Here is a 72,089-nt window from a genome sequence, read left to right as displayed (position 1 = left end):
GGATAATTCATCTTTTGCTCTGTTTTTGACCACAGATGTAAAGGGAGCAAGTCTGATATCTTTGGACATATCGTAAAGTGCAGCTACTTCTGATTATTGTACATGTATTGCTCTAAGGCATGGATACTCAAAGAGTGGCCAGGGGGCCACATGCGGCCCCATGTGGCCCCAAGACCTTTACATGAGGCCCCCTGATCAACAGGAGCACTGGTCTCCTGTTTATTCCACTGAGCACTAACAATAAAAAATACATTAAATTTACAGGAAATTATTTATTTCAAGGTTAGTTGGTGTTCAAGAAACAAAATAACTTGGGAGTCCTATGCTTAACTTTAGAAACACATTCACTTTTAAGGACATCTTGCAGAAAAAGTGTAAAATTATGAGTCTCAAATTCAAAAAGCGTATTTAATTAACATGCAGAACCTTTTCACCTTAGTATAATTAATTATAACAGTGGATTGAGCAGTATTAATTTAAAAGTGATAGTTTTCAGACATGAATTTAGAAACAGTACTTCTTCCCCTTACTCTGATAACAACGCTAATAGTGAACTAAAGAGGCAAGTTATGTGCACTTTTTGGTTGGGCTGGGTTCCTATTATACAGGAACATTACAGTTTATTATATCAAACACAGGTGCAGATTTTATACAGCGCACACCCTGAAATAATGTATTTCGAGATCCTCTTATATGTGATAATGAAGAAAAAGGAGAGAATGTGAAATTAAACCATTGCCTAGGATCACACAATTTGAAAAAGTGGGGAAGCCGGGATTAATCCCAGGTTTTCTGGTTTTACGTTGTTCAATCCAGCCACTACATGTATATCCTTCTCTTCGCCTACACCTACCTTACCGCCAATCTCCCCCAACCCATGTTGCCTGACCGCCACCCAGATGGCATCAATGAGGTCCTCAAGCACATCACAGACCACGCTTTTTAGCCGCTGGAAAAATGTTTGCGAGAACCTATGCCAGCGGCCTGGCAAGCCTTCCTTGGCGGCCCGCGGACCTTACAGACATCTTACGTGTTTAAAAAAAAAATTGTGTTAGCAAACACTGCCGGGTGCAGCAGCCCGGACTCTGAGACTCTGCTCTGTGGAGGCCGGGGGGATTCCAGTGATTGTCAAAGTGGAGATGCAGGGGCCTAAGAGGTGAAATGCAACAAAGCTTATTAGCATGTAAATGGTCTTTTAAAGACCTGTGAAGTACCGGGGTGCGGCTGTGTGTGCGCTCTGGGAAGCTGACTCAGCCGGGGCTGAAGACTGACACACACACTGACACACACACGGGGTGAGATGACAGAGGGTGACGGAGGGAGGGAGAGGGAGACAGAGGGAGAGGGAGGGAAACAGAGGTTGACAGAGGGTGACAGGGAGAGGGAGACAGAGAGGCGCAGTCTGGGGAAGACAGAGGGAGGGAGACAGTGGGAGAGGGAGGGAGGCAGAAGGAGGGAGAGGAAAGGAGACAGCGAGAGGGAGGCAGAGAGGGAGATGGAGGGTGACAGAGGGAGAGAGACAGAAGGAGAGAGAGGGAGAGAGACAGAGGGAGGGAGAGATAGAGGGAGGGAGACAGAGAGAGAGACTGAGGGAGGGAGGGAGACGGAGGGAGGCAGAGGGAGGGAGATGGAAGGAGGCAGAGGGAGGAAGACGGAGGGAGGGAGAGAGACGGAGAGAGACAGAGACGGAGAGAGATGGCGGGAGATGGAGGGAGACAGAGGGAGAGGAGGGAGACGGAGGAAGGCAGAGGGAGAGAGACAGAGGGAGGAGGAAGGAGACAGAGGGAGGGAGAGAGACAGGGAGAGATAGAGGGAAGGAGACGGAGGGAGGGAGACAGAGGGAGGGAGGGAGACGGAGGGAGGGAGGGAGACGGGGGAGGGAGGGAGACGGAGGGAGGGAGGGAGACTGAGGGAGGGAGACTGAGGGAGGGAGGGAGAGGGAGGGAGACAGAGGGAAAGGGAGGGAGGGAGACAGAGGAAGAGGGAGGGAGACGGAGGGGGAGAGACAGAGGGAGAGGGAGGGAGACAGGGAGGGAAACGGAGGGTGACAGAGGGAGGGAGACGGAGGGAGGGAGGCGGAGGGAGAGGGATGGAGACGGAGGGAGAGGGAGGGAGACAGAGGGAGCGGGAGGGAGACAGAGGGAGAGGGAGGGAGACAGAGGGAGGGAGATGGAGGGAGACAGAGGGAGGGAGGGAGATGATGGAGACGGAAGGAGGGAGAGGGAGGAAGGGAGGTCTGATGGAGGAAGAGGGAGGGAGATGGAGGGAGTGAGACAGAGGGAGGGAGACAGAAGGAGGGAGACAGAGGGGAAGACAGAGGGGGAGACAGAGGGGGAGACATAGGGAGGGCGACAGAGGGAGAGACAGAGGGAGGAGGGAGACAGAGGGAGGAGGGAGACGGAGGGAGGGAGACAGGGAGGGAGACAGGGAGAGAGACAGGGGAAGAGAGGGAGAGAGAGACAGGGGGAGAGAGACACGGGGGAGGGAGGGAGGGGGAGAGATGGAGAGGGAGGGAGGGGGAGGGAGAGGGGGAGTGAGGGGGAGGGAGAGGGAGGGGAGGGAGGGCGGAGAGGGAAGGGAGGGGGAGATGGAGAGAGAGAGATGTGTGTATGCCGGGTCTGGTGGCTCAGTGGACGAAGGCGTCTGCTGCAGGGACCTGTGTTCAACCTCATGGTCACAATTTTTTTTTGCTTTAGCCCCGCCCCTCCCCCTCTGACCCCGCCCCCACCGATGCGGCCCTCGGCCACAAACCACACTGTAAACTTGGCCCCCGAGAGAAAGTATGTGAGTACCCATGCTCTAAGGTCTCTCTTTCTAGTTTACCATAAGGCAGCCAAAATTCTGAATTACGTTAATCTTTTCTTAGCGTTGTAAATATTATGCACCTATTGTAAACCATTTATCAATGCATGTTATTGTATTTAGATTGCTACCATTGTGTGTCTAAAGCCCAGTGCCTTATTTGTAAAATAATACGTGGCGGTGCCCTAAGCGCTGCTCAGACAGCCATCAGTGCGCCAAATACCAAGTGTACCTAATCCTGACTCCACCTCATCTCTTTTTAATCCACTGCTAGACAATGCCTGTCCAGTTATCTCACTCTTTCAGCTTTCTGCTTTCTCCGTTGAAGGATTGTGTGTCTTTCTCTTTCTTTCCTGTTTGTGTGTTTTTTCTTCCCTTACTCATGGAAATGTCTGATGAGGCAAAATAAGTGGTGGTCCCCGAAAATAAGTGTTGTTGCACCACCCACCGGCAATCACCGGCTCAAATTAAGTACTGCTAATGCCCACTGTGGCCGTATCATGATTGGGCCCTTGTTGGCGCAGCACAGAGCCGAGTGTCTGTTATGTGCGTAAAGTCATTTCTGTTAGACCAATATTTCTTCAAGTTAGGGGTCGATTTGTATACAGTCCAGTCCGACTCGGAAACAGTGAACAATGCTTGTCTCTTCCCGTTTCTGAGCAGTGTTGCCTAAAATAAGGCTATATCTCAGAGGAAAATCGCGTGAAATGTATTTACTTTACACACTGAAATGAAACGCATCAGTTCACACACTGGACCATAACACCGGCGTAACCCCGGCATGACACACCCCCTGGCATACAGCCATGGCATGGTTCATGCTAGAGCAAAAAAAACAAGCATTGGCATAGCCAATAGGTCTCGCCTTTGGGACCTTATAAGTGTTTAGCCATGCAACAGTTGCATAACTAAACACTTATAAGGTCCCAAAAGCGAGACCTATTGGCTATGTCAAGCGGCCGTGTGGCCGTGAAAGTGAAAGTGATCGCAATCGCGATCAAACATCAAAGCGGCAATGCGGCCGCGAAAGTGAAAGTAATTGCGGTAAAAGCGCGCGCGCCCGCGCACATGCACTGTAGCTCTAGGCTGGCCTGGTAGCATTTTTTGGAGCCCTCTCAATAAGTCTCGCCAGACCAGCGCATGCGCTGGGTCAGGCGAGACCTAAAAAATGCCATAACGTTTGCTACCAAATACCGATTAAAGGGTGTGCTTCTCTTTGTTGTAAAGTATCTGGTGGTCTTTAAAGTAATCAATAGCCCCTTGCTGGGCAGAGTAAAGAGATTTTGACACCAATAAAAAGTTCAGACTCTTGTATTCTTAGAGCATGCTTGCTGCACGCCCAGCCTCGATAGGACCACACACCGAAGCCGTGAAACTCGCCACTTAAGGGCAAAGAACAAAAAAAAAAGCCTGGCGTAAGGTGTGCCTGTCTCTTTAAGGAGCCCCCCAAGCGGCGAGCGGCAGGGGTTTGTCAATGAGATCAGAGAACCTCAGAAAATGAGGAGACGTGGGGAAGTCCTGCTCTTCCCTCCTATCAGATACATTTGCTGGACTGCATAATTGAAGTGTTAAGCCACACTCACACCTCCACGCCCGCCAACCCCATCTCCACGCACTCCGTGGCCACCCCGTCTCACACACTTGCGCCAAATTTTGGCGCCAATAGAGTTACCTCAAGGTAAATATTATCGGTACCACCCCATGTCAAGAAAACAACCGTGTGCGAACAGCAGAGACAATCAAAGGAACGAAGAGGACTGGTTTAATGGCATTTTTTTGTTAAAAACGTCTACTGTGTCTGGAATGCAGACGTCAGAGCTGTTTGAGTGACGTGGGCTGACCTTTCTCGAGGGGGAGCGAAGAAACAAAATGATTGACGTGCAACATAAATCCCACACTGGTTTTCTCTTGCTTTCTCTCTGCACCAAAACCGGCTTCCGACTGGTATTATTAGCTACAGCTCTCACCTCATCCAGTTAACTACCTGCAAAATGTTCTACAAAACGGGAAATGAAACTTGTTTTCTCTGTCATGCAACACAATTCAGCCTCTGCCTTTGAAATGCCCTCTACGTTTACTCGCTTTGTGCCATTCTAAATGTGTAAATGTAGTAAGTAGTATATTTACAAACAGCAAACTGATGGAAGGAATGCGTGAAAGATCTCAACCACTGGTAACTGTTCGCGGCCATGTTCCAGACGATTATTTCTCCCAGTATACCACCACAAGCAGATCAGTCATATGCAAATCAGCCTTAGACCTGCTCCAATCAGAACAGAGTATCCCAAATTGCCAAGTCAAGTCCACTCCAGAAAGGACCACAATAAACCCAGACTGGCTTCGGCCTACATAGACCTTGTCAGTGAGGTATGGCTTGATTTCTGTGGCACAGTGAACAGGGGATACTCTACAACACACCACAAAGTGATGGATAGAATACCTTAACTAATCACAGCCACTGGCGTTCGCTCTCGTCTGTATCCCAGGCGTCTTTTTCACCCTCTATGCTACCCTAGACAGAGACCTGCTATATGCTAATCAGTCTTGGTCCTGCTCCAGCTCCAACTCCAGTAGGAACAGTCCTACCCACACCATCATGACTGGTCTTTTCCAGGCCTAAGTGAGCAAGTCCAGAATGGTTTCAGCCAGAAGTGCAAATAGAACCAAATTTCGGGGGTGGGGGGGATTGGCTCAGAGAAAATGTTGGGGGGGGGGCTAATTCTTCCGTGAAAGTACAACATGCCTCATTAACAAGCTAATGGTCTTTTAAAGACCTGTGAAGTACTCGGGTGCGGCTGTGTGTGTGCACGGGAAGCTGTCTCAGCCCGGGCTGCCACACATGACGGGGGAGTGGCTGAAGCCATTTGAGCCCAATGGGCGTTGCGCGCCTGGCTTCAGCCTACTTTGGCTTTGTCATTGAGGTATAGAGCACAGTGAGCACAGGATCATTCTCTGGTCATACCCATCACACTTAGGGCATCTGCTGAAACAAACAATAAAGTTATGTAAGGAACGCTTGAATTAATCTCAGCAACTGGCAATTGCCTGGGTGGCATCCCAGACCGTTGTTTTTTGCCCAATATGCAGCAATTCCACCGTAAACAGACACTAAGGGCCTGTTTGAGTTTGGAGGCCCACAGACCACCAGATTCACTGTGGCATGGTGGTGGCGGTCAGGCCACGGCCGCACCGGCGGTCGGACCGCCCCATTACAACTAGGGTGGTCGGACTGCAAATGTACTGCTGCAACCTCCAGGGATCAGAGATCCCTGGCAGTGGCGTGCCGGTCCTGAGGCCACAATATGCTTGGCGGGACTGCAGCAGTCTTACTCTCTGCCACAGTTTTCATGGCGGTTCCTCCTCCATGAAAACCGTGGCGGAGAAGAAACAAAGGGGGCCCTACAGGGTCCCCCGTCGCCTCAGGGCCATTGGGTGCATGCAAGAAAGGCACATACTGTGCCCCACTGTGTGAATGCACCCCCAGTAACTGCACGGCATGGACTGCACCAGCCCATGCCGTGCAGGGAGTGCCTTTGACGTTCTCATTGCGGTCCCTATTTCATAGGCACCTCCACGGGACCGCCAAAGAACCGTCCACCGGTGACAAAAAAAGTCATAATCTGCCAGACTGTGCGCTCACAGGTTTGGCAGTGCAGGAGCATGGCGGCGGCCTGGTGGTCCTGCTCCTGCACCGCATAACTCATAATCAGGCCTTTAGTATCTCAAACTCGTGTGGGGTTGCTTGTGTACCTATCTGGAGGAGATCTGGTCCTGCACTCTGGACTGGACTTCTTCTATTGAAGCAGCACCAGACTGATTCGCTTACGTCTGCTCTCTGTCTAGCGAGGCCTAGTGGCCACAGAAACAAAGGACTAGAATGCAGCCCCATGTAGTTACCTTTGGCTGACATTAATTCACATCTTACACACATCACCTTTTTTTTAAAAACTCAAGTAGTCTGTATAAAGCACTCTAATGCCCTCTCATGTGTACCCTATACAAGTAGTCAGATAAATAAAAATAATTAAATAACTAATTGGAGGAAGTGAGGTCTAGCGGTTAAGGTGCAACTTTCATAACAAAGAGAAATGGGCCTCAAATTCTGCTTCCACACTTGACCACAGTGTGTGATCTTCAGCAAATCAAAAATATGTGTTCTTGCGCAGCGCCTTTACTCACCAAAATTTGGGAACGTCTACATTCAATTTTGTATCTGCTTTCTATAGAAGAAACCCCCTCTCAATTATCTACAATGTAGAAGAGTACATCTGTTGAGGGGTTATCAGAGACAAAGTGAGGGACTATTGTTTAATGAGACAACAGACATTTGAATTAAAATGTCTTTCTGTACGTTTACCTTTTGACATTCTTGGGCGAGATGTTTTTGTGTCATTTTTTTCAGATCCCTCCAACAGACTTTTTTTTTTACCCTAGGAAAAGTGATGCGAAGTCCCACAATGCACTGTGCCTCAGTCACACATCTCCCATTCGTAATACACAGCGCCTTCCTGGTTGGACTGCTCTCTCTTCAGAGCGCACGTGGGAACTGGGGCATGCTTTGCACATGTTGCAAGATTGTCTGCTCAGCTAATCCTTGGACCACAGGTGTTCACATTCAGAATTTGTTAGTGTCTCGCGTTCATTCACCTATTTTCCTTGTCGTGGGCACTTCTGGGTACACAGAGCTTAGTGTCAGAAATAAATTGAGATAAAGGTTTGAGGAAATCGGCTGGAATAGCCCTCCTCGAAGAACACTTGGGAGCAGATTTACAAGCCCCTTGCAACACTTTTGCCCTGCCGTTGCATCACTTTTGTGATGCAGAGGCAGCATAAACAATGCGCCATATTGCGACACATTTACAACATGACGCATCTAGGGAGAGGCATCACGTTGTAAAGCCCTGGGCCACATTACACCTGCGTCAGGTATTATGTATGCAGGGTGGGCGTTCTGATGTAGGAAAGTCTTGTAAAAGTGACGCAGTTAAATCTACAAGATTTCACGGTGCCACTTCTTCGACGCCACTGCCACCTTACACCTGCTTGAAACAGGCGTAAGGAGTGACGCAGACCAATAGGTATAGGCCATCCTGAGCATTGCAGGAGTTGCATAGTGCTTGTGACACAACTCAGGCAAAGCGTGACCTTTGCGCCAACAGATGCAGGACGCATCTGTCAAACTTCGTGCCATGGTGCGCGTCATTATAAATGTGACGCATCCATGGTGGCGCAAGTGTTTTTTTGCATGGCGCAAGGAAACTGAAGCATCTCTGCTATAACGCAGAGATGCGTCCGTTTCTTGTAAATCTGCCCCTTGATTCTTTTCAAAAGACTATGGAGCTATATTTTACTCTCTGTTCAAAGAATGGCCAGACTTGTTTATGCCGATGATTGACAGGCTAGAAGGGAAAAAAGAGAAGTACAAAACTCTTTTTGTGACATAGTTTCTGTCTTATAGAGTGAACTGTCACTCCACTGGAAGAGCCCCAGTTAAAACTACAGTTAAGATTGACTGGAACATATTACAATTAGACTGGGACAGAGACTCAAACACCAATACTGGGTCTTTGAAGCACGAATACTGAGAACAGAGACGTAAATAATTCCACACTGGACCAGAGACCTATAGTAACAGTGGGCCATGGAGACACCCTCCACAAGGGAGTTCTTACCAATGGGACAGGATGGCACAGACGCCGAGACACAATATGGCTATCTCAGTGGCGTTAAAATAGCCCCCGCACCCCCAGCGGTGAAGTGGGGCTGGGCTCCCGAGGCACGCTCCGGCACTGTGCACAGGTAGCAGGCCCCTGTTCTGAGGGCTCCTGAATGGGTCCAGAGTGTGGGGGGGAGGGAGGCCGGAATCCATGTACTTTGCAAGGGGGTTACCTCAATTTACATTACCCCACTGGGCCATCTCAGGATAGTTTGGCACTTTCGGTGAAAATGTTGCCCTCTTCTTTCTTTATCTGGAACCTATGTGGCTGTAGCCTTGCTCAGTTGATAGATGAGTGATAGCCCCGCGGTACTCCCCAGAAGTGGCACCATAAGGAACATGCCTGTGTTGCCTGTGAACAGAAGTGCCCCGAAACACAAGGAACTGACAATTAGTGCTATAGCAAAAGCGCCACATGCTGAAATGCAAGCAAATAAGATGTATTGATTGCCATCTTTAAAAATGGTAAGATCATGATTCAGTCTACAGATGATAATTTTAAACTCTTTGATCTCTTTTGCTTTCTATGCACTCTTCTACTCCCAACTCCTCTTTCTCTCTCAGCAATACTCCACATTTCTCTTCCACTTCTCTTATGCAAGATTTCTCTCATTTGTCTCTCCTTTTCCATGTCAACCACCCATCTCTCTCCACAATTGTCTATCAACAATTCTGCTCAAATGTTCAGCCCAGAACTTTCGCTTCCATGTTTTTCTCAAACATCATTCCCAATATCCATAACCACCTTCTCCGACAACCCCACTCTACTGTTGATGCCCCTTTTCTAACTTCTTTTCCTTCTCTCATTAAACTTCTTGCTACTTGTGTTTCAACTATATCCTCCTCATCTAGATTTTAATCCTCTCTAGGGATTCTTATGACTCATCTACTTGGTTACTCAGAACGTTTATGTGAATCAGATTCAAGCAATGCAAGACAGCTGCACTTCCGCTTGCAGCTGTAGTTTCCTGCATAGCTTGGGTGACGCATTTCTCATTATCCCAAGAGTGATTTTTCTAACTGTTCTAGACCTCTGAAAATCACTTGGCATCTCCCTCAACTGTATTCCCTAGCCGAACACAGTAATATTGACTTACCATCCACTGAGTTCTGCATTGGACAAACACCTTCATGAGAATGCAAAAAGGTCTCACATTTCTATTTTTGCTCAGGAACCACCCACTTTGCTGCTCTGTCAAACAGGTACCATTCAAGTCCTTGCACAAGAAGCAGATCTTATTTCTCCAATTTCTAGTATAGATTCAGCGTTCCGTTTGAAGGCAACCAATCACCAGATTGAGTGATATGTGGAATGTTCATAGGAGTAACTTGGATCCTCACCCTCAGAGAATGAGTTCCATCCATGCTGATGAGGACAACTGAGACCTCATAGTTGACTAGATCTCTCAAAGCATACCCTTCAAAAGCTGGTAGTATCAGTTGCACTGCACGTATACCGTAAGTCTCTTGACACAGATCTTGGAATAAGGGATGCATTTCAAAGATAGATGATGACAAAATTCTTAGCAAGATTTCTTATCTAAGGAAAAATACAACAGTGGCTATCAGAAATTTGTGAAAAGTTGAAGGTGGGGATGAGTCAAGGGATGTCTTCTACAATACCTTTTAAAAGGATGCCATAAATTCATTCCAATCTGTAGAGCAGTTGATGTTTTGGCCCCTGTAGGTTCTGTTTTCAGGGGTCATCCTCAGAACTGTGTCAATGGCATAGAAAAATTTGCATCCCTCAAAGAAGTCGTTAGTTCCTCTGAGTGCCTTCTTCTTAGCCCCTATGAACTTAAAAAGTAAATTTGCATATAAATGTAATTTATTTGCTTTGATGTCTCTATGACATCACACCAACAGATTCCACTATGCTTAATGAATTCAACATGGACATGTATAATTCAATCCAATCTTATAGTTTTGGCAATTTTATGCAAGCTTTTTTTAAGAAGCTTAACCGTACCTATTCTTTTGGGGACATATGTGTATGCATTTAATTTAATTGTGGGTTTATATAGCGCTAGAATCGACTCCCGGAGGAGTATCTCCGCGCTTCGACCGCTGGGGAACCCGTCCTGGCTCACCCTGAGAGATGGTCCCTAATGGGTATCTCTAAGGTGCGACCAAGCATCCCCAGCGGTCTGGGGGGGGCCGTTGTGAAGATGAGGCAAGCTAATGCCCAGAGTTGCCCCTGACTGGAGTAGGCACCGAGGCGAGAATTATCGAGCTCGCTGACCCTGGTCCACGACCCTGCCGCGTCGGGAATCGAACCCTGGTCCCGGGCCGTCCTCTGCTTACGGGTCTGCCGCCTCTAACCAGTGAGCCACACCTCTCCACAAACATATATCTCTTTGTGGTACTTCTTCTTTTGTGTTGTTTTTATATTATAACTAAAAACAAATAATTGAAATAAAGTAGCTTGCAAATAACCACCGTTCTACTGTCTCTTGTGCTTTAATTTCTAATTTTATTTATGCACATCTAAGTTACCTTTCAGAGCTCTCTTAGACCCTCTGGTCCCAGCCTAAGCAGGGAGAAAAACTATTATTGGCAGTGGAAGAAGGAGGAGAACTCATCTAATTAGGAGAATGGTTTAGGGAGGCAGAAATCCTTCTGATGGAAGAAGCAGCGAGCCATATTGGATTTAGGACTTCTGAAAATATTTACAGTAAGGCAAGGAGGGAGTGCTTCAAAAGAAGGTGGCCCTGGAGTAACAAAGTAGCTGGTTTGGGCTGGAAAATTCACCATGCATTGGCTCGTGTAAAGGATAAGACTGGCTCCTCACTTCTATCGCCTCAGAAAATTCCTGGAATTGGAAAGACTACACCTAAAGAAAAAAAACAGTTTCAAGAAAGAAGTTTGAAGGACTGCTGCTGACATCAAGAGCGTGGAACTGCTCTTCAAGTGTCCAAGTGGCTGACCTCATGTTTACCTGTTCCATTTACATTACAAGGAGGTGAGCCCCTGACTCCAAAAGGGCTCAGCTAGCAACTAAGGGTAGGCTTTGCAGAGGCCACGTGCTGGAGAAAGAGATGGCGCTGAGAAGGCCGTGAGCTGCAGTAGAGATTAGGAAGAACTTTGCCAGCAGCTGGAGAACAGTGGGAACCAGACATTTGTTCCACCTCGAGTGCTGGGTTATGATGAAGAGGCTTGCCCAGGGAGGGCGCACCCATTTTGGGCAGGAATATCAGGAAAGTCAGGTTTGTTACACTGTGAGCCTTTTACCACTCTAAAACAGGTTCAGTGTGATCTCACAGAGAAGGTATATGGCCTGTTAGAGCCCAGCCTAGAACCAGCTTCCAGCCTTGCCCCAGCGGAGCATTTTGAGAACCAAAAAAGTCACTTAGTCTGACGTTAAATCGATGGACCAGTGCAAGGCAGCAAATCTGTGACAGTGCCTATGCGCCCTTGGTGGTTACAAGATCCAGCTTTATCCCACTCATAGCTTTTGGTGCCAAAAGGAACAGATTCAGCTCGAGCTAAAAGGCAACATATGTCACTTCAAGGCTTCAGGCTTCAGACTTGCCCCTTTGGAACACTGTGACCAGAAGAGAAAAGATTAAGGACCTGATTACGTGTTTGGCGGTCACACCATTGTACCGGTACCACAGTGGTCCCAAGAAGATTGCAGGCTTGGCGGTTTCCTGTCTGCCATATTACAATTTTCCCAATGGGCTGGCGGTCTCTTGGTGGAGGTGTCCAGACGAATTGACGTTTCTCTGCTAAAGAGATAGGTAATTACAACATCTGCATATATGAAACACATATATTTGTTGTTATGTATTGCAATGTATATGGAAGTCATAGGTACTGTATGTTGTGTTACATGTTAAATATAATGAACTGTTACAATGCACTAAATAGAAGAAGTGACAGTGAAGCCTAGCAGGGTTGCAGAGCATCGTGATCTGGTGGCAGCAACACAGGAGGAACTTGAACAATGGCGCCCGACACAGATTTCGGGGTGGGACCCTGAATAACGGTAAGTTTTCACCGCTTTTTTGTGCCTTTCTGCCGACTTGCGCATGGCGGTGTCCCCACCAGGAAAAGCTCCAAGGAAGGGCAGATCATAATTTAGACAGCGGGAACCCTGATGGGACTGCCTCCAAGCCCCGCATCTGGCTTTCCTGTGGTGACGCTGTAGCAGGAGTCTCGGCGGTAGTGGTGGTCTTGTAGCCGAGTTCCCACCAGGATCATAATCAGGCGGTGAGACTGCCAAGGCAGCGGGTTGGAAGACTGCTGAAAAAGCGACAAGGGAGCTTTTCTGCTAAACTTGTAATTAGGCCCTAAGTCAGTAGTAAAAAGTTTGACTAGGATGAACCACTTGATGTTTCCAACCTCCACTCCATTGTGGATGACCTGAAATAGAGCCTAGATCCCTGTCAACTTCAAACTATTTGATGGCGCTTTTATTTTTCTAGACAGTTTCACCATAAAACTTAAACAATTTGATTTTCTGGTTTTCGTTCCTAATTTTAATTGCTTTGGTGTGTTTTTGCATTTTATTTTTTCGTCTTGTTACTAAATTTGTTTGACAATTTTATGATATTGTTTCAAGACTTTAAAATTGCTAGATTTCTCTGGGGAGTGTCTACAGATTGTGCCATAGCTACTAGGGGTTAACGAGTTTCACTGAGATTTGTGTTGACACCTAACAATGGTGTGACTATTAAACTGGTAAGGTTTTCCCCTTACGAAACTAACAACTTTATTTCCCGCTGCAATGTACAAGAGTGAATTGGCATTGATGTCATTATCTGGATTTCTTCATATCATGCCAGTCAATTTTAGCAGATTAAAAGTGGTGACACTCTTTTTAGTTCTGTCCAGATTTCACTAGGAATAAAACAAGAGCCCATTTTCAACGCTTCTTCTCTTTAGCCTTTACCTAGAATCCATTGGCATTATTCTCAAGAAAACACAAGGAGATGATGGACGGAGTGCTGAAACGTTTCAAACACTCAGTCACAGATCTGGGTTGAATCCTTCATCATTCTTTAGCTCACTTTGCCACCCCAGTTCAGACACAGCTATATGCAAATCAGTCTTGACCCTGTGCCTCATGGGAACAGACCAGCCCGAACTGCCAAGCCATGTCTTCCCTGGACCGGAAACAAGCATCCTGGGACCGGTTTCGGGCTAACAGCCCTCTTCAGCCAGGCTAGCTTGAATCCAGTGGCAAAGTGAGCAAGGGACCCACGTCTGGGCATACACTGCCAACTTAGGGCGAACAAAGCAAACACAAGGAGATGATGGACGGAATGCTGAAACCTTTCAAACACTCACCCCCAGTCACAGATCTGGGTTGAATCCATCATCATTCTTTAGCTCACTTTGCCACCCCAGTTCAGACACAGCTATATGCAAATCAGTCTTGACCCTGTGCCCCATGGGAACAATCCAGCCTGAACTGCCAAGCCATGTCTTCCATGGACCGGAAACAAGCATCCTGGGACCGGTTTCGGGCTAACAGCCCTCTTCAGCCAGGCTAGCTTGAATCCAGTGGCAAAGTGAGCAAGGGACCCACGTCTGGGCAACTCAGGGATCTTCTACCATCAATACACTGTTGATATGGTGTTTGCACAAAATATCGATTTAAAAATATGGGGAAACAGAAATTTCAGACGTCACATATTTTTACACAAATATTGTGATGCACAAATATCATTGATAAGAATATTTCTTTTGAAGAAAATAATATCGTTGTAGATAATAGCGATGTTTTTAATAACGTTTGCACCAATATAGGGGTTACAAATATTAATTATTTTTTGTGTTTTAGCTGATATATATTTTTGTATGTGTTACTATTGTTTATATCGAAAAAAGTTATTAATTGTCTTTAAAATATAAATTGTAATTTTGAATGATTTAAAAATGTTCATTAATTTTTATAGTAGTTTATAGTATTGTAGCGGATTGCTGGTTGTGTAGGGAGATTGAGTGGGAGGTTAATCAGGTAATAATTAGTTAAGACTAATGTAATACATTTTATTTATTTAAATGTTTTATATTTATTATTATGTAATTTATGTAATACTGATTTATTTTCGTTATATGTTATTTGCAGGCTGCAAGGTTTGTAGGGGCCTAGGGTGGGAAGTAAATTAATGAATAATGAATTAACAATCAATTATTATTTGTTAATCAATTCTTTAATTTATTTTAAATATGTAAGTTATGGAATAATTATTTGTTTAGTCATATTTGAGGTGGAGGATGCTAGGTTTTTAGGGGTGCAGGGTAGGAAGTTATTTGATAATTGAAAGACAAAAATTTATTAATTGATAATTAATGTTTTATGGAATAATAATGATGCAAATTCATTAACTTGTCCTTTTTTCTACATATATATAAATATATATATATATATATATATATATTACCTACTGACGGTCGCCAGTAGGTAGTTATAGTTAGGACCTCGTTTCTATTCAAAAAGCATTTTTTGTTTTCGCAATAACTTTGGCGCCGGTTGATGACTCTTCACGGAAGTTTCAAAACTTATGGCCCGTTACGGTCAGCTCCTACTTTGAAAGTTTCGGGGTGATTTGCCAAGCGGGGGCCGAGAAAAAAGGGGGTCCCAAAACGCATTTTCTCCATGTTATTTCCCATAGGAAACTTTGGACACGCCTACAGCCCGAACTGCTGAACGGAATTACGCCAAATATTGCAAAAAAGGTAGCCCTTGGTTCAGAAAGAGACCTTTTTTTTAAAAATGGTGTAAATCCGTTCAGTAGTTCCTGAGAAATTCAAAAAATAGAGGTCAAAAAATCAATTTCCATAGGAAACTTTAGACACAGTTATAGCCAAAACTGCTGAACGGAATTACACCAAATTTGGCAGAAAGGTAGCCCTTGGTTAAGAAAGAGACCTTTTTTTTAAATTGTGTAAATCCGTTCATTAGTTGCTGAGAAAATCAAAAAATAAAAATTTCAATATCTATGGCCGTGGTGGATCCGCGCACCCTGTCGATCACAAGCTGTATTCTAATTGGCGGTCAACACTTCAAACCAGGAAGTGTTGGCAGCCATCTTGTGCCTCGGTAGAACCGAGGCACAAGAAAAGAGAAAAACAAAAAGGCGCAAAACAAGAAAAGGGGGCAGGGTAAAAACACCCTGACCTCCTAGGCCTGCTCAGGGGGTCCCACAGGGACCCCCAGGGCCCAAAAAAGCATTACATTTTTTTTTTTTAAATCGGCCAAATTTGCGCTGGGTGCACGAATCCAGCCGCGAAAATAAAAAAACGAAGCGCAGGCTCCCGCGCTTCGTTAGTATTTAGTCCCCGGATGGGCCAAGTCCTGGGGGCAATGTTTATATTGTAATGGGGGCCCAAAGGGGCCCCGGGGACCGCCACCCCTGGGCTTTCTTTACATATTTGCGGGGGGCCCATGGCCCCCCCGCAGCCCCAGGGACCGCCACACCCCGGGGCTTTAAAAAAAAAAAACTACCTGGGTGGGTGAACTCGAGCCCCCCACACGCCCCTGAGACCACCACCTCCCCGGGGTTTTGCTAATGTAGGGAGGGGGGCCACGCGGCCCCCCTCCAGGAGCCAGTGATGGCCCTGGGGACCACCACCCCCCAGGGCCGGCTCCTGCAGTGTCCTGGAGTGCCCACCCCGGGAAACTGCTGTCTGCAATGACAGGGTGGGAGCCTCGCGGCTCCCTCCCTGTCATTGCAAACTCTGTTTTGGGTTTTGAAAGCGAGAGCAGGAAACCTGCTCTCGCTTTCAAAATCCAAACCATATTGCTTTTCCACACGGGGAGCTGCATCTTAGCAGCTCCCCGTGTGTAAAAGCAATGCCGGCTCCCGCTGGAGACGGGGAGCCGGCGGGACTGTGGAGGAATTGGGGACCCCCCCACGGTCCCCAACGAGAGGCCAGGCTCCGGGGGAGGGGGTCCCCTGGGCCATAAGTGGCCCGGGAGGGGGGCCACACGGCCCCCCTCCCCCATTATAAAAAGAAATTGTAAAAAAGAAAACACAGAAAGGCCGGCCCGGGGGATGGGGTCCCTGGGGCCATAAATGGCCCTCCAATAATTTAATTAACAAAAAAAACCTGGCCTTGCCCCGGGGGATGGGGTTCCCGGGGCAGAATATGGCCTCGGGAGGGGGGCCATGCGGCCCCCTTCCAATTTTTTTTAAATAAAAAAAAATAGGGGTCAGGCCCTGGGGGATGGGTTCAACAGGGACAATAAAATAGGAAAGGAAGGGGGGCCACACAGCCTCCCTTCTTAAAAAAATGAATTAGAATAAAAGACCGGCATTGCGCCGGAGGCCCCACCCCCTCCCTGCAGCACTCTGCAAACGCGCCCCCTGGCGCGTTGTAAGATGGGGTAGTAATTCCCCTTGAATACTGGGGGTCCCTGGGGGCCAAATAGCCCACCAGGAACCTCCAGTATGCGCCAGGGAACTGTGTTGCAGGGAGGTGTTCAGAGGCCACGCCCCTTTTTACACCTCTCTGCAACGCAGCTCTGTGGCGCTTACTGGAGGTACCTGGTGGGCTAGTTGGACCCCAGGGACCCTCAGGATTCAAGGGGACTTAATCCCCCAACTTAAAATGCGCCACAGGGAGCGTTTGCACAGTGGTGAAGGGAGGGGGCGGGGCCTGAGGTGACATGTGTGCAAACACGCCGTGTGGCATGTTTTAAGTTGGGGAATTAATTCCTCTTCAATCCTGAGGGTCCCTGGGGTCCAACTAGCCCACCACGTACCTCCAGTAAGCGCCAAAGAGCTGCGTTACAGAGTGGTGTAAAAAGGGGTGTTGTCTGGGCCACCTCTCTGCAACACAGCACAGTGGCACTTACTTGAGGTACCTGGTGGGCTAGTTGGCCCCAGGGACCCTCAGGATTGAAGAGAAATTAATTCCCCAACTTAAAACGTGCCACAGGGTGTGTTTGCACACATGTCACCTCAGGCCCCGCCCCCTCCCTTCCCCACTGTGCAAACGCGCCCCCTGGTGTGGAGGTCATGCTAATCACAGGGGTACACCAATGCATAGTGCTCCCTAGTGTATGCAGGTGTTTTACTGTATTCTAAGTGTCTTTTAGCATAGCACTGGCTCTCGGCCTGGTTAGTCAGAGTCAGTTACTACCAGAACCCGTCTGAAAAAGTTGTGGGCACTGGATGATTTTGGAACAAGGCCTCTTTCTGCTCCTCTGTTGGTTCTTTCTGAACATGTCTTGCTTCTTCCTGCACTTTTCTTCGTCTTTGGGGACTTCTGTTGCTTCTTTCTGCATTTCTTTTGCTTCTTTCTGTGCGTTTTTTCTTCTTTCTTCACACGTCCTACCTCTGTAGGCATAGTTAGAAACTAGCATTTGAAAAACCTTTGAAATTCACTGAAATGAACCATAGGTTTCAGGCACGTTATAGTTAAAGATTAGCATTTAAAAAATCTTTGAAATTCACTCAAAAAATCATAGGTTTCAGGCACGTTATAGTTAGAAATTAGCATTTAAAAAACCTTAGAAATTCACTGAAAAACCATAGGTTTTAGGGAAGGTTATAGTTAGTTGGACATTTCATTCCCCGTTATAGTTAGTTCAGCTAACTATAACTTGCACCTCGCAATGCACTGCTGATGACGTCACATATTACATGACTCATGACATGGTCAGTGACATCACTGATGACATCACTGATGACATCTCAAATAACATCACTGATGATATCACTGATGACATCATCCAGTGACTGTGTGTTTCTGTAAAGTTTAAATATGTTTAATATATATAGGGAAAGGCGTATTGAAGAATGAGTGGGTGTATAAGTGTCTGAATAGATGATTTAGTAGGTGCGTGACTGACTCTATATGGGTTAGTGACTAAACTGTGTGAATGTCTCGTGTCCGACTGTGTGTTGGTGTGTAAGCGACTGCATGGGTTTGTGAATAGCTACATGAGTGTCTAAATGGGTTATTGATTGTTTGAGTATCTGTATGGGTGCCTGAGTGTTTGTGTGGGTGGGGTGTGTGTGACTCATGTGCATAGATGTGCATAGATATGTCAGTGGGTGATTCATTGGGTACATGGTTTCAATAGTGCATCTGTGATGGACTGTATGGGTGCGTGAGTGTGTGTATGGGTGTTTTAGTGAGTGAATGTATATCTCAGTGGTACATGTGTGAGTAACTACATATGTGAAAAGCAGTATATATGTGTTTTGGAGTACATAGGTGGCTATAAGTGAGAGTGTGTGATTGTGAGTGGCTGTATGGATGAATGTGTGCTTGTATCATTGATTGTATAAGAACGTAAGAATGTGCTAGTATTTGTATGAGTAATTGAGCTGGTGTGTGTATAACTGTATAGGTGAGTAAATGGGAGTGTGATTAAATATTTACATGACTGACTAGGTGTGCGAGTACCTCTATGGATGAGTGGTGGTGTGTGAGTGTCTATATAGGTGTATGAGTGCATATGATAGTCCTGTACTGAGTGACCATAAGTATGAGTGGCTGTACGGGTGAGTGAGTGGATGTGTCTAGACCTAAGAATCAGTGAGTGGGTATGTAGTCATTGGTGTTGGAGTGTCTATGGTTTTGAGAATGGCAGTCTGTAATTTAGAGTGGGTGTATCTAAAGTTATATTAGGGTGTGAGAAGATGCATGAAATTATCACATGGATGATGTCAACAGTTATGTCATTTGAGATGTCATCAGTGATGTCATCAGTGATGTCACTGACCATGTCATGAGTGATGTAATATGTGGCGTCATCAGCAGTGCATTGCGGGGGCGCGAGTTATAGTTAGCTGAACTAACTATAACGGGTTTCGTATGAGTGAAATGTCCAACTAACTACAACTTTCCCTAAAACCTATGTTTTTTTCAGTGAAAATATATATTCACTGAAAAAACCAAAGGTTTTAGGGGAGTTATAGTTAGGAATTGGCATTTAAAAAACCTTAGAAATTCACTAAAAAAAACATAGGTTTCAGGGGCGTTATAGTTAGCTGGACATTTCCCTCGTACAAAACCCTAGAAATTCCCCTGTTATAGTTAGTTCAGGTAACTATAACTCGCGCCCCCGCAATGCACTGCTCATGACGTCACATATTACATCACTCATGACATGGTCAGTGACATCACTGATGACATCACTGATGACATAACTGATGACGTCATCCATGTGATAAATTAATGCATCTTCTCACACCCTAATATAACCTTTGATACACCGACTCAAAATTTCAGACGGCCATTTTGAAAACCATAGATACTCCAATACCAATAACTACATACCCACTCATTGACTCTTAGGTCTACATACACCTCCACTCACTCACCTGTACAGTCACTCATACTTACAGTCACTCCGTACAAGACTTTCATATGCATTTATACACCTATATAGACACTCAGACACCGCCAATCATCCATTGAGGTACTGACACACCTAGTCAGTTGTGCAAATAATTAAACACAGTCCAATTTACTCACCTATACAGTTAAACACACTCAAGTTCACTTACTCATAAAAATACTAACAAATTCTGACACTCTTATACAATTACTGATACAATCACACACTCATCTATACAGCCACTCCCGCAATCACACACTCTCACATATAGATAGTTATATACTCTTACACACATATACACTGCGTTTCACATATGTAGTTACTGACACATGTACAACTGAGATATACATTCAATCACTAACACACCCATATATACACTCACCCAACCATACAGTCCATCACAGTTGCACTGTTAAAACCATGCACCCATAGAATCACCCACTCACACATCTATGCAAAGAGTCACACACACCCTACCCACACAAACACTCAGGCACCCATACAGATACTCAGACAACCAATCAATAACCCATATAGACACTCATATAGCTATTCACAAAACCATGCAGCCACTTATACACCAACACACAGACACATACATACATTCACACAGTTTAGTCACTAGTCTGCAGTAGGATACATTTAATGACTCACTTATAGACTCAGTTACGCACCTAGAAAATCACCCATTCACACACTTATACACCCACTCATTCTTCCATAGGCCTTTCACTATAAATATATAAAACACATTTAAACTTTTCAGAAAAACACACATTCACAGGATGGCGTCATCAGTGATGTCATGAGTGATGTCATTTAAGATGTCATCAGTGACGTCATCAGCAGTGCATTGCGGGGGCGCTAGTTATAGTTAGCTGAACTAACTATAACAGGGGACTTTCTAGGGTTTTGTACGAGGGAAATGTCCAGCTAACTATAACGCCCCTGAAACTTTTGGTTTTTTCAGTGAATTTCAAAGGTTTTTTAAATGCCAATTCCTAACTATAACTTATCTCTACAGATATCATGTGTAATGATTTTGATTGAATTTCTATATTTTTCAAATTCAGTGTGTCAATTTCATTAATTATGTTTTTTTTTTAAATACTTTTTTATCACCATTTTTTAAACTTATTTTTTCAATTAATTCTTTAAAAATTAAAAAATATTATTTGAATTAAATGGGTTTTTCAAACATATTTATTATATTTTTCAAAATATTTTTTTAACTATATGTTCAAAACTTTATTTTATATATTTTTTTCCCATGTTTTTGGATGCGTGCACCCTATGCGCACCGTTCTCGATCCCGACGTGTTAGCATCGGCGCATGGTATGCGTTGGGTACGTGTTTAGTGCGCGATCGCAATGCGACCGGTACGCGACTCCCAGCCTATACGCGACACATTCGATGTACGTAACGCGACGTTTACGCGCTTCCGTGATGCGTCATCTGCGTCTATGACGCGGTAGGTGCGAGGATCCCGCGAAATATTTAACATTTAAAAAAACATATATATGTATTTCATGTGACTATTAATTGAAGATAAACTCTGAACTAGTCTTAAAAGTAATATGGGGCAGATTTATGAGGTTTTGCCGTAGGGAAGCGCAGCAGGCCTTCCTGCTGCGCTTCCCTACGGCAAAAGAAAAGGGTAGGGATGCGCCGTATCTATAAAATGCGGCGCATTCCTGTCCTTTTCCCCTGCGCCGGCGCACAATGGGCTGCCTGCGCCAACGCAGGCACCTCTGCACCATGGTGCAAGGGTGCCTGCGTTGCGGAGATGAATATTTTTGTACAGGAAGGGAAACCTTTCTGTACAAAAATAATCACAAGAGGTTTTTCCTCTTTGTATGGGTGCTGCAGAATGCAGCACACATAGAAAAAGGAAAAACGAGGAGGAATAAAGATATTTCTCCCCGTTGCGCCTCCCTTACGCCTCCCCTGGGGAGGCGGAAGCTTTTGGCGCTGCCTCAGATTTACGATTTCTCGAAAATCTGGGGCAGTGTCAAAAGGCCATGGATGTTGCTGGGAACGCCCCCAGCAACACCCATTGCATGCCCCTTTAACGCAGAACACTGCGTTAAAGAGACTGATATTTATGAGGCAGCATTAAGCCAAAAAAAGTGGCTCAGTGCTGCCTGATAAATATCACGCAGGCTTCTGCGCCACGGAACGTCACAAAAAGTGACGTTCCGATGGCGCAACGGGCCTCATAAATCTGCCCCTATATTTGTACATCTAATCCTATATTTCTTTTTAATTCAATTTCGCGGATGCGCGCTGTGTGCGTGCTGCGTATGCGCACGGTGCGCGGATCCCATGTGACCTTCAAAAAAAGAGATTTGATTGGTTCATTACACTTCCTGTTCTAACTATTGAAAGACCTCACCCAATTCAATCATTCTTCTTTGACCGTCTTTGGAGGAGCATCTCTTTGCAGAGAAGATTTTTTTAGACTAAGTTTACACTTAGCTCTAACTTTTTTCTACCAAAAATGGCTTCAGGGCAGCAGGCATCACCTGCATCTCCTCATACATCTGAGGATGAATTTTTGGAGGAGACACCACGCACACCACATTTTTCTTCAGTGGTGTGGAAATGTTTTACTTTTCCTGAGGGGCAAACAAAGACCAATGCCACCTTGGTCACGTGCAAGATTTGCAAAAGAGTGCTGTCGCGAGGGGATCCTAACAATAAATACTCGTGCGGCACGGCGAGTATGATGAAGCACCTAAGGACCCTTCATCCGAACAATCTTGCACGAGAAGAGTGCAAACGGATGAGAAACACTCCTGCTCCTGCGCCTTCCACCTCATCGCAGCCGAGCACTTCAAGAGTGCATCCATCAGCCAAAAACTTGGACATCCGTCCTCAATTTCAATATTTAAAAGTGCTCTGCACTAAGTGCAATGCGACTTTGTGTTACGGTGAGCAGTCGATCGATCTGATCTGCCGCCGGCAAGAAAGTCACATTTGTTATTTGTTTTTTTCTTCATTGTTCCCTGAAGTTCATTGTTTGGTTCCTCCTGTTTTGTTTTTTGTTTTGGTTTTTTGCAGAAAAACCTATTTTTTTTTTTCAAATTGTTCTGAAAACCCCCCCAAAAAATATAAAAGCAGAAAGAAGAAAAAAAAAAAGTTCTTGTAAGAACTAACTTTCCTGGTTTAAAAAAAGAGCTAAATTTCTTTGTTAGTGTGTGAAAGTTTAGATGAATGTATGTGTAGTACGTAATTGAGTGAATTAATGCATTAGTAGCGTATGGTGAATGTATAAGTGCAGAACTATGAGGAAGTGCTGCAGCATCACACAGTAACCTCTTTAACTACAGTGTGCTGTAGTACTTCCGAAGCACAGGAATGCAACATATGTACATAAATATGTTGCAAATCTATGCTTCTCTCTGCACGACTGCTTAAACAGCAGCCATGTGGTGACACGGGCACCCTTGCACCATAGTGCAAGGATATCTGTGTCATGAGCTGTTTGTTTTTGTGCAGGAAGACACACCTTCCTGCACAAAAACAATCAGTAAAGGCATTTTTCACCTTCAATGTATGCTGAGCATTGTAGATATAAAAATGTGGAGAAATGAAAACAATTCTCCTTGTTCTGCTTTCCTACAGCAATTTTAGAATGGTGCAGCATTCACACACATACTGAGATTTATGATTTATGACAAATCTAGACATGTGTCTTGTTCTATGAGTATTCAGTGCAATTATGCACAACAACACTTATAGAACACCCTTTCAACGCAAACTGGTGTGCATAATGAGGTTGTATTTACATGGAGTATAAAAAGTGCACAGAGTGCCTTTTCCACTCTTTGTAAATATGAAAGAGTGTCTTGCACAATAGCTATGTTACAAAAAGTGACATATTTCCAGTTTAAAAATTCCTTGCGAATGATAGAAGGTAAGCACAGAGTTTTGTCTGCAAAGATGTTCAAAGAAGAATGATTGAAATAATTGCGGTCCTTCAATAGCTACAATGGGAAATATTATGAACCCCTTAAATCTCTTTTTTTGCAGGTCACATGATATCTGATTATGGTCAGATTTCAAAACTACATAGGTATAAACAGAGTGTTTTTAGAAACGTGTTTAAACTTTGTAGCTACTTGCAGACCTCCTCATTCTGCATATTGAGACTTAGTTAAACTTACCTTCACAGTAATAGCAATAAAAAACTGGTATAAATTTTTTTCAGATTTTCATTGCAATCTAAATTCATATAAATTGCTTATTTTTAAATTTGGATCTGTGAAAGAAAGGGAAAAAAAATTATAACATGTAATATTACATTTTTTACAACACAGCATCATTTCCACAAAGTAATTTGTTTGCCTTTTTTGCTGTTCTCAGAATATATTGAATTTCACTAAAAATAGTGATTTCAATCATACTCATCACTTAACAGCAGGCAAAAAAAAAACAATCAAAAAGATTGTTAAAAAAAAAACAACATGCGATTCTCAGCAAAATACCACAAGATACAAATCACAGATATATAAAATGCTTACAGCTAACAACATTTTATAAGTTTAACTTACAAAAACTGTAAATGTTGTCGCTTTAAAATATTCACCGAATCTAAGGATACATTTTTGGAGGACGCACCACGCCCACAACGTTTTTCTTCAGTGGTGTGGAAATTTTTTACTTTTCCCGAGGGGCAAACAAAGATCAATGCCACCTTGGTCACGTGCAAGATTTGCAGAAGAGTTCTGTTGCAAGGGGATCCTAACAAGAAATACTCGTACGGCACGGCAAGTATGATGAAACACCGAAGGACCCTTCATCCAAACAATCTTGCACGAGAAGAGTGCAAATGGATGAGAAACACTCCTGTTCTGTATCTGTAATAAAGAATCACAAATAAATCGATATTAATAACTTTCAAATTTATACTATTCCATTACTGTACAAACACATTTTATATAAAAACTGACTAAGAAACTATAGCCCTGAACCACAAGTGTGACGATGGTTAAAACACTACATGCATAGTGCATACTACTTTGAAGCTGTTCATGCCCTAAAGCCTACCTCACTAAAAGACTACATGCTAACTGACTGAATGATTGCAGTACTATAAGGAGACACACTGGGTGAGAGACAGAATGTTTGCTAGAAGTGTATGAATACTGACTGGGGAATTGATGGTGTGAAAGACAACTGTGTAGGTGGTTAGAGGCCTGCATGCATAGTGAATAGGCATTTGAAGCAGTCTATGTGCTAAGGCCTGGCTCACTGCATGAGTACTTGGGAACTGACGGAATGATTAGAGTACAGCAAAGAGAGTGCCTGGGTGAATTTATAAGTGGTTGGCTTTTGACACAGTGAATGGATTAGTACTTGGTACTGAGTGGGTCACTAGAGGAGTGCAAAGGGAGTGACAGGATGTTTACTGGACTGTATGGATACTGACTAGGGAATTGAAAATGTGAAAGACAAGTGTATAGTATGTTAGAAGACTGCATGCATACTGCATAAACATTTGAAGCAGTCTATGTGGTAATGTATGGTTTGCAACATGAGTACTTGGAAACTGACTAAATCATCAGACTACTGCTAGGACAGTGCCTGGGTAAAACTTTTAAATTTTCAGTTCTGGCACAGTGAAGAGAATAGTACATGGTACTGCACTTTAGTGTCAAACCCTGACTCATTTTATCAATGCATAAGCAAAGAATAGCTTCTAAAGCTACTAAAACTTGACAACTTGATCGATTTTAAAACAGTTATCTGTCAGCAAATACACGATGTTACCAAATGCTTCTATCACAATCCTTACCCAAATGTACACAGACTCACAGTGTGATTTTAGACAAGCAACACTATCCTAGGAGTTTACCAAAACACATTCACTAGTCTAGAAGAGATGAGGGTACTGCACACAATCTACATATTTAAGTACAGCAGATTAGTGTCAAAGCATGACTCATTTTATTAATGCATAAGCAAAGACTGGCTTCTAAAGCTACTAAAACTTGACAACATGACCGGTTTTAAAACAGTTATCTGTCAGCAAATACACGATGTTACCAAATGCTTCTATCACAATCCTTACCCAAATGCACACAGACTCACAGCGTGATTTTAGAAAAGCAACAGTATCCTAGAAGTTTACCAAAACTCATTTACTAGTCTAGAAGAGGTAAGTGTACTGCACACAATCTACATATTTAAGTACAGCACATTAGTGTCAAAGCATGACTCATTTAATCAACGCATAAGCAAAGACTGGCTTCTGATGCTACTAAAACGTGACAACATGACAGGTTTTAAAAGAGTTATCTGCCAGAAAATACACGATGTTACCAAATGTTTCTCTCACAGTGGTTCCCAAATGCACACAGACTCACAGTGTGATTCTAGACAACAACCACTATACCTAGGAGTTTACCAAAAATCATTCACTACTGTGGAAGTGATAAGGGAACTGCACAGAATCTATATATTTCAGGACTGCACTTTTGTGTCAAAGCCTGACTCATTTAATCAAAGCATAAGCAAAAACTGGCTTCTAATGCTACTAAAACGTGACAACATGACAGGTTTTAAAACAATTATCTGTCAGCAAATACACAATGTTATCAAATGCTTCTCTCACAGTGGTTCCCAAATGCACACAGACTCACAGTGTGATTCTAGACAAGCAACACTATGCCTAGCACTATACCAAAACACATTTCTTCATCTAGAAGGAGTACTACATTTTAGTATAGAAACATAACTAATTTTACAAATTCATAAACAATGACTGGTTTCTAATTCTACCAAAATATAAAAACAGCACAGTTATCTGTCTGCAAACACATGAAAAACACAAATGCTTATCACAGAATGGTTTCTACATGCACACACACTGTCAATAAGATTGTAGAGAAAAAAAGTACTCCCTACACTTTAGCAGGAGAAATACTTTAGTCTGATTAAAATCAAAATAGTCTACATACATCCCCTCCCAATTAAATAACTCACCTTTCAAGTTGTTTTGTAGATTAAGAAGTATATCAGTCACACACCAGATTTTCTTTTACAGAATCTCTGCACTGTGCACCTCTCAGCAAAAACAATGAATGGAAAAGATTGCCTTTCATTTTCCACACATATACATGTAAACATCAAATCACAATCCTTCACACATAAATTCAAAAGCAAACACACATTTCTATTGGTTAAACATTTGAACCCTTTCCAAATGAAATACCTTTCAACCCTTCCCCCAATCTGCCTTCTGCCTGTTACCATAGAAACAGGTCATGGAACACTGCACTGAGCACACAGGTCACAAGTTCAGCACACAATGTTGCTAAACAAGACAGCAAGTGTGCTTGACTTTTCAACATATCAGCTTATCATATATAATGTTCCTTACAATCAGTTTTTGTTAACCAATAAGAATCATGCCTTTAAAAAACAGAAATATGCACCCTACCTTTCAGTGTAGAAAGTTGTCATACAACCAATGATTTCTTGTCTTTTTTCAATTTTTTTTTTCCTTGGATCCGCGCACCCAACGCGAGAGGATCCGTGCACCAAACGCGGTAGGATGCGCGCACCATGCGCGCATTTTGCCGTTTTTTTAAAAGGGTCCTTCTGGAGTCCTTCTGGGACCCCCTAAGCACCTCTACAGGGTCAGAGTATTTCCACTCTGCCCCCTTTACATGTTTTACACACTTATTCCCCTTGCTTCTTCAGACTCGCTTCTACCGAGGCAGAAAATGGCCGCCAACAGTTCCTGGTTTCGAATGTAGACAGACACTCGATAGCCAATTAGCATTCAGTGCGCGATCGGGAGGGTGCGCGCTCGGTTTGAGAAGGGTGCGCTTACAGTGCGGGTAGGGTGCACGGATCCTCCCCGGCCATAGATATATATGTACTTTTAACTCTAATTTTCTCAGGAACTACTGAACGGATTCACACCATTTATGCAAAAGGCACGAGTCTGAACTGAGGACTACCTCTTTGCCAAATTTGGTGTCATTCCGTTCAGCGGTTCGGGCTGTAGCTGCGACAACAGATCCTATGGGAAATTGCATGGGAAAAACATGTTTTGGGCCCCCCCATTTTTCTCGGCCCCCGCTTGACGAATTACCACGAAACTTTCAGGGTAGGACTGGAGCGGAGCTGGCCAAAAGTTTGGAAATTTTCGCGAGGATTCATCAACCGGCGCCAGACTTATTGGGAATAGAATGTTGCGGATTTCCTATGGAAAATAGGTCCTAACTATAACTATCTACTGGCGACCGCCAGTAGATAATATATATATATATATTCACTGAAAAAACCAAAGGTTTCAGGGGCGTTATAGTTAGGAATTGGTATTTAAAAAACCTTAGAAATTCACTGAAAAAACCATAGGTTTCAGGGGCGTTATAGTTAGCTGGACATTTCCCTCGTACAAAACCCTAGAAATTCCACTGTTATAGTTAGTTCAGCTAACTATAACTTGTGCCCCCGCAATGCACTGCTGATGACGTCACATATTACATCACTCATGACATGGTCAGTGACATCACTGATGACATCACTGATGACATCTCAAATGACATCACTGATGACATCACTGATGACGTCATCCAGTGACTGTGTGTTTCTGTAAAGTTTAAATATGTTTTATATATTTATAGTGAAAGGCCTGTGGAAGAATGAGTGGGTGTATAAGTGTGTGAATGGATGATTTTCTAGGTGCGTAACTGACTCTATAAGTGAGTCATTAAATGTATCTTACTGCAGACTAGTGACTAAACTGTGTGAATGTCTGTATGTGTCTGTGTGTTGGTGTATAAGTGGCTGCATGGTTTTGTGAATAGCAATATGAGTGTCTATATGGGTTATTGATTGGTTGTCTGAGTATCTGTATGGGTGCCTGAGTGTTTGTGTGGGTAGGGTATGTGTGACTCTGTGCATAGATGTGTGAGTGGGTGATGCTATGGGTGCATGGTTTTAAGAGTGCAACTGTGATGGACTGTATGGGTGGGTGACTGTATGTAAGGCTGTGTTAGTGATTGAATGTATATCTCAGTTGTACATGTGTCAGTAACTACATATGTGAAACGCTGTGTATATGTGTGTAAGAGTATATAACTATCTATATGTGAGAGTGTGTGATTGCGGGAGTGGCTGTATGGATGAGTGTGTGCTTGTATCAGTAATTGTATAAGAGCGTCAGAATTTGTTAGTATTTTTATGAGTAAGTGAACTTGAGTGTGTTTAACTGTATAGGTGAGTAAATTGGACTGTGATTATTTATTTGCATGACTGACTAGGTGTGTCAGTACCTCAATGGATGATTGGAGGTGTGTGAGTGTCTATATAGGTGTATAAATGCATATGATAGTCCTGTACGGAGTGACTGTAAGTATGAGTGACTGTACAGGTGAGTGAGTGGAGATGTATGTAGACCTAAGAGTCAATGAGTGGGTATGTAGTTATTGGTATTGGAGTATCTATGGTTTTCAAAATGGCGGTCTGAAATTTTGAGTCGGTGTATCAAAGGTTATATTAGGGTGTGAGAAGATGCTCTAATTTATCACATGGATGACGTCATCAGTGATGTCATTTGAGATGTCATCAGTGATGTCATCAGTGATTTCATCAGTGATGTCACTGACCATGTCATGAGTGATGTAATATGTGACGTCATCAGCAGTGCATTGCGGGGGCGCGAGTTATAGTTAGCTGAGCTAACTATAATGGGGGAATTTCTAGGGTTTTGTACGAGGGAAATGTCCAGCTAAGTATAACGCCCCTGAAACCTATGGTTTTTTTCAGTGAATTTCTAAGGTTTTTTAAATGCCAATTCCTAACTATAACGCCGCTGAAACCTTTGGTTTTTTCAGTGAATTTCAAATGTTTTTTAAATACCAATTCCTAACTATAACGTGCATGAAACCTATAGTTTTTTCAGTGAATTTCAAAGGTTTTTTAAATGCTAATTCCTATCTTTAACTTATCTCTGAAGATATCATGTTTAATGATTTTGATTGGATTTCTATATTTTTCAAATTCAGTGTGTCAATTTCATTATTTTTTTTAAAATACTTTTTATCACCATTTTTTAAACTTATTTTTTCAACTAATTCTTTTAAAAATTAAAAAATATTATTTGAATTTAATGGGTTTTTCAAACATATTTTTTAATTTTTTTAAAATATTTTTTTAACTATATGTTCAAAACTTTATTTAATATATTTTTTTCCATGTTTTTGGAACCGCGCACCCTAAGCGCACCGCTCCCGATCCGTACGCGATAGCATCCACGCATGGTATTCATCGGGTACGTATTTAGTGCGCGATTGCAATGCGACCGGTATGCGACTCCCAGCCTATACGCGACACGTTCGATGTATGTAACGCGACGTTTACGCGCTTCCGCGATGCGTCATCTGCGTCTATGACGCGGTAGGTGCGCGGATCCCGCGAAATACTTAAGATTTTAAAAACTATATATATATGTATTTCATGTGAATATTAATTGAAGACAAACTCTAAAGTAGTTTTAAAACTAATATATTTTTACATCTAAGCCTATAATTTTTTTAATTCAATTTCGCGGATGCGCGCTGGGTGCGTGCTGCGTAATCGCAGGGTGCGCAGATCCCATGTGACCTGCAAAAAAAGAGATTTGATTGGTTCATTACACTTCTTCTGCTAACTATTGAAAGACCCCACCCAATTCAATCATTCTTCTTTGACCTTCTTTGGAGGAGCATCTCTTTGCAGAGAAGAAGATTTTTTAGACTAAGTTTACACTTAGCTCTAACTTTTTTCACCTAAAAATGGCTTCAGGGCAGCAGGCATCACCTGCATCTCCTCATACTTCTGAGGATGAATTTTTGGTGGAGGCACCACCCAAAGAACGTTTTTCTTCAGTGGTGTGGAAATTTTTTACTTTTCCCGAGTGGCAGAATAAGTCCAATGCCACCTTGGTCACGTGCAAGATTTGCAAATGTGTGCTGTCGCGAGGGGATCCTAACAAAAAATACTCATGCGGCACGGCAAGTATGATGAAGCACCTGAGGACCCTTCATCCGAACAATCTTGCACAACAAGAGTGCCGACGGATGAGAAACACTCCTGCTCCTGCGCCTTCGACCTCATCGCAGCCGAGCACTTCAAGAGTGCATCCATCAGCCCAAAACTTGGATTTCCGTCCTCAATTTCAATATGTAAAAGTGCTCTGCACTAAGTGCAATGCGACTTTGTGCTACGGTGAGCAGTCGATCGATCTGATCTGCCGCCGGCAAGAAAGTCACATTTGCTAGTTTTTTTTTTAGTTTTTTTTTTGTTCCCTAAAGTTCATTGTTTGGTTCCTCCTGTTTTGTTTTTTTTTTCCAGAAAAACCAAAAAAATCACAAAATTGTTAGAAAAACCAAAAAAATATATAAAAGAAGAAAGAAAAAAAAAAAGTTCTTGTAAGAACTAACTTTCCTGGTTTAAAAAAAGAGCTAAATATCTTTGTACTGTGTGAAAGTTTAGATGAATGTATGTGTAGTACGTAATTGAGTGAATGAATGCATTAGTAGAGTATGGTGAATGTATAAGTGCAGAACTATGAGGAAGTGCTGCAGCATCACACAGTAACCTCTTTAACTACAGTGTGCTGTAGTACTTCCGAAGCACAGGGATGCAACATATGTACATAAATATGTTGCAAATCTATGCTTCTCTCTGCACGGCTGCTTAAACTGCAGCCATGTGGTGACATTAGGCACCCTTGCACCATAGTGCAAGAATATCTGTGTCATAAGCTGTTTGTTTTTCTGCAGGAAGACACACCTTCCTGCACAAAAACAATGAGAAAATGCATTTTTCTCCTTCAATGTATGCTGAACATTTTAGCATGCATTGAAGATATACAAATGTGGAGAAATAAAAATAATTTTCCTTATTGTACTTTCCTACACCAATTTTAGAATGGTGCAGCATTCACATACATATCGAGATTTATGATTTCTGATAAATCTAGACATGTGTCTTGTTCTATGAGTATTTAGTGCAATCATGCACAGCAACACTTATAAAACACTCTTTCAACACAAAGTGTTGTGCATTATGAGGTTGTATTTACATGGAGTAGAAAAAGTACACAGAGTGCCTTTTCCTCTCTTTGTAAATATAAAAGACCGTCTTGCGCAATAACTATGTTACAAAAAGTGACATATTTCCGGTTTTAAAATTCCTTGCGAATGATAGAAGGCAAGCACAGAGTTTTGTCTGCAAAGATGCTCAAAGAAGAATGATTGAAATGATTGCGGTCCTTCAATAGGTACAATGGGAAATATTATGAACCCATCAAATCTCTTTTTTTTGCAGGTCACATGATATCTGATTATGGTCAGATTTCAAAACTACATAGGTATAAACAGAGTGTTTTTAGAAACGTGTTTCAACTTTGTAGCTTCTTGCAGACCTCGTCATTCTGCATATTGAGACTTAGTTAAACCTACCTTCACAATAATAGGAATACAAATGGGTATACATTTTTTTCATATTTTCATTGCAATCTAAATTCATATAAATTGCTTGTTTAAAAATGTGGATCTGTGAAAGAAAAGAAAAAAAAAATTATAACATGTAATAATAAATTTTTTATAACACAGCATAATTTCCACAAAGTAATTTGTTTGCCTTTTTTGCTGTTCTCAGAATATATTGAATTTCACTAGAAATAGTGATTTCAATCGTACTCATCACTTAACAGAAAGATTGTAAAAAAAACAACATACTATTCTCAGTAAAATACCAGAAAATACAAATCACACATATATGAAATGCCTACCGATTACAACATTTTATAACTTTAACTTATAAAAACTGTAAATGTTGCCGCATTAAAATAATCACCGAATGAATGACCACCAAAAAATCCATATTTCAAAAATATACCTTTCCTTGAGGCCAAATGGAATTTTTGCACTTCTTCTTTATGTAAATTGTCCAATGGTAGTCCTATTAAATTATAATAATAAAATACTCAGAGAGTGAATTATCTTCCTAAAACTTTGGCTTTAAAAATATTAGGTAGGAATTTGGTAATTCACTAGGCAAACGTTGTTTGAAAACCAACTGGGCATCATTACAAAGTGTCCAGCCTTTGTCACATTTTAGATAGGCAGTGTAATGTCCAGATGTGGTGGAAGGACCATCGTGGAATATTATTGCAATTGCTACAAAAGTCCTTCCTGATATTGATAGTTGTGCTGCTACAAATTGCTTTATTAAAGTATCCAATTTTCTTCCGTCAGCTGTACAACGTTGCATCATTGAAATTATGTATTTTCCATATTTTGTTAAGAATAATGTGGATAACATTTCTGATTTACATTGGCTACACTCTATGTTTTGAATTGCACCTTTAACTAATTTATTGAAAGACACTGATTTACAGACTGGTAATGTTAAATACAGAAATCTCTCAGTGTCTACCTTGGTGTATACATGCAATTTTCACAATAATGTTCCCATTTGTAAGAAAGGCCAAAAATATTTTCTATTTCTACACCTTCATTTTCAAAAATGGTAAGCATATACATTAAAAATTCCTGAGCATCTTGTTGGATATTTTGTGTAAATTGTGTAGAACCAGAACCAGAACACACATCCAAAAGACTACGAACATCTGAAACAGATTGTATTTTACTTCTATCTGTTGTCAATTTTTTATAAACAGAATGCAACAGAGAACAAAATCTTTTTTGACGATTCTCCATAATTTGCTCTTACAAACCTTCAAGATAAAAAACAACATTGACCACTACATTAGCATTAGCATAGCAGTTGACACCAGAACTATTTTCAAACTGATAACCAACAATCTCTCCAACAGTGTCCAATTTCTTTTTACCTACAATCACAACATTATCTTGTTCTTTTCTTTTCTTGACACCTTCAGAACAGATATTCTCTAACCTTCTTTTTCGACCAACCACACGCTTTTCAAATACAGGATATTGACCTAAATTTGGAGCATACACCCTTCTTAACCTATTATACTCTTTTACACAGTTTGCATCTGCAGTAACCTTTGTCTCATCAAAATCAATCAAAAACAAACCAGATAGCAGGAGCCAAGATGGCGACCGGGACGGCAGCGTAGTCTCCCGGCTCTGTGAACCTCCGCATCCCGCACAGATATCCTGCATGAGATCCTTAGCCTGCGCTATATGCCCGTGTTGGTGAATGAGAGCGGCAACCGATCGTGTGACTCCGAAGTTTCTGGCGGCGGTATCGCCGGAGAAATGTCCAGTTGAAGTTTGCGGCCTGTGCAACCCTGGAACCGGGACCTCGAGTGGACAACATGGCCGGGCGGCAGTTCAACAACAGCGGCCTTTGATGACTGGGTGGAGTCGGCCTAACCGGAGCGGTGCGAATATCGGCCTACATTTCGCCGTGGTCGTTCCTACCACTAAGCGTAGCGGAACGAGTGCATGCCCGAGGTGGCTAATCCAAGATTCCCCGGTGATTGTCTCAGCCTTCGCCGGTGAGCCGCCCGGCCGCCGCCCGTAACTCGCCCTGATTTTTGCGGACTGCCCCCGGATTTTCGCGGGCGCAGGTCCGTGGAGGGGATGACTGTTGTCCGTGACCACACGCCGGATATATTTTTTGCCTGCCCCCGAAACCCTGATTCCAGTGACATGGAACCTGAGGCGCTTGTCCCTGAGTCCTGGTCCCAATCTGGGTTGGACCTACTTGGCGGCCATCTTGACAGGACGAAGTCTACTATCCTGTACACTGGGTCGCAGCACGATTGGAAGTGTGCGACTATGAGGAGCGTAGCGGAGCGAGCGCCGAGAGCTGTGCTGGGGTATGGTGATCTTCTCGAGGCTCTCGGTGCCCTTCATTTCACCTTGGTTCACGGCGCCTGGGTATTGGGGAGTAAGCTTGATGGGGTGACATCAGCGTTGGAACAGTTGCTGCCTGCCTGTCCCCAGGTACACGGGGACTTCCTACACCGCACACAGGAGGACAGTGTCGTGGCCGCCCCTGTGGATAGTGACCAGCTGGAAACTCCGGACAGTATCTTAACGTGTGATCGGCTGGCTGTGGGTCTGGTCTGTTCCGGAGGTCTTGGACCTGAGTGGGGGGTGGTGGCCTTGTCCCGTGCGCGGCCTCCGGCAACCCAGGCAACATTCAAGCAACGGTCGCCTGCTCTGGCTGATTTCGCCTTCTTGGACCTTGTGTGCGGTGCAGATCCTGGGGCAGCACTGGGAAAGACGACTCTCCATACTGCTGACTGTGTTGGTGATCAGAGACTTCCACCCTACTTGTGTGTGTCGCTTCCTGTTCTCTTTTGGACGCTCCTCTTCTTTGTAGCATTGGACATGGCACTGGGTCGATGGGTATGCATGGGTAGATTCGCAAAGAGTGGCCAGGGATAAGGCTGATCCCTCAGAGGTGGTCATCTAATAGGCGGGCGGGCTCAGGGGTTGCGTGCTCTCACGGCATAACTGTTAGTGTAATAGGTGCATAATGCTCCCCATTCTTCTTTGACTTGGTCGATTCTGTGTTGCTTAATGTTTGCTTTAGGGGAAAACAAATTGTGCGGGAGGGAGAAGCCGGGGGCGTGTTTTGAAGGCCCTCCTCCAGTTTATTAATATTCTCTCTACCCCCCCGTCTGGTGGGGTTTCTTTTCCTACTCCTCTTTCTCTGTTTCTTCTATATTTCGGGTCTGGTTCCGGGGCGACAGGCACGCTGCTGGGGGGGGGGGGCCGTACTCATCTGCAGAGGTGCAGGGTGGGGGGTTGGGGGAGGGGATCCTTTAGTCTTTAACCCTTTTTTTTCCATGGCCTCCTTTTTCTTCTATTATTCTTCTTTGTCTTTCGTTTCTGGGATCAGCAGGGTAGAACTCCTTCGTCGTTAATCGCTGCGTTTTCATGTGTGCCACAATTTCCGTGGTGTTTTCTGGGTTTTAGGGCAGGGGACTGCAGGTGCAAATGGCCGTGATATTCCTCCACATCCTGAACTTCTTGTTTCAGCGCCATTGACTAGATAAATTGCTGTTTATTGTGGACGTTTATTATTCTGCCTGCCATTTCTTGCTGCCGGGAAACTGTTTGGCACCTGATCCTTCCATTCTCCCTTATTATAAAATGAAAACCTTTTGTATCATGGTCTCCTACTTGGGCTGTTTAGTGGCCGAGAGTATACCAGCATGGAGATTCTGCTCTCCGAGGTGCTGCCTGTGATAAATATTGATTTCTGTTACTCTGACTGCTTAGCGGCCGGCCCCGGGGGTTGTAGGCCCATACTTGTTATTGGTTGAAATGTCAATAAAGGTTTTTCAAAAAAAACAAAAAAAAAAAACAGATAATGTTCTGACTTGCGACAAAGCAGCATATGCCATACCCTCTTTAAATACGGTAGATCCAATGTTCACCAATGCACTGTCTACACTTAATCCTTGAGATTTATGAATAGTCACTGCATATGCCAGAGAAAATGGAAATTGTTTCCTTCGGACATATAAATCTTTAACAAGCAAAAAAAGAACTGAACAACGACCAATTTCTTTAACTTCATCAATCTGATCAAATGTAATTTTTAAAAATTCAATTCCTTCTTTTGTCTGATAATTCACAAAATCCACCACTTTGCCCATTGCACCATTAACTAAACCTTTCTCTACATCCAAATTACACCTTAAAATTACCCGACAGTTTACACACGCATACACTGTCTTTTCTAAACCAGCAGTTTTAGATATTTTTTTTTCTAAACAATCCAGTTTTGATCTCAACTTTCCCGTCATAATAATAGTGATTCCTTCATGCAGTATTTTATCGATGGTTTCCATTTTTACAATTTCTTCATTTTCCAGTTTTAATAATTCTTCGTTGAATATTGAACACTCACGCAGTGTTGGCATTAAGCAAATCACTGACTTATTTTTAGCAATTTCCACGTACACTTTTGCAGGAACTGCATTTTCATTTGGAAAGACATTGCAAAGTAATCGACTCTCCAAAGCTTCTTTCCCTTGTTTTGAAAGAATTCCAATTCTTATATCTTGAAGAATACTTCCATATTCAGCATCATTTCCCTGTCGCATATTTGTTGTCAGTTCTTTGTATTCAAAATTACTCCAAATGTTCACATCACCAACACTGCCAAGAGACTTTCTGGTATCTTCACGGGCAAGTGTTTTAAATACCGGTTGTCCTTTTACCGGAGTCAGTTGCAGTAGATCTCCAAAAACTATGACGTGTTTTCCTCCAAATAACACGTCATACTCTGTTTTAAGAATTTGCTGCAATCTTAAATGCACAAAGGCAAGCATCAAGTTTGAAACCATGCTCACCTCATCAATAATGAGAAGTTTCATTTTCTTCAGGACTCTTGAAACTTCACAACAAGCTTCTCCAGATAGCTTGTGGTATTCCAATTTGTTCTCATGCTCTACTGGTAGCATTAGTAAACAATGTAAAGTAATTCCTTTAATGTTATGTGCTGCCAACCCAGTTGGAGCAGTGACAACACAAGACAAATGCGACTCAGTTGTTTTTTACAGATAACTTGTAATTACTTTAATTAGGAAATTTTTTCCTGTTCCAGCTTGACCACTCACATACATTCGGATAGGTTGAAATTATGTACATGAGCACCCTCTCTTTTCATGAAGTAATCCATGGTCAATCTGCTCTTTCACTTGCTGATATATTTGTTTCTATTCAACATTTAGTTGCTCTTCCAAGTTTCCTAACTGTATTTCATCTTCTTGTGCTTGATACATTGCTGTTTCCACCTCATTCATTGCAATCGCTGCTTCATTTTCAACAATTGGTTGTCCTAGTGGATCTTGACTCAGTGCAGCAGAACTTTGACTGTCTTGAGAACTGTCTCTAGCAATCTCAGCTGAAATTTAAGCTTCTTGATCAATTTCATCATTCAACTTTTTGACATAATTTGCGAAAGCACTGCATTGTATGCTATCTTTACAAGCATTAAATGAATCTACATAGCTGGGAAAATCTCCAAGTAATTCCAGTTCTGAACGCCATGGTTTGAACATTTACAAAAGGGCTAAATAGTAAAATTCCCTTTTGTCAGCAGTGTCGCAACTCAGTTTTCTGTGATTAATTAAATTTCCTTTCCTTTGTTTCACCAGACATCCTTCGGAACCAATCACTCCATATTTTCCATCGTTGATGTTCTCTGTAGTATTCTGTTTAAAAGTGTAGTTTTGCAGCACTTCATAGAGACACATGTTCTCAAGATGATGACTTCTATTTGGATAGTATTTGTCCAACATATTCATTTTCAAAATATCTGTACTTTCTGGTTCATTTTCTGCTAAATATTCAATTTCTTGAACAGATCTCAGTACCCGATTTCACATTCCTGCAAGACCTAGACTCACCCAAATGATTCTTCTACTTTTGGAATATAGACTTGCAGATGATAACCGATCTGAACATTCATATGCTCCAATTTCACGATGCGATAACATCTTCAAACTGAAACTGTATAATTTCTTACTTAGAGTCCTCTCGTGAGAAATCTCTTCCCACATTTCTTTCAATTCAGTCTTTTCTGATTTAGTAATGTAAGACGTTACATATCGAGCAACAGCATCGGAATTGTCCGCAACATACTGAATATCCATGTTAGCGTTCCACATGGATAAAATAACTGGATTGTAGTCATTTATGTATTTTGATTCTTCGCTTCTTCTTAAGTTGTAGGTGTTTTTCGGAGACTTTCTTGTGATGGTATGTCGTATAGCTGACATAAAACTGTTCACTCTTCCTTTGGATAATACAGGACATGGAAATCCAAAACGACATTTGGTATAGAACTTATCCTTTGACTTGTACTTTCGTCAACAGTATTTTCCACACCTGTGGCTTTGAAATCATAAGACTTGTTGTTTTAAGTTTTTGTCGTCTCTGCTATTTGGAAGAGCACATGTAGCATAATCTTCAATGAAAGACAAAACAGTTTCATCTGAATCTGTTCCAAATTTGGGGGCGTCCTTGACCCATAATAACATATGTATGTGAGGAGCACCTCTTGCTTGATACTCCTTTCTCCAAAAGAAATCCACAACTTCTCCAAGAGGAGGATTCAAATCTATGATTGAAATATCTGCATACATTGACAGGATCCAAAGAGCACAATTCTCCAGGTGTCTTGTATTCAATACTTTTTATATTGGAATTTGCCTCTCGAAGAAATTCAAGTAAATCATCCCAAGCATGCTCAGCACAGCTTAGTGTAACGAACCATGTAGGAGTTCCCAAGTTCCGTAGCATACATTTCAGTTCTCCATGTCGACGGTACCAATATTCATTAGTCCCACGCTGACATGCCATCAGATTAATCAACTGAGATTCTAAATGATCATCTCTCTGATGCACTTTATCCATAAAATCCTTTGCAGTTACATTTTGAAGATGCATTCCAGTTTTTAAAATGTGATTTACTGCATATGAAAGTCCAGACAAGTCACTTTCAAACAGAAGATGAAACATATAAGGGATACATTGACGAAATCTTGGATCTTCTGCATATAATCTTGTCCGATATTCAGATGCAGGAATCTGCACAGGACGTTCATCATATCGTCCACCTTTTCCTGTTGGAAACAACTGCGGGAAACAACGAGCTTCCAAGCTCTCTTCCCATACACTCATGGGACTTCCTGTTGTTTTTTTCATTTGAAACAACTCAATCATATTCCCCATCACCTCTTTGGAATGAAGTGGATGTACACTGTAATGTTCATAGATCTATTCACATCTGAACATGTCCACTTTTTCAATTTGTCCACTTAAAGTTTCAGTATCTTCTGCTAAATCTATTTCTTCTTCTCCAACAAACACATTTCTATAGTACTCATTATTTTTTAACAGATACAATGACGCCTTTTGCACTTTTCTAACATCCACTAACTCTTGCCAGATTTTCATATTCTTAGTAGGAACACCATTAACTAGAATGCCTAGTGGCTCATTTTCTGCATGGTCTACACCAATAGTTTCAATATATTTCCTTAAATCTAATGGTAAATACACAACTCTTCCTTTCAATCCTCTTTGCAACTCTGATGGAGGTAATTTACTTGTTTTGGGCTCCATACGAACAATAGCCTAAAACGGGTGAACACATTGTATGAGAATAGACTCATACGTATTTAAATCTATCAGCTCTGGAGGAATAGCAACCAACTCTAGATTATTATGAACAGCTCTAGCAGACATTTTATTCTCATCTAATTTGTTATAACAATATTTGCAAATACGCTGCTCACATCCCAAATCAAAACAATCCTCTACCAGCAAATAAGTTGCAAATTCCATCCACTTATCATTATCTTCTATTTCACTTTTTAAATACAGATTGACACCCCTAGTCTGATTTTTATAGTGACTTCGCCGACAACAAATACAAGAAACATTTGGTCTTTCACCTGAAATTACCTTAAACTTTGTGATTTCATCCTCAAATATTTCTGTAATTACGGGTTGTACATTGTCTTCAACATTTTGTTCTACTAATGTGTCAGTTTCTTCACCCTCTTGCTGAGGCCCAAAGTAACAAAACTCAATATCATCACAGACCTGCTTCACATCTGATACTGACCCACGCAAAAGAGCACTGTTCAACTCACTTAACTTTAGTGCTGGACTTTTTGCATAATACAACCTTCTCACTAACTTCCGCATTTGAGTATGATGTACTGCCAGCATTCTGAAATGGTGAAAAACACTTTGACAAACTTTCCTAGAAAGACAAGCCAGAGAATGACCTTGCAAACCAGTTTGTTTTCTCACTCTGCAAGGGTCTAGTCCTTGCAACAGCTTAATCTTTTGTTTCACACTTTTTTTAGTATTGGCTCGTAACAAACTACATAATTTTTCAATAGATTCCTGTCGTACACTGCAAACACTACTGCAATCCCAAGTGTACACAGGGTTTTTAGCACGTCTCCCTAAAACTTCATCAGCTATCACTTCTTCTGCATTTCTTTCAACCATTTTCTCTTTCTAAATTGGACAACCGTCACTAACCTCATAACCTCTACCACTGTTGTCAACTGCATACAATAATTTTTCGCTCAGTGAATAACTCTCTTCATTAAAAAAAGGCTCTGAACTAGAACTGTGTTTCCATTCTCCCAAAAAAAAATCACAAATTATTTTTTTATTAATAACTCTTTTCCTCCTACTTTTGGCCTTCATTACATATATTGGTTTATCTAGTGATCGAATTATGTTTAACACTAAAATAAACAGTTTCCTTTTTACTTCAAAAGCCTTTTCCACAATGTTTTCAATATGCTTCTTCTTTTTATAAAATAGAGCTCTCTTTTTATATTTCTTCACATCTTTCAGCAAATTATGTACTATTCTCTTGTAAAATATTTTATTGCGTAATTCCTTATACTGATTTTGCCTTCTTTTACCATACTTTATCTCCTTTGACTGACCATTTGCTTTTTTACTTTTCCTCTTATTTTGAATTTTTTTCTTACTTGAAAAATTCTCAGTAATTCCAGCATTATCTACATTCTGTTTGCTCCTACAAACATTTTTAATAAATTGCTTCGTGATCTTACCAGAAGATTTTTTCCTTTTAGCCACATTCTCTTGTACATTCAATACTTGTGGTTGATGTTTCTTCAAATAATCCTCAAACAGAAGATGAAACATATAAGGGATACATTGACGAAATCTTGGATCTTCTGCATATAATCTTGTTGTCCGATATTCAGATGCAGGAATCTGCACAGGACGTTCATCATATCGTCCACCTTTTCTTGTTGGAAACAACTGCGGGAAACAACGAGCTTCCAAGCTCTCTTCCCATACACTCATGGGACTTCCTGTTGCTTTTTTCATTTGAAACAACTCAATCGTATTCCCCAACACCTCTTTGGAATGAAGTGGATGTACACTGTAAAAACAGTATCTGCAAAAAAGAATCACAAATAAAAGTATATTAATAACTTTCAAATGTATACTATTCCATTACTGTACAAACACATTTTATGTAAAAACTGACTAAGAAACTATAGCCCTGAACCACAAGTGTGACGATGGTTAAAACACTACATGCATAGTGCATACTACTTTGAAGCAGTTCATGCCCTAAACCCTACCTCACTAAAAGACTACATGCTAACTGACTGAATGATTACAGTACTATAAGGAGACACACTGGGTGAGTAACAGGGTGTTTGCTAGAAGTGTATGAATACTAACTGGGGAATTGAAGGTGTGAAAGACAACTGTGTAGGTGATTAGAGGACTGCATGCATACTGGATAGGCATTTAAAGCAGTCCATGTGCTAAGGCCTTGCTCACTGCATGAGTACTTGGGTACTGACTGAATGATTAGAGTACAGCGAGGAGAGTGCCTGGGTGAATTTATAAGTGGTAGGCTTTTGGCGCAGGGAATGGATTAGTACTTGGTACTCAATGGGTCACTAGAGGACTACAAAGGGAGTGACAGGGTGTTTCCTGGAAGTGTATGGATACTGACTAGGGAATTGAAGGTGTGAAAGACAAGTGTCTAGGTGGTTAGAAGACTGCATGCATAGTGGATAGGGGTTTGAAGCAGTCCATGTGCTAAGGCCTGGCTCAGTGCATGAATACTTACGCACTGACTGAATGATTAGAGTACTGCAAAAAGAGTGTCTTGGTGAATTTGTAAGTGTTTGAGTTTTGGCACAGTGAATGGATTAGTACATGGTGCTGAATGGGTCACTAGAGGACTACAAAGGGAGTGACAGGGTGTTTCCTGGAAGTGTATGGATACTGACTAGGGAATTGAAGGTGTGAAAAACAACTGTGTAGGTGGTTAGAGGACTACATGCATAGTGAATAGGTGTTTGAAGCAGTCTATGTGATAAGGCCTGGCTCACTGCATGAGTACTTGGGTACTGACTGAATGATTAGAGTACAGCAAGGAGAGTGCCTGGGTGAATTTATAAGTGGTAGGCTTTTGGCGCAGGGAATGGATTAGTACTTGGTACTGAATGGGTCACTAGAAGAGTGCAAAGGGAGTGACAGGATGTTTGCTGGACTGTATGGATACTGACTAGGGAATTGAAAGTGTGAAAGACAAGGGTCTAGGTGGTTAGAAGACTGCATGCATAGTGGATAGGGGTTTGAAGAAGTCCATGTGCTAAGGCCTGGCTCAGTGCACGAATACTTAGGCACTGACTGAATGATTAGAGTACTGCAAAGAGAGAGTCTTGGTGAATTTATAAGTGTTTGGGTTTTGGCACAGTGAATGGATTAGTACATGGTGCTGAATGGGTCACCACAGGACTGCAAAGGGAGTGACAAGGTGTTTCCTGGAAGTGTATGGATACTGTCTAGGGAATTGAAGGTGTGAAAAACAAGTGTATAGTATGTTAGAAGATTACATGCATACTGCATAGACATTTGAAGCAGTCTATTTGGTAATGTATGGTTCACAACATAAGTACTTAGAAACTGACTAAATCATGAGACTACTTCTAGGACAGTGCCTAGGTAAAACTTTTAAATTTTCCGTTCTGGCACACCTTAGTGTCAAACCCTGACTCATTTTATCAATGCATAAGCAAAGACTAGCTTCTAATGCTACTAAAACTTGACAACATGACCGGTTTTAAAAGAGTTATCTGTCAGAAAATACACGATGTTTCCCAATCCTTCTCTCACAGTGGTTCCCAACTGCACACACACTAACAGTGTGATTCTAGACAAGCACCCCCATCCCTAGGAGTTTACCAAAACTCATTCACTACAGTGAAATTGGTAAGGGAACTGCAGTGATTGCGACTCCTCTGAGGCGGAAGCCAGAGGTCAGATTGTTAAGAAGGTTTTAAACTTGTATGCTTTATTTTGTGTGCTTTATTTACTAGCACTCTGTGTTTTTAAATCACAAGCTTTGCACTCGCCCTGCACCGCCGCATCCATTGCCTGCTCCTCGCGCAGACGATTCGAATCTGACGCGTTGGAGGCAGGGCTTGCCGTCGCTGGGGGTTGAGTGTCTCAACGCACCTGTGCTGGGACGAGTCCCGCCCATTTACCTACTTATTCCCCCACCCCCCCACTCGCCTTAGATTCAGTGATTGCGACTCCTCTGAGGCGGAATGCCGGAGGTCAGATTGTTAAGAAGGTTTTAAACTTGTATGCTTTATTTTGTGTGCTTTATTTACTAGCACTCTGTGTTTTTAAATCACAAGCTTTGCACTCACCCTGCACCGCCGCATCCATTGCCCGCTCCTCGCGCAGACGATACGAATCTGACGCGTTGGAGGCAGGGCTTGCCGCCGCTGGGGGTTGAGTGTCTCAACGCACCTGTGCTGGGATGAGTCCCTCCCTCTCCTACTCCTATATAACAAACGCTACCTCTCGACCGCGCAGCGGGCGCGCCAAAGGCGTGCCAAAGGCAAGCCCGTCTGCGCCCATCCGCGCCCTGAGGCGCCCGGCTGTCCGACACTCTGCCCATTTGGGGCTTTCATTTGGCAGCTTGGTCGCCTACTCCTCTGAGGAGCTTCATAGCCTTAACAATACTCCTCCTTCTTGCACACCTCTTGACTGTTCGCTCAAAACATCATCAAAATGCCCGCTCTGTAACTTTGCCTTTTCCGGTAACACTGCACCTTTAGTGCCATTAATCCCTCCCTACAAGTTCTGGAGTATTAACTGTTGATCTTTGCCTAAAAATAGAGACCACATCTTCGATCTATTGTCTTCCACCCAGCCAGATGCCCTGTTCCTAACGGAAACCTGGCTCCATGCTAGCTCCGGCCCTGACGTAGCTTGTGCCTTGCCACCTGGTTATGTAATAGTCAGGCTAAACAGAGCCACCGGGAAAGGTGGGGGGATAGCGATCATTTTTAAAGACATCCACTCCTGCTCTTTGGATGCTGTTCCCCTCCCAAACTGTGAAGCCGCACTTTTCAAGATAGCAGTTTCCCCTCGACTGACGCTATCAGGCCTACTAATCTACCGCCCCCCTGACAAACCTACACAGTGGCTAACCTCATTTGCTGACTGCGTAGCCCCCCATGCTATGAAGGCAGCTAATTTCACCATCCTGGGAGACTTAAATCTCCATTTAGAGGACCCGCAGAACGGACTAAGTAGAACATTTCTATCAGATTGCGAGGCCATTAACTTAATACTTCGCAACCAAGGCCCTACCCATCAGGCAGGTCACTTACTTGACCCTGTCATCTCCAACATTCTGCTTGATTGTACTTCCCCTGCCCTCCCCCTTGATTGGTCCGATCATTATGCTATTCATTTCACTCTGCCTGCTGATCTCACAAAGTGTATGTCTCTTCCTGGTACTAGGAATAGCCACAGAGCCTGGTCTAAGCTGAATATCTCGGCCTTTAACACCTCTCTTATGGCCAGTTGCCCCAACATCAATCTTGGGTGCACCGCTTTGGCTCAAGAAGTATCCCACTGGCTAACTTCTAACATCAATCACCATTTGCCAGTGCGTCTCAGGCCACCAACTCCGCATCTCGCCCCCGCCCCTTGGTTCACGGATGACCTGAAAGCATCTAAATCCAAATGCAAACACATGGAGAGGTCTTGACAAAAAAACCTATGCCCCGAATGATAAATTAATCTATCGTGCACCACTCAGGCATTACCATCAAGCCTGCCGAAAGGCAAAAGCTCTGTTTGCCTCACAGTCTATCGAAAAGGCCATCAATCGGCCGAAAGCCCTCTTCTCCATGGTTAAGAAGTTAGCTGGCTCAAAGACTGGTCCCATTCCACCTGTGCTAGGGGAAGTGGAATGCAATGAAATTGCTGACTTTTTCATTTCCAAAGTCGAAACTATTCATATAGCCCTGTCCCGAGCCTCCCCTTTACCCCCTCCTGACCCCTCCACTTGGGCCCTACTGAGCCCGCTACCCCAGGAGACACTGATTTCTGAATGGCCCCTGTTAGATTCCAACTCGCTGCTTGCCTGTTTAACTAAGGTCAACTCAGGCTCCCCTCTAGACCCAATTCCCATGAACATCCTTCGACAACTTTCCCCTGATGCGCTACTAATCATCCAAGAGCTCCTCAATTCCTCATTGCGAGAATCTACAGTCCCGGATGCATGGAAACGAGCTCTGGTAGTGCCACTCTTGAAAAAACCCGGTGCAGACCCCAAGACGCTTGCCAACTTTCGGCCCATCTCTCTATTGCCTATGTTCTCAAAAATCCTGGAGAGACATATCAACTTACATCTTACATCTCATGTGGAGACCATAGGTTTTCTACATCCGTCCCAATCGGGTTTCCGCTCCCACTTCTCTACTGAAACAACCCTTTTGGGGGTCCCTGAGAACCTACGCACCCGTCTCGATCATGGCGAGACAGCGGCGCTTATTCTTTTAGATTTAAGCGCCGCATTCGATACGGTCTCACACTCTATTCTTCTGAGAGCCTTGAGAACGGCTGGAGTGACTGGCCCTGCCCTTGCTTGGCTGGCCTCTTTTCTAGATCATCGCACCTTTCAGGTTGTCTCTTCCGGTTCTTCTTCTTCTGTTCGCTCATCGGCGTATGGTGTTCCGCAGGGGTCTTCACTGAGCCCTATGCTCTTTAATATCTACGTGAGACCCCTAGCTACCATCATGGAAGACTCCGGTCTTTCCTTCTACTCATTCGCCGATGACACTCAGATCCTCTTCTCCCTTTCATCGGCCGCAGCTAATACTCCATCCGCTCTTAAACTTGGACTTAGCCGAGTGGCAGAGTGGATGCAGGCGAACCTCCTGAAACTGAACGGAGATAAGACAGAGGTGCTTATTCTGGGCAAGTAAAAGCACCTCTGGGGCCCTGCACATTGGCCGGCAGAAATGGGCCCACTACCCCTTCCAGTGACCCAGGTTCGCAATCTTGGCTTTGTCATGGATGAATCGCTCTCCATGCGACATCACGTGGCAAAGGTTGCAGCCACTTGTTTTTCCATCCTGGGATGGCTCCGCAAAATTTTGTGGATGCTCCCGGTATGGACAAGACGCCAGGTGGTCCAGGCTTTAGTCACCTCTCGCCTGGACTACGGCAACGTGCTCTACCTAGGTGCTACACAGGAGCTTCAGAGGAGACTTCAGCTTGTATAGAATTCAGCCGCGCGCCTCCTCTGTAAGGTCCCGTGGAGATCTTCAATTTCTCCTTTTCTTAGAGACCTTCATTGGCTCCGTATTACAAACCGTGTTAAATTCAAGGCCCTTTGTTTTCTGCATAAAATCAAGCTAGGGTCGGCTCCAGGTTATCTTAAGGCCCTGGTTCAACCATACTTTCCATCCCGCACCCTCAGATCATCAGCTCAGAGCAACGTTTTGATTCCCCGCTTCAAACTGACGAGAATGGGCGGTTGCTCTTTTTCTTGCGTTGCCCCTAGACTGTGGAACTCTCTCCCGGCTACGCTGAAACTTGAACCATCTCTACTGAAATTCTGCAAAGACCTTAAAACCTGGCTTTTCTCTCATTAACAACTGCGATGGGTAATCACTAACTCTATCGGCGCCGGGAGACCCCTTGTGGGTAGCTGTGCACCCTACAAATTCAAATACAAATACAAATACAAATCTACAAATTTCAGGACTGCACTTTAGTGTCAATGCTTGACTCATTTAATCAAAGCATAAGCCATAACTGTCTTCTAATGCTACTAAAACTTGACAACATTACATGTTTTAAAACAGTTATCTGTCAGCAAATACATGATGTTACCAAACGCTTCTCTCATAGTGGTTCCCAAATGCACACAGACTCACAGTGTGATTCTAGACAAACAACACTATCCCTAGCAGCTTACCAAAACTCATTCACTGCTGTGCAAAGGATAAGGAGACTACACACAATCTACATATTTAAGTACTGCACTTTAGTGTCAAAGCATGACTCATTTTATCAATGCATAAGCAAACACTGGCTTCTAATGCTACTAAAACTTAACAACATGACAGGTTTTAAAACAGTTATCTGTCACCAAATACATGATGTTACCAAATGCTTCTCTCACAGTGGTTCCCAAATGCACACAGACTCACTGTGTGATTCTAGACAACAACCACTATCCATAGAAATTTACCAAAACTCATTCACTACTGTGGAAGTGGTGAGGGAACTGCACACAATGTACATATTTCAGGACTGCACTTTCGTGTCAAAGCCTAACTCATTTAATCAATTCATAAGCAAAGACTGGCTTCTAATGCTACTAAAACTTGACAACATGACAGGTTTTAAAACAGTTATCTGTCAGCAATTACACGATGTTACCAAATGCTTCTCTCAGCACCTACGAGACCTCCACTGGCTTCCCGTCAAGTAAAGAGTGACCTTCAAGCTGCTCACACACGCCTACAAAGCCCTCCACAACACCTGACCCCAATACCTCCACGAAAGAATCTCCTTCTACATCCCCAAGGGAAACCTCAGCTCTGCTGAACTAGCCTTGGCAGAAATCCCACACATCCACAGAGTCAAAACGGGAGGTAGATCCTTCTCCTACGTCGCGGCCAAGACCTGGAACGAACTCCCCCTCAGCATCAGACGAAGCCCCACATTGCAAGCATTCAGGAAGAGCCTCAAGACCTGGCTTTTTGAATGACTGGAGCTGCCCGAGACACTCCCTCCCCCCACGCCTTGAGACCCTCACCGGTGAGTAGTGCGCTCTACAAATCCCTGATTGATTGATTGAACTGACAGAGGTGGCAATCACTGGCTTAGGTTAAAGAGAAAATGTAAACACACCACAGAGTGTAAAGAGGATGCAAGCAACCAGATGCTATGAAGAGAGATGGGCACTTTCAGTGAGTGCTAAAAGTCAAATGCTACGGAAAATGTGAAAGAAAAATAAACTTTACTGACATCAGCAGGGAAAGGATATAAAGAATCCCAACATAAACCAGGGTAAGGTAGTAATGCTAGTTTAACCTCATATGAGAGTCACTGACAAAGCAAAGGTTAAAGGTCAATGTGTAAATTCAAATAGAAATCAGTACACAGGGAGTGTGTTGAAAAATGCGAGGTTCTTCGTGACAGCTGTAATATTTGCCAGGACCAACCTAGGAAGGGTCTGGCTGGAGATTTATTTTCGAGGAATTTGACTGCAGACCGAATGCTTTGGGGGTTCTTGCCAAGGAATTTATGAGTGATGGAAAGGTGCCAGACTTGGTTTATTCACAGCTGCTGTGTGCTAAGCCTGCAGCTTCAAGTCTAGTTAAAAGACTGACTTCTTATTTGTGGCTGGCTATTAATTATGGCTCCAACCCAAGCCTAATCTCTCACTTGGAAAAGGTAATGTAGTGTGTAGGAAACCTTGCAAGTTATTTTCCCTTTATTTCTTGCTTCTTTAATGAGGCATGCAACAGTAGCAGTGTGTAGTTTTTGGATTGCTTGAGTGTAGTTTCGCGCAGTCCTGTTACAGGCCTGAATAACCATGCTCCCAGAGTTTGTCCCTTTTGTTACTAGGCACACATGTTGTTTTTCCAGGCAAACTCAGTGGCGGCTCCTCCGCTAAGGTGGAGGAGTGTTGCCCCACTGCTTTTCAGCAGTGTAAGGAAAGATACAATGATAATAACTAAAAGTTATTGTCATTTAATTTTCTCCTGTTAACGGGCGCGGCAGCTTTGCCAGGTGGTGCATGGCAGGGCTGCTCTGCTGACAGAGCAGGGGATTGGAGGAGTGGTTTTCCCTCCCTAAGTGCGCATGAATGTTTGGCCGGCCCTCTCCGGCTAGCCAAACATTCATTCGCACTTAGCATGTTCTCTACCCAGGCTGCATTACAGCCTTAATGGAGAAAATGACCAAGGTCCCTGCCCCCGTATGATTGCCGAACCACGGCGCTCAGACCAATCACAACGCTGCATTGCAGCATTGTGATTGGCTCAAGGGAGCTTCAGCCTGGTGGGTTCCTGTTCCATAGAGGATGTGGTGAGGGAGGACGCGGCAAGAAGGTGTGTTTAATGTTATTTTTTATTTACCCCTTTTCCCCGCCCCCACACCACATGCCACCACCGATCCGTGCCAGCCACCACTGCGCAAACTTGCAGTATTTCATCAAGTGCGAGTGCTTGTTGGTGCTGAAAACAGAAATGCTGTTTTCTCGAAAATTAAGTTAAACACTGTTTTACTTGCGATTTTGAAACAGGATAGATATTGGCATTTTTGTACTTACAACAACTTGAAAGGCGCACAAAAGTCATGATTTTAACATGCACAAAACTTTGTGAATTAGGGGTATCACCCTTAATTCACAAATGTTGTAATGTTCGCTAGAATTTTGAAAAGTTTGCAAGAGTCATTCTTCACAACTTAATATACTCCTATGCAACAATTTATAAAGCAAGCATTGGCAAAGCCAATAGGTCTCGCCTATGCAAAATCTATTGGTTTTGCCAATGTCTGTTACATGTTCCACAGCAGCACAAGGTGCTGTGCACCATGGCTTAAAGAAAACAAAATGCACTATGAAGCGGCCAGTATTGACCCAGTCAAAGAGCCTTTTTATTTTTACTTTAAGCCATGGTGCACAGTAGCCCACACTGTAGTTCAACATGCAAAACAAATAGAGCAGGGGATTTGGGACACGAAAGAGGAGGGTGGGAAACACAATAGAGAGCGGGAGAGAGAGGTCTGAGAAACAGGGTGCGTGTTAGAAACAACAGAAAAGGGGGCGGGTTTAGAAACAAAGGAAAGTGGGCGGGGTTATGGAGAGCAGGAGGAGAGCGTGGAGTGTGTTTTAAAAGAATAACTGTTATCGGGTGGGCTTTAAAAATAACCGAGATCTAGGGGAGGGTGGGGGTGAAAGAGAGGTCTAGGGGCACATAGGGGTTCGGACAGGGTCTTGTGAGTTGGTAGGCATCACTGGTAAGGGCACATATAGTTACAATACAAATGATGAGCACTGGTCCTGGGCAAAGGTGCAGGGCAGATAATACCAGTGGCAGACTACAGACAGGTGATGGCCAGGGGCAGATAATTTCATGAGCAGATGGTGTTTAGATACAGGAGATGTCCATGAGCAAGTATTGAAATGGGCCAATGGTGTCAGCGGTAAATATTCGTATGTGACACATAATGCCTATTTCCCGGAACGGTTAGTGCCCCTGCCCCTGCTGATCTCCCCTTTGATGTCTCGGGAGCCCTATATTAGTGTGGGGCAGTGGTGGAAGCGAACCCTGGATGAGGTGGGAGTGGCTAAAGTGTTTGTTTCTAGCATTCGGGACAGTGCCTCTGTGTACAGTGTGAACAAGCACATGGTGTGCTGCCTGGGCAGAGGGCGGGGTTTATGTGCAACAGGTACGCCTCTACACATCGATAATGCAGCTTGGACAGTTACCGCACCTGCAGCAGAAACTATGCTGTATGGAAACAGTAAAAACAACAATTGATGAACAGAATGCAAAACAGTGTCCTACATTCACCCCAGTACAGAGATCTGGGCCTAAATCCATAATTATTTTGCTCCCCGTGCCATTCCAAGTCTGAACCTAGCAATTTGCAAATCAGTCTTGATCCTGCGTCCAATGGCAACAGTACAGCTCCGTCCATCATCGCCTTGTGTTTGCTTTGTAAGGAAACAGTGACCCCTGTCTTGTAAACCCAGCTTACGTGGTCATTGCGCTTGGATCTGTTCATGACATGCAAGTCGCCAATTTCAGTTCTTATAGGACAGTTCAGTAGGCTAATGCACCTCCTGAGGGCATAAGTCCAACTTGAACGGAGGCTTAATGAATTGTTGTACCGGCTGAATGAGATGTATGTTCTAACTTACAGGTCATATAGATTTTGTTTTCTGAAAAGCAGTTCATTGGATTTATGAAACTACTGCTGACGTGTGCAATGGGCCTACTTTCATGATCTGGGTGTTTCCTTCAGGTCACAGATTTTAGTTTCGATTAGAGACATTTGTGGGTTACTACAACACCAGCCGCAGACGTGTGTTACCTGCATGCTGCTGAATAGAATAGTGTACTTCCAGTAGTGGCCCTTGCAGATAAGAGCGGTGTGGCGGGATAGGAAACGTAAAATAAATAAATAAATAAATAAGACTACTTACATTGTGCTTGCTCAATCATGACTCAGTGATGCGGATAGCACAAAGTAAGTGGTTTATTTATTTTACATTTGCTATCCTGTCGTTTGTCTCCCCCCTCGCCCCTCGCCCCCGCACGCTTACCTGCACGGGCTGCTACTGTGTACTCCTGAGCGGCGGGCGCTGCAATGAGCAATACCCAAATTTGGAAAAAATGTAGCGCAGCATTGTAGGAAAGTAGGATCTGCTTCTTATGGTTACCCCCACTCTTTAGGTCTCGCTGAGTCAGCGCGCATGCGCTGCTCGGAGAGACATTTTGTAGATGAGTTTTCAAAGTGCTGCTGGCTGGCCTAGCGCTTGCGTTCACACGAGTGTGCACGCACGCAGCCGGCCGGCAGCAGTCTTTCACAGGTCATTAAAACGGTGATGACTTTCACTTACGCAAAAGTAAAGAAATAGAAAAAAACATCTATTTCTTTACTTTTGCTATATTCGCGGCACCCGCGCTTTACTTTTAATGTTCAAAGTAAAGCGCCGGTGCCGCGATGCTTGTTCTCTTGTTTTTTTACATCATGGTTCGACCTCCGCAAATAATGAATTGTCTGGCGCGTGAACAGTAGAAAAAAATGCTTGTCTTGCCCTTACAATTTGAGTAGATTTAGACCACAAAACCAAATTAAAAAACAAAACTAATAATTTCTTTGAATTATTCTGCTTTGGGTTATTAACTTACTAGCAGTGTACTAATGTTTTTGTGTCAACGTTGACAAAAAGTAAACCTAATGTTTCCACAAACCAGTTTCGAACGGTTTATTTCACATTCGAATAACCCAGTATTGGACATTAAGCAGGTTAACATTTTTGAGCTCGAAACTACAGCCCCCGCTTTCCACCAGGTGTTAAAAACATGTACCCGGGACATGGACCTTGGCACAAAGTGGTCTTTGTTGCTTTCTGCCTTGCAAAACAATCTGACCCGTTAACATTAGTTGTAAACAACTTCTGGCGCGTTTCTAAGAAATGCAGTTAAAGTAAATAATGTTTCTCTTATCAAATCATGTGGAAAAGTAAAGGGCAAAAGAGGGCTTTCTGTGCTCAGGAGTATAGCACTGCGCCGTCATGTACAGGCTCTCAGTCACACGGAAATGTGCTTTATTCATTAACTTGAGGTTTTGGTTTAGGCAAGGTTTAAAAATAAACCCTTTCCCCGGACTTTGCCTAGGCCTTCTCGCATTACAGCAGAGCTCACTTAGGGGCATATGTATCAAACGATTTTGTATTCGCAAACGCTGCGAATCGCAAAAAAACAGCGTTTGCGAATACAAAATCGCAAAATGAGATGTATGAGGCATTTCAGCCTCGCAATCTTAAGGAATCGCTAAATTTGCAATTTCTTAAGTTTGCGTAAGCATTTAAGAAATCGCAAATTGCGATTTCTTAAATGCAATGTAACACGCACCCAAGTTGTGCGATTTCTCCTTAAGAAATCGCAAATTACCACCAACTTCAAGTTGGTGGTAAATTGCGATTTCTTTGAAAAATGCCCTTTTTTGCATATTTTAAAGTGCCATGTGGCGCACATACATGCCCTTAGGGCATGTATGTGCGCCATATGTGCACACATGTTGATTTCAGGGGTGCATCAGGGTGTCATCATGACACCCTTGCACCTTTGCAAATATTCTTAATTTGCGATTAGCAAATAGCGAATTGCAAATTGAGAAGGACTTCCCATTCATTGCTATGGGCCTCCTGGCCCATAGGAATGAATGGGAAGGTATTCCTTAATTGCGATTTTGCAATTTGCTAATCGCAATTAAGGAATTTTAAGAATTCGCAAAATTTGTGCGAATTTTTAAATACATCCCGTTTTGCAATTCTCAAATAGCGATTCTCAAAAAATCGCTATTTGAGAATCGCAAATGGAGATGTTGATACATATGCCCCTTAGATGCTGATCTAGGAATTCACTGGCGTCTGACATGGCTGTAAAATCGGTGGGCCATAGGCGTGTGCCCTGACTGTAGTTGGTGCAGTGTAGATGGACATGTAGTTTAGTTGAAATTTGGAAGTAAGCCGCCCTTTTATGAGATTTTTGGAGCAAACCTGTATTTCCTCTACCATGTATCAATTATTTCCGTTCTCTGTCGAGCTTTTTAACAGATCCCTAATGGACATACAGTAATCAATGGGTCCTTCTTTCTGATTACAGCAGATAGAACCAAGATCTGTTTTTGAACTCTGGTAGGAAAAGACTGGCCGGCATTGCTGCTCACCAATGTGTGTAGATTGTCTTAAAATAAATGCCATTGAGACTGAGGTCCGAGGAGCTAGAGACCGAGCTCCGCTATCGACTGTACCTTTCTCAATGTTTACCTACTTAACTTGCCAGACTTTGCCGCTTACCCTCTCACCCCACCTTACCCTGCATACAGTAACGCTCATCTGCAAATTTTTGGCTTGGTTCTTTGTCTTGTCTCACCTACCTCAACATCATAAGTGAAAATGTGAGTTTTTTTGTGACAGACACCAGTTAAAGTAAATTGCATATCCACGTGCCTGTCTACCCCGAGGGTGACACCCTCTTTAATTAATTATATAATAAACAATTATTGCGGAGAGGATGTGGCCTAACGGCTAGGGTGGTCAACCTCAAAGATGCGGAACCAGGTTCAAGTCTCGGCAGGGACGCTCAACATCCTGTGATTCTGGGCAAACCACTTACTCTTCCCATACCTCATAAATAGGGCTTCCGGTTTTATGGTATTTATTTTTTGGTCATTTCCGTCTGTATTTATCCATATTTATTTTTTGTCAACTTTATCTGTATTTATCCATATTTATTACACATTTTTAAAAAAAGTAACGCTGAAACTGGTATATTTCCACATTTATTCAACCAATAAATATGCAGTCATGCTTGAATGCCTGCCAGGTTTCAGTGATATGAACACCTTTCAGAAGATAAATCAATGCACTTAGATGAAAATATGCACTTTTCAGTATCACCCTTGCGCATAGGCACTGCTGTTTAAGCCTTTTTACTAAAATCTCTTTCTCTTTTAACCCCTTACCTATCAATCCACACAGTTATTGGGCTGGTGGTCTTGGCAAAGTGTATTTAGAATCATTCAAAAAGCACCCAATTTCCGTTTTTATCCGCATTTAAAAATAAATACAGACAAGAAAATAAATGGTTTTCTGTCTGTATTTATCTGTAAAAATCAGTAAAAACGGAAAACAGGGAGCCTTACTCATAAAACAAGCATTTGCAATGCAATAGGTCTCGCATGTACGCGAGTTTAGGCTATTGGCATTGTAAATGACAACGCCTTTTATTTATGTTTTAAAAACCAAAACATAAATAAAAAGGCATTGTCATTTTCAATGCCAATAGCTAAAACTCATGTAAATGCGAGACCTATTGCATTGCAAATGCTTGTTGCTAAATGTGATACTGTCTTTGACTAGTCGGACTGGGATCCTGCTAATCAGGACCCCAGTCTATCTGCTTTCTCCCTAAACTGTAAAGTTATGTATTTTGGTACACTCCAGATTGAATACTGGGGTACCCTTGACAGTCCCTAGTATATCGTACCCATGAACCCAGGGCATAGGTACCCCAGAGGCCTCCCATGGGCTGAAGCATGTATTATGCCACGCATGAGAGGCCATGCAAAATGGAACCTACAGGCCTGCTATTACAGTCTGTGTAAGTTCGTGCATGCACCACTTACTTAAGATATAGGTTTCCTATATCTAAGGGTCACTGTACTTAAAACCTGTAAGTCACCCCTATAGCAGGCCTTAACAATCCTGAAGGCAGGGTGCTTGGTTCTAAATTAGAGCGTGCCACTGCATGAGCAGGACACTCCTGCAGCCTACGGATTCCATTCTCTCAGTTTGTCAGTGCTTCAGCCATTTGCGACATATAGAGTGGTATTATGCCCAACTCTAAAACGGCTAAAAGTAACCCTATCATGTTTGGTGTCAAACATTGTGGAATCATACCCACACTGGTGTTCCCGGTACCAGCCTTCTAGTCCCGGCAGTCCAAAATGGTTGCTGTCGACCAGAGACATATTTCTGCCCTCCTGCTGCTGAGCCAAGCTCGAGCAGGAAAAGACAGAACAATAGGCATCCTGTCACAGGGAGGTGTGACCACCTCCCAGACAGGATTTAGTGTATTAGGCCTGGGTGGGTGCGTTTGCCGGCGACCAAAAGTCTGCATGAGGGGCACATTTGGTGTCCCTGTGTATACTCCAGTTCAAACAATTCCTGGGTGCCGTTGGCTCCTGCTCTGGCACGAATCTGGACAAAGGACATGGGAGTAACCTCCCCTCTGTCTAGACTCACCCCTGGGAGAGTCCCCTGAATCTGTCCAACCCTCTCCCGTGGGTACAAAAGAGCTTACCTGGCAGAAGGACCCAGGATTCGACGTGGACTAGATTATGAACCACAAGCCACTGAACTTCGACCGTCTGGACACTCTGGACTTCGTTTGGGCCCAACTTCATCTCCCTCTCAGTATAAAGCATCGTCTGTGCCCGTGCACCATACTGGCTCTGTGCATAACCTGTGGAGCATCAAGAACAACTAAAGATATCTCCCTTGGAGTGAAGGAGTCAAACCCCTGCAACCGCAGGCACCACATCACAACTGACCAGTCTGCTGATCCTGAGCTCCTACGGACTACGAAGGCTCCAGCAACACAGGAGGTAAGTTTCTACATCTCTTGAGGTCCAAGCTGCCCTCTTACCAAGTTTAAGGCCAGAATCCCTCGTGGGGGCTACAATATCCATAGCCCTGTGCACCGCAATCATTTGTGAGTGCATATGCTTGTTGGCATTCCCCTAGCAAGTGCATTGGGCTCCAAGTAGCCCTAACCTCTGGCACCATTTCCTACAAAGAAATCTGGCCTCCTTGTTATGGGTGCTCCGTGGGCTGCTGCTTTGTGACATTGCTTGAGGCCCTCTTGCGACTCCTGTGCCTTCGGCCAGTGGGTCCACTTGAGGGTCAACTTTGAATTTCTTGGGCTTTCCTGGTTGCTCCTGGCCTGCTCTGACTCTCCTGTGTTTGGTTAGACCCCTGGACATTGCTGGTCTGAACCGTAACCTTCTTTGACCTTCTGCGTGGGGTGCCGTTGCCAAGGCTTGTTGGTGCTCCAGCTGGACATTGACCCCCTCAGTTCTCGACATCCTTTGTGGGACAGCTCGTATCCGGCTCCTGGTCATTCTCGATGTCTCCTGGTCCCGGTGGCTGCAGAGCCAAGAACCTCCTCAATGCAACTGAAGCACCCGACATCGGTGGGCATTCGTCTACCGAGCCCCTGGTCACTCTTGAGTGACCCAGACTCTGTCCTCTCTGCTTTCAGGTATTCTTCAACAAGAATCCACCTTTGGATTCTAACGGACACTTTCTTCCTTCTAGCAGCGGCTCTTCTTCGAAGTCCTCCATTGGGTTTGACTGCGGTTTCCGACGCCACTTCAGACCTATGCACCCGGCTTCCCTGGGATAGGTAACTCTGGTACTTCGATTTCCATGGGTGAGGTGGCTCTCCAACCTCCTAACTTCTACGGGGTTTCTTCGAAACCACTGGGAAAGGTCCTTAAACTCTAAAACTTCAACAGCGACTCTCCTATAGAATTGTACGGAGCACACAGTCGTGTTCCCACACTGCACCCGTCCTCCGTGGGGTCCCTACTTACTCACCTTGGGTTGTTCCTTGGGGTTCTAGTGATTCTACATCCTCTAGACATTGTTTTGACTCGAGTCGTGGTTCTTATACCACTATTTTAGAATATGGTTTGGTCTCTCCCTGGAGCCCACTTTGTATTAGTGCTATTTACTATTGTTTCTGTGCTACAGTCTTGTGTACTTTGTGGTTAACTTTATGTAGAAGATACTTTATTATACTAGAGAGTGTTATATTAATAAATATATATTTTTATAACTACTGTGTGGTTCTCCTTTCATTCACCCAATACTATAAGGTTGCATTCTGGTAAAACAAGCTGCTTAACATTCCTTTTAGACTAATCCTGAAGGCCGCTCTCCACAGTTACCACTTGGATAGCTTTCTAAGGTTATCTTTGACCTCTTAAATCACCATAAGGGTTGTTTGGACTGGTACAGGATGCCCACTTTAATTAGTGGGCAGCATATACCCGGCCAACTTCTCACAAGCATGTTGTGTTATGCACTTAGAAACTTGTGAGTGTTACGACTGTTTGTTATAAGAATATGTAATACTGAATGAACTGAGGAGAATGCAGAGGAACGAAGTACTGAAAGATTAGAGATTCCCAGCCCAGACCACTGGGACAGTACCTGGGTTGGGGGCACTTTGACCCAACGGCTGATCTGAACTCATGGCCAAGGTGTATCCAATGTGGAAAATGCTCAACTGTCCCTGAAAGTATATTGTAGGCAATGGCACAAAGAGAGCAAAAAAAGTCCCTGCAGGAGCCTGCAGTGCAAGGACACAGGCAAGCAGAAGCAGTAGTTGTACTAGGCTCCAGGCAGGACAAGACTCAAAGCCCAGGAGAAAGACAGAAGCGAAGAGGAGGAGCTGACCAATAGGAAGGAAGGAAACCAGAGTGATGTGGGAGCCAGCCAATGGTAAGAAAAGATAAGTAATGGGAGGGGTCTAGGTCCCTTTTAAGATATTTTTTTCAATTCAAGAGATTTTGCAAGTGCTGTACAGGCAAAACCTAAAAAAGGATTCAGAGGCAAAGAAAGCTCTCGTTTATATGACCCAAAAATATGTAAAAAGACTATTCAGTAGAGAACTGAAAACAATATTTTTTCCAACACACCTTTCCGCAACCATAACACATTTTAACCTTGTGAGCATAGGACAAGAGGAAGGGGAACCAGGGTCATAGAGGGGGAGCGGTTATGATTCCATCCCCACTTTACCATCATGGAGAGGGACTGGATCCGGTGGGCCATGCAGAGGGAACAGGGGAAAGGAAAGGGACTGTGATCCTGTCACTGTCTGAGCAGACTTCTGATGCCACCTCTCATGTCCTTGTGTGTTTGCATAGCTTTTAACTGGCCACTACCATGCACATCTCCCACACATGAGCTGGAAATTTCCCCTACCAGTGTAACTAATTGACTCAATAGCGAGCCCTACTGGAGACAAACTAGACAAAACCCCTCCACCCCTGAAGGGAATGTTACACAAAAAGGAAAAATGCTACTTCAAATCTGTGTAAGTGAAGGAATGTTTTGTTTTTTCTACATCTCACTCTTATTTTCTCTCTTGAAGAAGAAGTGAGAGCAAGATAGCACAACAAAGCAAAATCTCATGGCGGTTCCTCCTGGCAGCAGAACCATTTCTCCTGGCAATGTGCAGTCTGTAGAGCTAGCAGCATCTGGTTACAAGTCCACGCAGTGTCTAATCACATGGGGTCAGAGCCTTTTTACTTATACTCATTATATCTTTGATGTGGAGGTAACTTCAATACAAACTTTAGAAGTGCACAACACCCCAATTTAATCCCCAGCCCTGGCTCCAGACACACTACAGGGGGGCAGAGACAGCATTGTGAAAGGCAGGCACAGCCCTATTTAGGTGCAGGTGTCAACTCCTCTCAACACTTTAGCCCAGGAAGACCTATCAAGATATGTGGGGCACACCTCAGCTCCCTGTGTGACTGTCTAGAGTGACTGAACAAAACATGCCCCTGTTGTCAGTCTAAACCAGACTTTGATTGAAGTCAGGCTGCAAAGCACAAAGAGTCATGAGCACACAGAAATGCCAGAATCTAAAAGTAGCATTTCTAAAATAGTAATAAAAATCCACTTTCAACAATAAGCAGGATTTATCTCCACTATTTCATACATACCAAACATGGCAACCTATGAGAGGAGCAGCCTCACAGCAGTGAGAAACCAAACAGGCTGTTTGTCACCACCAGAACATGCCACACAACAAAGGCACATGTCCTACCATTTACCTACACAGCACCCTGTCCATAGGGCTACCTAGAGCCTACCTTAGGGGTGACCTATATGTAGTAAAAGTGTAGTTTCAGAATTGGAAAACACATTAAAAGTCAAGTCAATGTGGCAGTAAACGGCAAATGCAGGCCCTGTAGTGGTAGAGGCCTGAGACAGGTATGAAAGTCTACATCTGTGAGTGGCCCAAGCAGTGCTGCAGGCCTATAAGTAGCATTTAATTTACAGGCCCTGTGTATATGGGATACCACTGTACAAGGGACTTACAGTTAAATTAAATTAAATATGCCAACCAGGTGTAGACCAATCATATCAAGTTTACAGGAGAGAGCACAAGCACTTTGGCACTGACCAGCAGTGGTAAAGTGCCCCGAGTCATAAAGCCAACAAAAACAGGTAAAAAAAATACAGGAGGAAGACAAAATGTTTGGGATTACTCTGCAAAAAGGGTCAGGTCCAACACAACCCCCTTCAGCCTAAAGCAAGGGTAGACTAATTAATACCTTAATGGGCTTCCCTGCTTGGCGCGATAGAACATGGACCCTGGCCTGCAACTACAAGGGCACGTTCCAATTCTGGGCTAATCTGAACCCATATGGAACTCTGCGAGGTGACGCTGAGTTCCGCAAGTGGCGTTGTGTGATACGTTGCACTGCTCATGAACATTTTTAGCACCGGGTGTTCGTCCTGTGCTGTAAAATTTACAGCGCAAACAGCACCACGCGCAGCTTGAGATGGCTGTTGGAGTAGATGTTTTACTCGAGCGGCAGCTTCCTCAACGTGAGTGGAAGGATTCTCAAAGGGATTCTTACCCCCAGTGCACATTTAGCAAGCGCGAGCAGCTGCTCACACTCACTATGAATGTTCTGTTGCATTTAGTGTTATTTCTATGCACAAAAAACAGGATGTGGGGGGCATTTTTGTGCTATGAAAATGGTGTTGAATGCCGATTTACAGTCTTGCATAATTACACGTAATCTCACTGATTATTTAGGTTATTCCATGTGATTGCACTTCACAGAATTGCGCAAGTTAACCCCACTCCTAGAGGAAATAAATAAAAGTTCTGTTTTGGCATTATTTACTAATTTGTTGGTCACCAAAGCCAGCCTATCAAGTACAATTGAATAGTTAGTGGCAAATAATAGCTGGCTCGGGAAGTCAAACCATTCACAGAACATCTTGCGGCAAGCGAATCAGTCTATGACATATTTTCTACACTGTTTTTGTAGTGTGCACATCAGTCAGTTATTTAGCCCCTGTTAGAAATGGCCCTTCCTGCAGGGTCACCCCCAAACTTTTTGCCTTCCTGCTCCCCGTTTTGCTGAATTCGTTTTTGTTGGCTTTAGGACTCTGATGCCTTTGAACTCTGTTAGCCAGTGCTAAAGTGCATGTGCTCTCTCCTTAAAACATTGTAGAATTGCCTTGAACCCAATTGCATACTTAATTTACGTATAAGACCCTAGTACAGTTCACTACCTGTGCCCAGAGCCTGTACATTAAATGATACTAGTTGGCCTGCAGCACTGACTGTGTCACCCACTTAAGAAGCTCTGTAAACATGTCTCAGTCCTACCAATGCAGAGCCTGTGTGTGCAGTTTAAGCTGCATTGTCAACCTGGCAAGATAAACCCTTTGCCAGGCTCAAAACTTCCTGTTTAATACAAATAAGTCACCCCTTGGGTACGCCCTAGACAGCCCAAAGGGCAGGGGCCTTGTGTTTTAAAAGTTGAACATGTCCTTTAAAGGTTCTCATGTCCTGGTAGCGAAAAACTCTCACATTGTATTTTTCAATACTGCAAGGCCTATATCTCCCATAGGAAAACATTGGGATTACTTTATTGCATTTTATAAGTGTAATTTCTAAATGGGAAGATATGACTTGCTCATGTTTGGTGTCTTTGGAATCCGAATTTAAAATCTTAACTTATGATGAAGTCATATTTTAAATTACAATTCTGAAAATGCCACTTTTAGAAAGTTGGCATTTTCTTGCCTTAGCCATTTGGTGCCTGCAGCCTGTCTTTGGTCACATGACTAGGTGTAGTTAAAAGTTGGGCTATGTGCATTCTTTGTAGACAGCCACACACGATGGGAGTTTAGGTGTGACTTGATGGGCCATCCTGGCAGGATAGGAGGGAGGACCTGGTCACAGCCTCACTTGCACCTGAATAGGATGTGTCCTGTTCCCACACAAAGAACGGAATACACCCTGTAGTTAGTCTTGATCCAGTGCTGGCAGGCCTCTGTGCACTTCAAAGGCATGCCTCTACAAGCTTCTTTCCACTTCAAAGGCACAACTGTGGATAAAAGAAGGACCTTAGACAACACCACTTCAGTACACTTCTGGACCAGTGGAAACTCTGCCAGGAAGAAGGACTGCTGTGTTGCTGAAAGGACTGCCTCTCTGCTGGGCTGCTACTCTGAAGGAGCTGCTGCCTTGTTGTTCTGAACTGCTGCCTGTCGCCCTCTTGCATGGGGAAGAACAACTGGACCTGGAAACCATATTTAACCCAGGACCCCAGAGTGACTCAAATGGCTAGTCTAATGGCCTCCTGATCTAAGCCTCAGGGACATAAAAGGCCCCCCCCACAGCTCCTGGACCAGTCTTCAACACGTTCCTGACTTCCAAAAGGTGCCTCTTAGGTCCTGAGCCAATGGAAGTGTTGTTTAAGCTCTTAAAATCAAGCTTTTGGCTTCTTTGTGAACAGGCTCATTAGCTTCGGAACTACGCCGCTCACACAGGAAAACATTGCGAGCCACCGCAAGTTCATCTCTTGGCATAGCAAGTATTGTCCATTGGTGTGGATTACCCCCATGAGGCTCCAGCCTGGCCTCCTTGACACAAAGCATGCTCTTCATGCCACGCCGACTTCCACCAGCAAAACCCGACTTTCTCGTGGCAACCTGCTTGTACATAAACTGAACTCTCGGCACAAAACTTGAGAAGGTAAACCTTCAGCGAGCAGAGTTGGCTGATACAATTAAGAGGTGGTGGGGCGGGTGGAAGGGGATCAGGGGGGCGTGGGAGGGGGAACGAACAGGGTAATAATTAAAAAAGAAAAACAAACGTACCTTAACCTGCCGGCTGCACCAGCATTGCATCTCAGTGAACTTCCTTGTCCCAGCAGGCACTGGGGCAGCCTCACAGACTGCTTTTCTATGAGAGCAGCACGGGGATTGGCCTGAGCGGGCTGAGAAGAAGTCTCCTCATGTCAGGGAGTCTATGAGGTTTCTCCAGCCTGGCTGTTCAATGAAGCCAGGCTGGAGAAACCTAAGTGCGCATGTGTGTTTGGCCGACCTGAGACGGCTGGCCAAACACACATGTGCACTTAGAAGTGCACATAGCACTCCTCCTCCTCCCTCCCATGCCACAGCCCTGCCCCTCCCGGCAAACGCTGGCTCAGAGACAGAAAGTGAAAAATAAAATAGCAAAATATTGTTTTATTTGCACTTGCTGTCTCTGAGCCGGGAGGGGGGTGCGCTCCTCCACCATTGCGGAGGAGCCACACCTGTCAGTGAGACTAATCTGGGACTGTATCTGACCCGCACTACATCATGGACAGCTTGAACTTTTGGATGTGACCCGGTTGAGTGCGACCAGACATCCTGGATAAGTGCCTTATGCTTTTCGGAACTATATTGAAGTTTATTGTTTAAAAATTGGTAACTCCAGTTCTACTGATTGGATTTTTGTTGTGTTGGTCTTTTTTTTCATTAAATTCTGCTCTATTTTTCTAACTTGGTGTGGCTCTTGTACGGTGTTTTCACTGTTTTATTGTTTGAAGTGTTACAAAAATACTTTACGCATTGCCTTCAAGTTAAGCCTGACTGCTCTGTGCCAGGCTACCAGAGGGTGCACACAGGTTAATTTGGGGTTTACTGATGCCTTACCCTGACTGAGATTGTGATTACTTTTTCACCAGGGCTCACACCCCAGTCCAAAAGAAACCCGGTTTCTATCAGCCCTTTACCATTTCTAATTGCAGACATATGCCGGTGTGAGTTTGCCAAAGCAGAGTCATCTGTGGGGAAGCTCAAAGGTGACAAGCAACACGGTGGGGATAAGCACACTAGAACATCACAGAGGAAGGCCCAAGAGAAGCACATGGGCAGCAAAAGAGCAGCATGAGTAAGTACAGCAGAGGAGGAGGAGTACATGAGGAAGACAGCTGGAAAACACACCCACACTGGTAGATTGTTTAAACAAAAAACCAAAAAAGTAGCTCAGGAATTGGAAGCTGTGGAAGGACACAGTTGATGTGTCCATGCTCCAGGTGAGGGACAAACATAAGAAGAGGAAGGAAAGCACATACATGCTAATAATAACAAGCAAGCAAATTAAAGTGACAATTAAGCCAACCAATGGTAAGTAATGGGCGGACTCATAGCCCAGTGTAAGCTAGCAATACGTCTCATAACATACAGTGATTGTGCTATCCAGTTGGTCAGACCTAGGGCTCTAAGCCCACTGTGAGCAAGCCATACGTCTGACAACAGACAGCGTATGTGTTGTCTAGAATCACCGATTAGCTTCCGCTCTCAATATAATCTCAGAGCAACAAAAGCGCCCACCTTCTTCACTCTCTGGAAAAGCTTCCCTGATAATCCTGATTGACCAAAACTCTGGTCTTTACTAGCCCAATGAACCATCTTTCCCTTAAACAAGCTCTGTGAATGCACAGTCAAAGGAAAATGAATCAGAGAAAACGTGCAGATCATGTTCTTTCTTCATTGTACCTCATTACCACTAGTTCCCATATCATGATTAGGTTCAAACATCCTTGTGTGCACAAATCGGGGTTCCCAGGTTTCGAGTCATTACTGATTGCCTGAAATCGTTCCATTTCACATTGTACCAGAAAAAAGTTCCAATGTAAAAAGGGAAGAACTGCTCAAAAAGATGCCACGCATGCTCACATATGAGGCCCAGTCTACAAACGCAAACATTACTCAAGTAATGGCAAACCCGTTAAATATCGCACTCGTCAGTAACGCTGTTAACCTGGTGCACATGTACCGCCTGGAAGAGTGAGGTACCACTAACGAGACCTTTAAAAAACCCTGGATGCCGCCATGTCTGCCTCAAAACATTTCAATATGTGAAGGTGTCTTTAGGAAAGACAGGGAACCCTAACGAGTCAGGTGTTCTCATTTAGCAAGGAATTATACAACATCTAGAAATATCTCCAAGTATTGCAAATGTATTAACGCAGGGTTTTAACTGTGAGTGGCTCTGTGCCTTTATCATTAACATTCCTTTTCCACTCCCATAAAAAAAACTTTTTGAAGCTGTCTAGTTGGCGCATGCCGTGTTAGAACAGGCTGAGACTTCAGTTTATTCCGAAGGTCATTCTAAGTTCATATCATTCGTTATACACACTGTGTGCCTCGCCAGGCCCGCATTTTTAAACATATATCTATCTGGGTGTGACACAAATTGCCTCAAGTAACTCTGGGAGCGGCCTGCTATTCCAGGTTTTTTTTTATGGCAAGTTTATGTTATTTCCTTGATATGGTTCCTCTCGTTCAGAATAGATTACATTTCCTGCAAATTAGAAACAAGTTATATGAGTGTGTGTTACACTAAATACACATTCTGCTAAATGTGCAGGAATATATGGGGCGTTCTCAGTTGAACATGATCCCTGGTGGAAAGTCCACAAGCTACAGATGGGTACAGGTGCAAAGAATGCTTACAACTGGACTCGTCTGTAATCTTCTACCAATTTACTAGATATCCAAAAAACATAATTAAAAAAAGTCAACAGCTGAATTCACATAAAAAACACCAATACCTTTTGCAACTGGTTTAAATGGAATTTCGAGAGGAGGCCGAAAACCTGTGGGGGCATATTATCAACGGGAAGCGATAATTATCGCTGGCCGTGCTTAGCGATAATTTTGTTATCGTAGGCTATCTCTGGAATTTATCGCCCTGGTAGCGCGTTCTTAACAACGCGTTTCTCCAGGGCGATAAAAATTCCAGAGATAGCGAGGTTATCGCCGTTTTGCAGGGAACATCGCCGGCAATAACCTTGCTGATATGACCCACAGGGTCGTATCAGCATAATCCACCCCAATGTTAGGGATAGGTAAGTCTGCATTTTAGCAGACGTTAGTTTTTGGAGAAAACAGCGGTTTTCTCCAAAAACTAACGTCTGCTAAAATGCTTGGGCAGCCTTGTAAATATCGCGATGTGAACATCAGCGATATTTACAAGGTTGTCATGCCCAGTGACTCCCACTTTGCATCTCATTAGAGATTAGAGATGCAAAGGGAGGCGTTGGGTAAAAGGGTGCTAACATGCGCTAATGCATGTTAGCACCCTCTTGTTAATAGGGCGATAGTTTTAGAGATAAAGCCCTTGTAAGTATGCCCCCAGGTGCGTAGTCATTTTGTGACAGTGCATTGACTTCTTAAGTGAGTGAGAGCATGTAGTGCAGTTAAATACAGTGAACACAGTGCACCAGCACAGAGTGACGCAATGGCATGCAAATGGTGCATGCTGTCGATTATTTAGTGCATGCTGTCGACTGTTTAGTGCATGCTGTCGACTATTTAGTGCAGAAGGTGTTTTGCACTGGAAAGGTCACATTTTCACAGCAGCAAAGAAGATTTGCGTCACTTTGCGTTACTGGGTCCGATCAGCAATTGGTTTTGATGCAAATCCTAATCTAATACATCAAAAACTACTGCCACTTGATGCTGGTACAAACAAGGGGAAATTTGTGTTTTTTATGATGCATTGCATGTGTGCTGCTGTGCACAGCACAGCAGCGGCCCGTGCAGGTAAGAGTGGTGGGGCAGTGGGGCCGGATTGGGGGGGATCCGACAGACGAACACGAGAGAAAATGAAAGAAATAATTAATTTTCCCTCGACGTTGTCTGTCGTAATTCCCCCGCGCCCGGCCCAACGCCCCACTGCTCTTACTTGCATGGGCCCAGGGCCGGACTGGGAACCGAAACCAGCCCTGGCAAACTACTTGACCGGGCCCATGGGGGAAAGGAGCGTGCGGCCGAGCTGTTTACTAGGGCCATTTTCGGCCGATTTTGGTACTGGGGACCGATATTGCCGGTACCCGGTAACGAAAATGGCCCACCAGAGCCCCAAAACAACCCCCCACTCTGGCGGCCCACAGGGGAAACTCCTGGTGTCCGCGACGGCCAGTCCGGCCCTGCACAGGCCGCTGCTGGCACAGCACACATCCAATACATGGGAACCTTCTGGGTTGTTCTACACAAAGGAATCTGTACTGCTGCAAGGGTATACTTTCATTACATTCAAATTCTGAGCTACACAGCTCATGCTCACCTCTGCACCATGATGCCAGACTGTGTGTTGCATAAGGCTACCTGATTGGTGCACCAGTACAGAAGATGTCAACAGCAGGCCAATCTTAGTAGATATAGCTCTGTGTTGTGTTTTTCCCCTTGCTCAATGCAACACAGCAAATTAGGATGTGTGCTGTGCTGCGCTGCTTGAATAATGTTTACATCTGGACATTGTAACCTGCTAAAATGCAGCCAGACCAAAACAAATGCTGTCCTGATATCGGAAAATAAAAACCTTGAGGCCATCTCCATAAAAGTGAATGAAGTGTGTCTCACCAGAGAGTGTCAATTAACATATCAACGAGAGAACTGAAACTTAACAAACTTAGACTGTGACTATATTATCTTATTTATATGGGAGTTCTATAAGGAATATCAACAGCATTACCTTTTAATATAATGCTGACTTCTTTAGGCATACACCGCAAATGTTAGGTGTAAAGGCTCCAATTAATCTGAACGACTTGTAACTCCTCTTGGTGCATTCCATTCATTCGTTTTTCATTCTCATACCCTTGGCATCAAGCCAGCTTGCATTCTTTCAAAAGCATAGTGACTGATTTAGACTTTGATGGATGGATACTTCATGGCAAATTTGATAGATAGCCCGTCCACCATATTAAAAAGGACATAGGATATAATTGAATTGTAATACAGCGGACAGGATATCCTTCACATGTGTGACGGAGTATCCTATCCACCAAAGTATAACTCAGGTCCTAAGTCCCAGTCACAGCTCGCAAGTGGGGAGGTCGTGCAGGGGGGAATTTAAAAATACATTAAAAAAAACTTAGCGTACCGGGTCCCGCGTCGCCTACGCTCTTGGCTGGGTCCCGCTGCTAGAACAGGAAGAAGGTAGCCTCCCTACCCTAAGCCAATCACAACGCTGCAATGGCAGTGTTGTGATTGGTGCGGACTGAGCCCAGGCGGGCGCCTGTAGGGAGGCCATTTTCTCTATGTAGGCTGCATGCAGCCTACATAGAGAAAATCCAGAGTGTGGATGACTGGTTTGGTCGGCCCCAGAGGACTGACCAAACAGTCAGGGCACTCAGAGTGGGCAACCACTCCTCCCCCACCCGCCCTCCCCCAACCAGGCATACTGTTCTGCTCTCTTGCAGTGCGAGAAGCAGAAACATAAAATGGTATTTCAAATATTTAAAATACCATTTTATGTTTCTGCTTCTCGCACTGCGAGAAAGCAGTGGGGCGACGTTCCTTCGCCCTAATGGAGGAGCTGCCCCTGCTACGTCCTGTGTAAATTGGTGGCCCTTCTCTTCTAAAATTGGCGGTCCTTAGCTTCAACAAGCTTTTCCTCGTAGCAGCATTCTCTTGGAAGACTCTTCCAATAAAAGAAAAATACACTCTAATCTTATGTTCAAGAGGATCTTTAAGAGCCCGCTCCTTTGACTGGAATGGTTAGTATAAAACCTCACTTGGCCCCACTCCACGAATCGAGCAAGGCCAGCATCGTGGGTGACTCCCTGAATTCTGTCAAAATTCGGAAATAATGCACACTTGCAAAAGCTTATAATTGCATCATCTCTCCTCTCTAGTTTAGCCAGCTGCCATAAGAAGGTGTCCCACAAGATCCCACTCATGTCAGCCGATGTCTGTGTGACTGCCTGATGTATAGTCCCAAATTGGTCAAACAAGATTCCTCTGGACCACATAAGTGTGGTTAAAGGTGACTGTAGGGAACGATTTTCAGTGGTATTTTGTTGGGGTGAGCCTGATTTTAAGTTCTTCACCTTGACAAGTGTGTTAATTATACCATAGGCTTCCCTGCAGAGTGCTCTATAAGGGTTGGGATTAGAATATGCCCCCTTCCACCTTAGATTTGTCAGCTGTTGTGGTGTCCATGGTGTGGAGTCTCGAGGGCTCAGTGGAAAGGGTCTTGTACTCTTCCAACAACCTTTGTAGATGTGTGTCAGAGTTTTGGTACTGTGGCATTTGTGACTCTTCTGCTTCTTGCCAGCAGTATATGATCCTAAAATAGGTTCTGATAGAGCCCATGACATTCTAAGTGTACCCGAGGGTTTGTATTTGGTTATTTATTATGCTGTTTAGAAGGCAGTTTGTCTGAATCTTACATGATTTACTTTCATTTGGGAATGAGTGACTTTGTTTCAAAGATCTAGGGGCACATGCATGAAGCATTTTTGTATTTGTAACCGTTAGTGAATACAAAAAAGGCTTTTCACAAGTAAATGCCATCGGTGTGACACACCGCTCAGTCGAAGACCTCAGAAAAAGGTGGTACGACATGCGGCAAAGGTCAAAGGAGAGGGTGGCTACAAGATTGGCCGAGGCCAAAAAGACCGGTGGTGGGCCGTCCACAGCAACAGACCGAACGCCCCTGGAGTAGCCGGTGGAGGACACCCTTCAGCCTGAGAGTCTGAGTGGCGTGGCTGATCTGGACAGCTCCGATCATCCAGACACCAGACAAAGTAAGTTGCATGCCGAAACCCCCTGATACACACCCAACCCACTCACACCCCCCGAAAGCCAACCTGAGTGCAACTCCAGTACATGTCTACCAGCACACCCAGAAATGCATTATGGGAGATGTAGTCACATGCACTGATACCTGGGCCAGTGAGATAAAGCTAGGTGGAATAGGGATGAGTCCTTCAGGAAATGAGGGAAACAGACAGATAGTACTCATGTGAATTTTAATTTGTAAACTGTAATGCATTACAAATGAGAGACAGGACACAGAATTAATGTGTGCATTTAAATTCACAGCACACCAACAACACAGGAAACCGTGGCAGAAGGGGAGCAAACACCAGAAATTGAGGACAAGGCAGGGCAGGAGGAGCAGGGCGAAGCAAGACCAGCAAACCCTGCACCATGCACACGGCGCAACATAGTGCCACCACTGCCACTGCTGGAGGCACAGGCAACAGACACAGCAGGAGAGGCACAACCAGTGCACAGGCAGCGTGCAGGACAGCAGACAACACAGTCCCCTGAAGAATCCAGAGAAGGGAGAGGGTTGAGTCGCAGGGCATGGCCGTCCGCCAGCACTGCACCTGTCGAAGAAGACACGGTGTTCTCGGGCCTTGAGGACAGCATGCTGAAACAACAGCGCCTGCAAGTCAAGGGAATACGATCAATACAGCGCCAAGTGGCTGCACACAATCTTAACATGACTGAGTTGTGGGCTGGTGTAATGGCCGTGACTGGTGCTTTGGAAGGATTCTGCAGGGAGATAAGGAGAGACAGGGCAGCCCGGCGCAGGGAGAGACATCGCCATCACACCCGGCTGGACTTGTACACAAGAGCAGTCAACCGCCAGATCCCTGCTGACCTGAAGATGTGTCAGTATGCAGCATGAGATGGCCCACTGCTGCCAGGACATTGGCAGGGTCCTGGTGCAGGTAACATGCGGTGGACCAGATGTGCGCAGCTGCCACAGGTGGCATAGGCCCACTTAGCACAATGGATACGGACGAACAGTCCAGCCGGAGCAGCATCACTCCCCCAATTCCACCGGACAGACGCCGGAGTGTGCGCCAGGGGAGAGTGGATGATGACTCCAGGGAGGGCAGTGGGCAGACAGAGCAAGGGGCAATAGGGCGTGCACGTAGGAGGTGAAGGTACACCAGGGACTAATGGCTATGTGTGAAGCAACACATTCCATATGGACTTATTGGCTGATGGAAATACTTGCACTGTGGCACAAACATGTGCAAGCACTAACAATAAAGTCACGCTGCGTGACAGATGTATTCCTGCACCGAAGGAAATAAACATCACTGTTAAGCACCATTCAGTGGCATTGTGTCCTCATTACTCACTTAGAAGTAGTTCTGTGTGATCTCATCTCGTCTCATGCGCCCGGCAGCCGCCCCGGCCCCACCTGCTGGTCTGCGACGTGGAGCTGGACCCTCCTCATCTGATGTGTCTGAGTCTGTCAGATCCACTGGGGTGCCTTTCTAGGTAGAGATGTTGTTTAGCATTGCACAGGCAACCACAATTTTGCAATATGTCTCAGGGCTGTACTGTAGCGCGCCTCCACTCTTATGGAGGCATCGGAAAATTTTCTTTAGGATTCTTAAGGTCCTCTCAATGGCGCAGCGTGTGGCTCTGTGTGCGCTGTTGTACCTCCTCTCACCTGCAGTGGCTGGATTCAGGTACGGTGTGAGGATGTAGTCACGTACAGCATACGCACTGTCACCTGCAGGGTATAAGTAGATTTATGTTCAATACTGTCCTGCCACTACAAACCTTTACTGGTTGTGTGTTTGTAAGCCATGCATTTACCTAGCAGGTAGCCCTCTCCGAATTCGCCATTTGTGTGTCTGCGATTTAATGCACAGTGGCGAAACATGAATGAGTCGTGTGTGCTTCCTGGGTATTTTGCCACAATATCAGTGATTATATGTTCGGCGTTGCACACTACCTGGATGTTCAGGGAATGATATGACTTTCTGTTCCTAAACACATACTCATTCTGTGATGGGGGTGAGATTGAGACATGGGTCCCATCTATGCAGCCAATGACGTGGGGCAATTGGGCAATTGGTAGAATTCCTGCTTGGTCTGATCTAGTGCCTCTTGTGTGCTTGGAAATTGTGTGTGGTGGTGCAGCCTCTGTACCATTGCATCAAGGAAAGCGTGGAAGAACCGCAAAAGTGCACTTTGAGAGACCCTTCCTGCTGTGGCGATCACCCCCTGAAAACTCCCTGATGCCAGGAGGTGCAGTGAGAACAGGACCTGGACATGGGTGGGAATGGAGTGTGCCCTGCGTGTGGGGTGTTCAAGTATGGGTGTCAGCTCCTCTATTAAATCCAGGATGCTGTCTGGGTGCAGCCTGTAGTTCACATGGATCTCCTCCTCGGTCAGTTGGAAGAGGGTGATGCGTGGTGCTCTGTAGATCCTTTCCTGGCGTCTCCTTCTCTGTGTGGCATATCTGATTTGCAGCCTCCTGGCTATCGCATACAGGC

Source organism: Triturus cristatus, chromosome 11 (assembly GCF_964204655.1).
Source record: "Triturus cristatus chromosome 11, aTriCri1.1, whole genome shotgun sequence".
Lineage (NCBI taxonomy): Eukaryota > Metazoa > Chordata > Amphibia > Caudata > Salamandridae > Triturus > Triturus cristatus.
The sequence above is the reverse complement of the archived record's forward strand: the minus strand, read 5'-3'. Positions refer to the sequence as shown.